The sequence below is a fragment of the Scomber japonicus genome, chromosome 13 (assembly GCF_027409825.1).
Source record: "Scomber japonicus isolate fScoJap1 chromosome 13, fScoJap1.pri, whole genome shotgun sequence".
In the NCBI taxonomy this organism is placed as follows: Eukaryota; Metazoa; Chordata; class Actinopteri; order Scombriformes; family Scombridae; genus Scomber; species Scomber japonicus.
In genome coordinates this window covers 16153027-16213974 of record NC_070590.1, presented here as the reverse complement: position 1 = coordinate 16213974, position 60948 = coordinate 16153027, and the positions used below count along the sequence as shown (strand labels likewise).

General features: G+C 39.2%; 6 protein-coding genes across 7 annotated transcripts; 1 reads left to right on the top strand and 5 right to left on the bottom strand.

The window, feature by feature from the left end:
* Positions 1-4850: 4850 nt before the first annotated feature.
* On the bottom strand, positions 4851-9583 carry LOC128371538 (organic solute transporter subunit alpha-like). The gene is made up of 9 exons (XM_053331884.1): positions 9577-9583; positions 8453-8530; positions 8061-8212; positions 7258-7331; positions 6124-6282; positions 5847-5958; positions 5612-5758; positions 5117-5222; positions 4851-5011 (listed from the first exon to the last, which is right to left on the bottom strand). The coding sequence occupies exons 1-9, from the start codon at positions 9581-9583 to the stop codon at positions 4851-4853; spliced, it is 996 nt and encodes a 331-aa protein (XP_053187859.1).
* Positions 9584-11435: 1852 nt separating this feature from the next.
* On the bottom strand, positions 11436-17261 carry LOC128371195 (palmitoyltransferase ZDHHC20-A-like). The gene is made up of 13 exons (XM_053331447.1): positions 17144-17261; positions 15913-15939; positions 15684-15778; positions 15031-15151; positions 13926-13995; positions 13571-13603; positions 13319-13439; positions 12569-12701; positions 12347-12473; positions 12010-12096; positions 11849-11928; positions 11671-11717; positions 11436-11594 (listed from the first exon to the last, which is right to left on the bottom strand). The coding sequence occupies exons 1-12, from the start codon at positions 17259-17261 to the stop codon at positions 11674-11676; spliced, it is 1056 nt and encodes a 351-aa protein (XP_053187422.1). The 3' UTR covers positions 11436-11594; positions 11671-11673.
* Positions 17262-19382: 2121 nt separating this feature from the next.
* On the bottom strand, positions 19383-23881 carry LOC128371542 (choline-phosphate cytidylyltransferase B-like). The gene is made up of 8 exons (XM_053331892.1): positions 23516-23881; positions 22211-22310; positions 21714-21830; positions 21378-21529; positions 21186-21264; positions 20958-21100; positions 20664-20852; positions 19383-19812 (listed from the first exon to the last, which is right to left on the bottom strand). Exons 1-8 carry the CDS (start codon positions 23591-23593, stop codon positions 19564-19566), a joined length of 1107 nt encoding a protein of 368 aa, XP_053187867.1. The 5' UTR covers positions 23594-23881; the 3' UTR covers positions 19383-19563.
* A 1336-nt stretch (positions 23882-25217) lies between these two features.
* LOC128371292 (lipase member H-like) lies at positions 25218-30399 on the top strand. The gene is made up of 11 exons (XM_053331574.1): positions 25218-25692; positions 26307-26391; positions 27317-27687; positions 27787-27895; positions 28435-28536; positions 28635-28724; positions 28842-29009; positions 29213-29302; positions 29731-29839; positions 29958-30131; positions 30210-30399. Exons 2-11 carry the CDS (start codon positions 26334-26336, stop codon positions 30292-30294), a joined length of 1356 nt encoding a protein of 451 aa, XP_053187549.1. The 5' UTR covers positions 25218-25692; positions 26307-26333; the 3' UTR covers positions 30295-30399.
* Positions 30400-34628: 4229 nt separating this feature from the next.
* On the bottom strand, positions 34629-43763 carry si:ch211-114c12.2 (uncharacterized protein LOC336578 homolog). Of its 2 annotated transcripts, none has more exons than XM_053331644.1 (10): positions 43676-43763; positions 41018-41080; positions 40140-40835; positions 39150-39788; positions 36142-36257; positions 35943-36051; positions 35694-35778; positions 35535-35606; positions 35288-35432; positions 34629-35165 (listed from the first exon to the last, which is right to left on the bottom strand). In XM_053331644.1, exons 2-9 carry the CDS (start codon positions 41056-41058, stop codon positions 35292-35294), a joined length of 1899 nt encoding a protein of 632 aa, XP_053187619.1. In that variant the 5' UTR covers positions 41059-41080; positions 43676-43763; the 3' UTR covers positions 34629-35165; positions 35288-35291. The 2 variants fall into 2 exon arrangements, with proteins under 2 accessions (XP_053187619.1, XP_053187620.1); XM_053331645.1 differs by having other exon boundaries at positions 35700-35778.
* Positions 43764-46460: 2697 nt separating this feature from the next.
* map7d2a (MAP7 domain containing 2a) lies at positions 46461-56613 on the bottom strand. The gene is made up of 17 exons (XM_053331085.1): positions 56577-56613; positions 54831-54923; positions 54342-54479; positions 54144-54221; positions 53391-53554; positions 52926-53022; positions 52096-52185; positions 50245-50342; positions 50016-50131; positions 49476-49846; positions 49225-49372; positions 48960-49134; positions 48750-48854; positions 48582-48635; positions 48326-48365; positions 46918-47581; positions 46461-46719 (listed from the first exon to the last, which is right to left on the bottom strand). Exons 1-17 carry the CDS (start codon positions 56611-56613, stop codon positions 46461-46463), a joined length of 2727 nt encoding a protein of 908 aa, XP_053187060.1.
* Positions 56614-60948: the final 4335 nt, after the last annotated feature.

The window sequence follows — 60948 nt, the reverse complement described above, 5'->3', positions numbered from 1 at the left end:
GACTAGGTTTTGTCGTGGGAGGAATCTTATATACAGAAGTTGAAAATGGAGTTGGGACAGATGAAGGGCTGGGTTGGGTCTTTGTTGAAGTTATGGCAGTTATGGTAGGGGCGGGACAAATATCTGGAGCATTTACAAGGGGGGGGAGGGTCTTATTTAAGTCCACAGATGTGTGTGTAGGTTTGGAAAGAGTTGCAGATATTGAGCCTGGGGATGGAGTTGATGGGGTAACCTTTGTCGTTGTGGTGGGGAGAACTGGTGCAGGAGTAGAAGGTTTGGTTGTAACAGTACAGGCTGGTGATACTGTTACTGGGGCTTTAAATTCTCCTGCAGCTGAACTTTGGGGCTGTTTGCTGGAAGAGGAGGTTTGCAGGTTTAATCTGCTAGCTGAATCCAATTTAGCAGGTGTAGGTTGGGTAAAAGAAACAAGGGTGGGAGGGCTATGGGTTACTGGTGGAGGTTTTGCTGAAGCAAGAACTGGGGTAGCTATAGGGCTAGGCTTACCTACTGTACCAATAATTTGAGGGGGAGCAGCAATCTCTGAAGCCAGTTTGCTAGCTGTAGAGGTAAGAGTTGGACTAATTGAGTGAACCTTGACGACCGTGGCTGGGGTGTTTGGAGGAGCTGTTGTAGTAGTAGAGGTGGAGCTCGGTATGGATTTACTTGTAGAAGGGGAAGACATTACTGGAGCCGAAAGGCTTGTTAACGTTACAGGGGTAGTTAAAGGTTTTGTTGTTGCTGTGGCTGTAGTAGTTGATTTTAATGTAATGCTGGTCGAAGGCCCAGAGGTTGAAGTAGAGTCTGAGTTTGATTTGACTGAGTGAGTAGTCAAAGTGGAAGATTTGGTCAAAGTAGTGATGATAGTGCTTGGCTTGGCAATGGGAGAAGAGGTTGAAGCTTTTGTTGTAGTAGAGGTAAAGGATCGAGTTGGGGCTGCTGTGGGGAGAGCTACAAGAGACGGTTTTGTCATAGATGAAATGCTGACAGATGTAGAAGTCAGCGGAGAGGAGATGGTTGGTTTAGAGAAGAGAGATGTAGATGATGGCATGGCCTCAGTCACCACAGTACTGATGGCACTGCTGGCTTTTCCCCACTCTGCCTCTACATCAGCCATGATGTCTCCACCCCCTGAGATTGAGTCAAAGGTCAGGAGAGAGGAGATGTCTGCCAGCAAGGAGCTCAGGCTCTTCTCACCGGGTATCATGGGTGGTTCAGGGGTGAGTAAAGGTGGCACATGCTCATTAGTTCTACTCACATTGCCTGCCGTCTTCTGGGGAGTCTCTGATGGGGATGTGGGTGAGCTGTCCTGTGACATTAAGCTCTTGGCGGGCTCACAGCTCTCTGTCTCAGGGCTGTCTAGAGAGCGAGGCTGGGATTTGGGGGTGAGGGTGAGATCCTCTTTGATGATTTCCACACTGTTGGCGCGGGATGACATGAGAAGTGGGCTTGGAGGGGTTTCCTCCTTGTCCTCCTTATCCTTTGAGCGGAACTTAACATTACCAAAGAGACCCTTCAATCCACGACGTTGCCGACCCACTGGTTGGGATACAGTGTGGACTCGACGGTCCCCCCCTCCTCTCCGGCCACCCCTCAGTAATGAAAGGAAGCCAAGGGATTTCGCTGAGCAGGCTGAAGAAATGGAAGTACGTGCAGGAGCGGCAGCCAGAACGCCATCTTCACCAAGTGTCTCCTCCTCTGCCTGCTCACCCTCTCCTTGATTCATCTCCTGTCCCTTTTCCTTGTCCAGCTCCTGCTCTGAATCTGGTGCAGCAGTCTCTGATAATCCATCAATGGTTTTGCTCCTGTTAACAGGTGACTTGTTGTTTCCATCCCCTTTGCTACGAATAGAAAAGATGTTACCTGGCTTGCGTTTGCCAAATAGCTTGAATCCTTTTCTGATTTTTCCACTTGGCTGGGATTCAGAAGGCGGGGGGTCCATGTTCTCCGTTTGTACATCCATCTTCTCTCTGTTTCCCCCGTTCTCTGTATCCTCCCGTCACTTGCTGTAGTTATTATTCCCCAGCCGGTGGATGGGGCATTTATATCCAGACCTTATTGTTATCTCCCTCTGTAGCCCTGCTTTACCTCTGTTTCTCTCAGCGCGTTTCTTTATCGGCTGTCTGTATCCCTCCCTCTGTATATCTTTCCCATCCAGCCCTTTCTCCTCTATTTCTCCCTTGAAAGCCCCTCCTCTTTGCCTCGTTTTTGTCTGGCTGCTCTCCCTGGTCGCCATAGCAACTGAGGAGCTAAGCAGCTTTCGTCAGCAATGCAGAGCCAGGGGCTAACATCAACCCACCCTGAACGCAGCTTTCTCTTCCTCTCTGTCTGATGACTCTGTTTACATAAACAGCAAAGACAAATACTCCATTAACATGGCCAAAATTTGAATTCCAAATGATCTGGCTTTATATAAACATCTCATCCAGATTAATGCAATGCACCTCTATATGGAACCTAATAATCTGTTAATGCAACAGATTTGCTTTTATTCTAAATATACTGGTTCTTCATATTTTTTTTGTCCCAGCAACTGACGGTCAGTCATTCCCATCTGTAAAAAAGTTTAGGATCACTGTTCTATAAATAGTTAAGTGTAACAAATGAACTACAATCAAGTTTTGGAGATAATTAGCATTATGACCTACATGCCTGAATGTGCTTTCCTCATTTAATTTATTCACAGAGCTCTATATTACTTTGAATAGTATAGTATTAACACCTTTTAGAGAACATGTGAAAAACTAAGGAAATGTTTCTTGTGATGCAGAAACGTTGATGTTTCCTCATTAAATCAAATTAAAAGCAATCAATCTTGTCGGAGGGAGTGACCCTTTGAACATCTTGTCAACATTGGACCCAAAGACAATGAAGCCATTGAAAATGATTACATAATTGTGGATGAATGAACATGTTTTATTTTCAAGGAAAGAAGCAGCCTGTGCTGAAAAATTGGTTAAATTTTTTTAAAATTATGTATCAATGTTAATTTGAGCGTGTCTTAAACTTCTAGCATTTAGCTAATAACTATAACTATAACTAATATATGATATGATTTCTGGAAAAGGTAATTCTAACGTCAAATGCAACCTCTAATTCACACCAAGCTTAAGCCATTATTTATTGTCACACTTTTTCAGGTGCTTGAAAAAACATGGGAATTTTATTTGCTAGTCTGTAGGAATATACCATATGCACAATATACTTGAGAAGTTAGTCTGTATTTAGTTAAGTGTGAATAATGTGCATGTTTTTAGTACATATTCACAATCATTGTGTTTATTAATAAATGACTTAAATTGAATTACTCTGTTCAAAGTAAGGGCTTGTAATACTTTAACCCAAAACCTCTAATGTGTGTGACTCTTCAAAATTCAGCATGTTCAGGTTGAACTTAAAATAAATAATGAGCATTAAAATATACCACTATAATTTCCTCATTTCTGTAGCCCTATTGATATGTGTTTTTTAATCTAAATTAGTCATGTGAGTCGAGAAGAGGGGACTGGTTGTTCTTTATTATCAGATTTATAAATGAGGTTTTCAGGTGGAACAAGCAGGGCCTCTTGTGGTCACCAAAGAAACAACATGTGACACATTTCGGCTGTCGAAGGCTGCAAAATGTACAGAGTCTGTAAATAAAGATGCTGTCTCATACACGTTCCCTGACAGAAGTCTGTGTAAGAAGGTGAGCAAGCTTTGAACAAATCTGCCTGTTTTTCTAGGTTGTGTTAACAGACTTTTCAAATGTTTATCTGGTACACAGTCATACAGGACAAAGAAATATAACATACAGATTTAAGTTGCCTTCACATTACTTTAAGATAAACAGTTATGTGATTCACAATAAACTGAACTATAGACTAAAATTAAATTAAGATTGAATAATTACAGGGTTACAAATACATCTGTGTACCTGCTGCTCAGTGAACAAAATTACATTCTTTAATCAAATACATTAATGTTTTAGCGGCTCCTCGGTATAGGTTCATACATGCAACCTGGCCACTGTAATGCATACATTTATACATAACCAACTGAATACTGTGTCACTGTTTAATGCTCACTGTACTACAAAAAATATCATTTTTGTGATAACCGCATGCTTTCACACACACGCACGCACGCACACACACACACACACACACACACACACACACACAAAAGCATGAACACAAATAAATAGGTGTGGTATTTACTGCTGCCTAAGCAAATGTAAAAATATTGTCTTTCCACACAAACAAATATTCATAAGTCTGCACAATCCCAGTATAAATTATACCTATTTTCCACATTTTTCAAGCTTTCAACCTCCCTATGTCTTTATGTCTCTGTATGACAGCATAGTGATGTTATGCATCACTATGCGGTCATACTTCTCTGAACAGTCTGTGTTTTGTAAGAAGACTTTATTCCTTTAGATCCCAGTCACAGCACAAGCATAGTCTCCCCAGTGTCTTTAATCATCTTGCACTGGCATGTAGCCATGCAGATAGCATTGCCTTTATTTGCACGTTTAAATGTTTTAAACGTTAAAACAGTTCAACAGCATATTTATTTTTGCTTAAATTGCAATAAGGTGAGTTGATGCTTTAAGTTTTACCATTTAACCAATTTTGTGAATCATCAAATGGAGGATTTATTTGAATGTACAGAAAAACGATATTCACAAATTTCAGTGTTGTATGAATAGTACAAAGAAATAGGGTTGACCTCAGTACTCCTCTAATCCATTAAAAATTAAAATCTCTCTTTATACTCAAGGGACAGAATGAGGTAAAATGTTATATCATGTACGCATCATTTAAGAGCAGCTTTATTTCCACTCTTTCCCATTCTTTCTCCTTTTATTTTTAGACATCGTGCTCCACGTGAGCACCCTGCAGGGCAATTTTGATATTCTGGTTGTTGTCATGTGCCACAGAGGGAAGCGTATTATACGTACGACGGTAGAAAAACCGAGTGACCAGAGTTATGATGAACATCTCCATGATCATCATCTGCTGACTTAGCACTGCAGGGCAGAGAAAAAGAGAGAAAAAATTAGGTTGCAGACAGATTATCTCATGCAAAACACATGAATAGAAGATGCAGCTAGACAGTCAAAGGTGTTTCTTACTGGATCCACGAGCCTGGGAGGAGAAGGGAGGGGCACAGGCGATGGTTCCATCCAAGGCCAGGATATTAATTATTGAAGTCTGCAGCTGACTCAATACAAGTATTAACTGAAGAGAAAAACAATACTTGATCAGTTACATGCATACTGTACACAGGTGCATTGGATAGAATCTCTAAATATCAGTATGTGTCAGTAGACCTTGGCAATATGATGAAGAACATAAAACATGTGCTAACAGTAACAGGTCATTGTAATTTTAAGCCATAAAGCAATCAAGGAAGGTAATCCTCTTAGTTTTAGTTTAATTTCTTCACACTTATGAGACAAAATAAGTATCTGAGAAACTTACTGGTTTAAAAATGCATCACAATGCAGCTTTTGTTGCTGTTTTAACGTTTTCCTTGTGCAGGATGAAGGAAATTCAGAATATCTATCTTTTCAGATTGTAACTGACAGAGCATTAGGATACATATTGAATTGGTTGTGTGGACTCACTTGGTACATGGCATACTTGGGTACTATGTTGAGGCTTCGTAGAAGGCTGTTAGTGTTCATGAAAACGATGGCGACAGGCCAAAGGGAGATGATAGTTAGGACACCAATGAATGGATTTAACCAAATGGCTGCACCAGTGATCTCGAGCTGGAAAAGGAGCAAAGAAACATTTCTGGCCTTGTTCATTTCATTTTCAGCACAATCAGATGTGTAGACGAGCTTTTCAAAAACTTACATCAGCAAGATCAAAGTTGCCGTTTGTCCACAGTACTATGGCGAGGACAGAGAGCACCGTCTTTAGGATCGCATACTGAAGAGCACCCAACTTAAGCAAGAATAACATTTTCCTAAATAATTTCATCCCAAAAAAAGATTTGCATTAGAAACAACCATGATGTGCCAAATGAAACAGCTTATAGTTTATAAACAATATAATAATAATTAAGCATTAATCAACTTATTAGAGCTTAGTAGAGACTGTGTCATATAAAAAAGTATAAAAGGATAAATACCGTGACATGGGCACACGGGGTAAACAGACACAGCAGCAGCAGCATGGTCCTGTGTTGATCCTAAAGGTTTCACCTGAAAACCGCTCCAGAAAATAATTGCTGCCCCCCAACTCGTCAATCATCAGCACCAACACTTTGTACACCACAACTGCAAAATAACTACAGAGAGAAAGACATGTGACTTACAGTAAGCCTATTTATAGAGAGCAGATATGAAGTCATTCTGAAAAATTATCAAACAATTTTCAATTTTATATGATCATATTAAATAAAACACTAGTACTCTTGACATGTGAGGCCAAACCAAAAACAGCCCTTGTTTATGGAGTTTGACCTAGCTACTACATATTGCACAACACTGTACTGTACACATTATGTACTGTACGCAAATCATATAAATCAGAATGCACATAACATTTACAGAACCATACCACTGGATGTTGCAACATCCTATAAAGATTTCCTGCATTTTATTTAAGTTGGAGATATGACATGATCTTTGATCTTGGCATGTATAATGATTCATCCAGTGGTTAAACTTACAGTACAGTAATCTCCAGCTAATTTGTACAGTCTTGGCTTTTATTATGATTACTCTGAAGGCATTTAGCTGATGATGTATCCTGATCATCTTCGGCATCCATGGGGACTCTTGGATTTGCAACACTATATCCAGACTACACTGGAATCCAGCTAAACCAGTGCTAATATAGATTTTTCAAGCTTTTAGATTTTGTCTATTCTAATTATTCCTGTATTTATTATATACTAAAACTAAACTTTTGTTGGGAGGGTAGGGGGGGGGACTGTTAAGAGGCACAAAGATTGGGACTGAAAATTAAATAAATAAAATACATTGGGGAAAATATAAGATATATTCTAAATATAAGAACAGTTCACTGCACAATGGAACCAAGCTACCATTATTCAAAAAAAAAAAAAAAAAAGAATATAAATATATATATATATATATATATATATATATATATATATATATATTTATTTAAAATTTAAACAACAACAAAACATCATAGTCCAGCTTTTTAGACAAAGCAATGAAAGAAACTCTCTATTCTAGGAGAAAATCATTTGTCTTGCAGAGAAGATTTTAGGTGCAGATGAAAGAAAACGTACCAGTTGGACGTCATGTCTGTGAACATTACTGCCCTTGGGATCCACATCCCAAAGCAGGACATGGTGGCAATGACCTGAAACAGAGAAATAGAATAAAGCACATGAAAACAAGACTAGTCAAAGTCAACCACAGTAATATATCCTGATTATTTCTGGAAGGATTGGGCCTCATGAAAAATCGGTCCGAGTATGGAGTATAAATTTACAAGTGGTCCAGACCTGTCACACGTGTCATGACAACATCATTACTGCCTTTCTCTTCATGGCAGAAAAACTTGTTTGACTTAGAATTGTAATGTCTTAATCTCAATTAATTTGGAGTTTAAGAATAATACCACAATTTACTAAAAAATGAAATATATAACCAAAACAAACCTGATGCAAAAATCATTCTTATTTCATCATCATGGTGGCCAATTTGCTGAAATAGTTTTTTAGAATTTATAATTTTTATTGGCATACTTTGGCGCAGGAACTTCTACATTTCAGTAGTTGTAAAGTACTCTGACCGCTGCCTCTGTGTCTCTGTTGCAGATGTGTGTTCAGTGTTATGCAGCTAACCGTGTGACCTGATCACCTGTAGACTATAATATTCCCCTCTAATTGTGACTGTCACATCCCTTGAGCTTAACCTCACAGACAAAAGTTTAAGGATAAAAATATGAAAATGTGCTTCCATGAAGCCCATTGTCATGTAATTTGTTCCCCAGATTGGTTTTATGATTGATTCACTTTTAATAGCTCCTATCATCACAGCATGGATTTTCTTTTCTTTTTTTTATTAAACAGGCGTTCGGACTTACTGGTGCTGCACCATTGATCCAAATGATGGTGGTCTTCCTGGAGTAGGGCAGTTTTTTATAAATGTAAACACACTGCTCCAGGTAGAGCAGCAGGGAGATGCAGGACATGAAGGTGAGCATGGCGTACAGGCAAAATCCAAACATATCTAGCTCTGATTTCAAACAAACAAGAGGAGGAGAAAAAAGGAGATTTCAGACAATTTCATACAATTTGAGGCACTTCATGTGAAAAAAACACAAATAAATAAATGATGAAAGAAGAAGACAATATGATATGAAGGTTAAAACTCAGACTCAGGCATAACATGGCTGAGTGAACTTTTAATGCCATTAGCTTGGCCTGGTTGATAAGAAAACATTATCAGTAAAATGGATGTAACTGGTTCACTTACGCTTTATCACGTCAATAGCCAGAGGTGGCTCCTGCAAACAAGCTGGATGAATGGTGCTGTTGAGTGGTTCCTCCATGGCTTACAGATATTCTTCTTGAGGAACGTGCACTGGTGGGTTAAAATTTAAAAAGGAGCAAATTTAAATGGAGCTTTCTCTCCTCACAGAAAACCTGATCAGTAGTCGATTGTCGATGTAAAACAACAAGGTCTCCTCTTTACATGGCAGTGTGTGCCAGTGGGCTCCAGCAGCAAATTCTACTAGTGTACTTTACCCTATGGGCGACTTTTAAGGAGTGAAGGTATGATGACGGGTTCGAAGCTTACAAGTTTATGAGAATACCTTCATAACTAACTCTCACTCATTCATTCACAGACTTAAGTCACAGTAATTAAAGTGACACAAGGTCAGAGTTTTAGTTAAAAGACTGAGAACCACTGAATGTGCCAAGAGAGATGAACTTTGACTGGGTGTGTTGCTTCCTTGTAAATATGAAAGTGCATAAAAAAGATAAAGGAATTTACTTCAATCTGTGTAATTTGTTAATCACTTTCAGTGTCTTTAATGCACACGTTATTATTAATTTACTGGGTTTCTGTGAGGTGTTTACATTATTTGTCACACTGAGTGTTCCCCAAGCCCCCCTCCGCAAATCTTCAGGGTATGATTCTGATTTATGCAGAATTATTGCTATAAATAGTGTGTTGTGTGTGTCTCTGTTTGAACTGATATGGAGAGGTGAACGGCACTGAGGTCGTTCACCTCTCCCTGCCAGCCTGCCAATCCCAGCTCATAGTGTTTCTGTGCCAGACAATGTTTCATAAAACTCAGCAAGTGTGAAAAGTTTGAGTCAGCAGTGAGAAACTTTAATGATTCTGAAAACGTGTCACAACTATCACTGTGAATTACAGCTTTTCAATCTCTGATGGCTGTCTTTTTACAGATATATACTTAAGCATGGATATAGATAATGTAATTGTCTTTTATAACTTTTATAGAGCAGTGGCATTATTTCTAAATGATTGAGAACTGAGAATATTGATCCACATTTATTGTAGGTTGAAGAAGGAATCCCTCTTACATGGCAGTAGAAGAACAATTCACTCATCACTTTTATTTCTGCCACTTGCCATTAATATATGTAACCTCTAATGTATCATTTTTTGTATGAAGTGTCTTATATGCCAAACGAATTTCCATTTTATGTAAGTTTAATGGACAATAAAATAGTCTGCATCTGAATCATATTCCCAATTTAAAATATATGTTCTACAATGTGGAATATGTCTGTTTTATGTCCTGACTGCAAATAAAATTGTAATACATTTAGCAAACACTACACAAAATACATATTTCAATACCAATTTGATTAATAATTTTGTCAGATTTAGGAGAGCCTGCACTGATAGACAGAAACCAACTGACTGAGCTGAGAAACCCAATAATCATATCAAACACGTGCAATTTCTGAACCATGGACTAATTTGAACACAATCCTGTAGTTTGAGCTGGTTATGATGAACATCTGAGAAGGTATGACTATAATCTACCATAACATTCCTCAGCACAGTTGTTTCAGAGTCGATTAAGAACATGCACAAATGACAGCCCACAAGAAAAGACACACACATTCTAGTTTCTAACATTATATTTATTGTTACAGAACATTAATCATTTCCCCAATAAAAAAGCAGCTTATTTTTTACAGGAATAACTACATTAGCAGATATCTCTGTTGGGGGGGGGTGTATTAAGTAGTTTTAGTAATTAAACTACTGTGAGGTTGTACGAGTACATTCAGTCAGTAATATCTACACATAATTATTAACTGCTCACTCAGGCAAATCCAACACTGTGCTGTGCATCATTTCCACTAAAAGGAATGTAATAAAAATGAACCAGTTGCCAAGAGCACTGAGATGAGCTTTTATAATGACACCAGCTTCCTCTTTCATCACCAGGCTATAATGCCCTGTTTATCTATCCTGGTTTACGTTCAAGGTCAAAATGGATCAAATGTCCTTGACTTCTCTGCCAAAATCTTAGTATATGTTTATTGCTGGGGTTTTTTTTTATTATTATTTTGTGCTCTTGCTTTCCAATTTTCAAATAAATCTCATCAAACTGAAAAAAAAATTGACAATTGAATCCAAAAATGATAAAACTCAAGAGTGATTCAGTTTCTACAAATACACCACAAAGAAGTATCCACAAATGTGAAATTAAATGGTAATGATGATGACAAACATTAAAAATAAAATACATATAAATAAAAACAAGCCATTTCAATAAAATCAATAGATGTGAAAAGACTGCAATTAATTTATAAAAGTTTTAAAATAAATTACAAGTATTTATAGTGCAATGGAGAATGTCAATAATTGATCATTACTCTGAATTTCATGCAACCTATTGATGTCTTAAATAATGATTTGGAATGAGAAAGTACTTAAACAGTAGTTAAAGTGGATTTGGTCCTCATTTGAAGCTTATGTTACCCATCATATAAAAAACAGCAAAAAATAAATATATGAATAGTGTAAACAGAAAGACCATTAAATATATTCAATGATGTAAACAGTAAACTGAATCAGACCGTTTGATAACTGACGACTGGTCTTAATAATTGCACTGTGCTCAAAGTTATAATCTGCTCAGATATATTGCACACATGGTTCATAGAGTTGAATTTTCACTTCTAGTCAATTATGCCCTGAAGACAACTATCACTTCTGTAGCACTCACTGTTCTACAAACAAATGTGAGGCTTAATTATTACTTTTTTATTAATACTGACAAAAGAGTGAGTCCCTAGTTGAAATTTATATTGTGATTAATCCATTCAGTTAAAAGAAACATTGGCTCAAGGGAGGGAGAAAAAGCAGCCCCAGAGTTTTTCAAATAATATCATCTGAATGTCTTCAGCTGGTAACAAAGACAAAACTTGTGAATCACTTCCGGTTAAGACTGGTGCAACAATATTGTTGTGGTACTACTTTTAAAAAAGCACAAATGGTCCATATAAAACATTCGACCTGAGGCTGCACTATCAGAATGAGGTTGGAGGACGTCTCCTGTGGATGTGCTGATGATCCAGATTTAAGGCATTGTAGTTGACGAACTCTTTACTCATGTGCCTACAAGCTGCAAGGACGGTCAATGATGAGTACAAGTACAAATATGCATGGGAGGAAGACACATTTATGTTATGTCCACATACCTGCTATGGGTCACTCTCCATTGTCACAGAGACTATCTGGCCTCCATCTAAAAAGAAATAATTTGTACAAAATAGATGTTTCAGGATTTGTTCCGGTTGTTTTGAGAGGAGCTAATTATAAAACTACAGTGGTCATAAAATATATGAACAAAAATGAAAATGTGAGAAAAAGCATCACCAGTTTTCTCTTTGCTTTCGTCCACTGAGTGTTGTACATTGTTACCAAGCACTCGAGTGTTGCCCTCCTCATCAACAAGGCTGTAATTAAAGTCACATTTGTGATCAACACCCAAAAAACAAAATTGAAAGACATGAATTAGATTTTTAAAGAATGTTCACCTTTTGCCATTTTGCTGAAGGATACTGTTTGCTTGTTCAGGATCTATGTGTACCAGCCTGGTATCAAAGGAATGCCCATCCCCCAGACTGATTCAAACAGAGATAATAAGAGCATGAATCAACATGTCAGCAATAGTTAATTGTATTTTGGGAATTACAAGTACTTCACTGGTCTCTTTTTCTGGTTTTCTCCATTCCATTAAACAAGCTTTTATACTAAAAATGAAGTTTTAAAAATGTGTACAGTACACAGTGTAGACAGTGTGTATTTATTTGCATCATTATGATTACATAGGTGATTTATGGCTACAGTTGTGTCAGGTCAGAGCAGTTTTACCTTGAGAAAACAGGAAAGAACCAGTACTTCACTTGGTCTCCAAACACCTCAGCTACATTTCGGCGAAAGCCAAGCGAAAATCCATTTTTGTCTGGACTATTTATGAAGATAGGAGCCCTAAAAGCCTCTGAAAATTGATATTAAACATGTCAAGTGACAATCTCAATACAAAAGTGTGCATCAAATTGAATATTTAACAAGAAATGTGTCTCCAATAGCTACCTATAGTGGTCCTGTTCTTTCCCACAAGCCAGAGATGGTAGCAAAAAAGTGACAGGATGCTGATAAAAAACAGCGCGGCCACAAAAAACAAAAACAAGATGTGGAATTTGGCGTGCGTATCAGGTAGTTGTTTCTTTAAAAGGGAAAAGAGAAAAAAAAAAGGTGTTAGCCTTGTCAGTCAACATGTCAAGTCATCTTTAACAAACAATTGACTGCAGTAGAAGTAGCAAAGTTTCCTCCTTGGTACAAAAAACTACATTTTTCACAGTAAGTCACTGGAAACTCCATCCATCATTTTGTCTTGTCATCAGTATTGTTTGGGCTGTAAGACAACCTACTCCTTCACTGTAAGACTACATGACAGGAGCCATTGTCTCATGTGAAGCAGATCGCTGAAGACGAGCGTTCACATGCTACATCATTGTGCACCACAGTGTAGCATTTGTAACCTATTGGTTGAAATCTTACAATGCGACCATTAGTGGGTGATCACATGTTGTACCACAACCCTACATTTGAAATTGTATTTCTGTTTCAGAAATGATGTCATGTTTAAAAGAAAGCAAATGCAAAAATCACTTGATCTAGTTTTTTTTTTTGACCCAAGGCTGCTGAATCTTGATCTCAGGAGTAACGTGACATTCAAAAGGATACTAATCACCTTTAATAAGCTGCAAGCTAGCACAGCAAGCACACACACACACACAAGAACAGGCGATGTAATAATACAGCGGATGTTTCTGTACTTACGGTCCAGAATTTGATGAAATATTGTACAACTGTGGCACAAATGACTAAACAGTAGAGTGATGCGTAGGCCAAGAACAACACAAAGTACTTGTAATTCGAAAATCCGACACAGTTATTCACCCTGAAACAGGAAGAGAACATCAGAGACAGACAAATTTACTTCTGATGAAAAATAGATAATTTTACAATAAAAACAATTAATATGGTCAAAGATTATTAAAAACATAGTTAAATGAGAAAAGCCTTCAGTACCAGGGGCAGTGATGGTCCATTTTCAGTACGCACCTTGAAGAAAAGGAATAAGGAAAACATACATCCTGTTGGTACCATCTAGTAAATGTTTACATTATAAACATTTTGCTGATCAAATTACCCAGAGGCACTTCACCACATAAGCAAATGAAGATGTAGTACATGGTGCTCAATTTATAAAACTAAATGTTTAAAATGGATGAAGATTTCATTAGAGACAATACCAAAAACTGGTTTAAAACCGACATTTATGTGGACAGATAAAAACAGTGGACAACTACAAATATTTTATTCAGGGAAAAGTTTTGTAAAAAGAATAGATATGATGAGCTTTAATTATAGGGTGTACACTCACATCTCACAGGTGGAGCAGTGATGGCAGCGGTCAGGTTTGATTACTTGGCAGGGGTTACAGTATCGGATGGCTGTTAAGAGAAAATGAAGGCAGAATTATTTAAGTATGAATACCTATAAACAGTATATGAGCTTTATTGATGAAAAGTAAGAATTTTCCACATTAAAGACTTTCTAAGCTTTTCCAGTTCACCCAGCCATGTTCTTTTATTTTTTTGCTATTTTCTGGTACGTAAACCACCATTTTTTAAATTAATAAATCCTCTAATTCTACAAATTTTATATTTAAAATATATATATTTATTTATTTTTTAGAAAGTGTATTTTAAAGTGTCTTTTTCCCTGTGAGACTAAGTATACAAGAGCACAAGTGTTGATGAATAGAAGAGCCTGATGAAGCCCACAGAGATAACGAGGTGCACCTGAGCCCAATTAACCCTCCTGTTACGCACAGATCCATAAACACAACACAGATGAGGAAAATGCACTGTATGGTTTTTCATCATAGAGTGCATTCTATTATAATAGATATATAAACAGTGTAGCACTTTCATCCAAAAGGGGGAGACACAATATAGCAATATATTTACACAATTTTATTTGCAGTGCTTTGCCTATATTATGTTGTAGATGTGAGTGCCAGACATGAAGAGAACAATGACTCTTCATGTACTTCCTGCTGTGTTAGACACTATGGTGACAACAGTAAATCAGTTACACAATTTCTCTAGTGGTCTGCTCTCAAGTAACTGCTGGGTGTTTTAGTCTCAGACAGTCAAGAGATCTCCGCCTACTGAAGTCTGGGGAATTTCGCTAACAAGCCTACATCCCTTATATTTTGTCAAGAACACGCCTTACCGGAAATGATGCTCTCCCCCCTTCTCCTCCATAGTGGACTGCATGTCACTACCCCAATATAATATAAATATGGATTGGTTCTGCAATGCAGGATTTTTTAAAACTCTGTAATTGTTTTAACAACAAAACCCTAACCTTGTTGTCAGTCTCTATAAATGAAGCATTTATAGAGACAGACTTGTTAGTCCACTGGGCAGTTAAATGGAAAACCAACCAGTCACCTTTGCTGCTGCAGTGAAAAGCCTCACCTCCTCCTGCCGTGCGTGTATACGCAGGTAAATTCCTGGCCACTTTCTTCAGAACCTCTTGCTGCACCTCGGCCCGCTCCTCTCTTTCAAACAGCTCCTTCTCTGCTCTGGGCAGAGCAAACTGGCAAGAGAAGAAAAGACCTGTGTTTACACTACATGCTGAAGTGGCCCAAATCTGATTATTTTGCTCCAAGTGATTCAGGTCTGGCTTTATCACAGTGTAAGCGTAAACAAACCAAATCAGATCTGGGCTCACGCCTCACTGCCTGGAGGACAGCAACAACAGCAATGTGGTCAATGAAGAGACAAGGAAGTTTCAAATTTGATGGACATTTATGGAGAAGCTGCTACTCAAGCCCAACTGGTAGGATCATATCGTAACTGAGCAGTTTGTGTGTTTGGTGTGTGTGTGTGTGTGTGTGTGTGTGTGTGTGCATTACAAACTTGTATTGGACAGTCATGCAATATTTCTCTCATCTATGTTGATATTATCCTACACTTAAACCATGAAAATAAGGTGTGTTCACTGTAAAACAAAACATGTTCATTGTCTTTGAATGTAGCCATTTAAAGAAGCCTTACCTGTGGTAAACCTGTGGTAAACCTGTGGTAAACCTGTGGTAAGGAGTTTAAAGAAACTGCTCTGGGCTTACCGCTTTTGAGGGGCTGGCTGGTGTGGACCAGATAGTTTTCCAGTAAGACCATATGAACATGAAGAGGAAAATGTGGAAGATGACCAAATAGCCGACTGTGAAGAGATACAAGTTTTTGACACATTTTTTAAAATATAATATTAAAATAATAATATTAAAAATTAGATGAATTACTCCATCATTCGTGAATTAACACATAACTGACAAATGTCATGTATGTATCACTTACTTCGTTCTGCATTATCTGGGATTGTATCTACGTAACACACACAGATGGCAGAGAAAAAAATATATTAATGAGTGTTAATGAATGTCCCAAGAATGCATGACTACACATCCCCCACCTCACACACATACACACCACCCCTTTCTCACACCATGTGGCAGCAGCCTGGCACGGCCAGCAGTGACCCACCCATAAGAGAGAGCTTTGTTTAAGAAGCAGGGCTCTCCCTGTCCTGACCAAAGCCACTACAGTACGTCTACATGCAGATAATGGTATCATCAGTTCCAGGCTCAAAAATAGCATGAAAACCTGACTGTGAGTGCAGGGACAGAGAGTTAGATTTATACTACAGTGCATGCATTAGAACGTAAGACAAAAGCCTTACATATTAATTCACTATGACAACAAAAAGCCTGGTAACTTTCTAATAGTGGCTGTGCATTTCTGTTTTTTGTTACCAACATTAAGGGTGAGAGCGGTTTGACAGTTAAACGTCAGGCACTTGAAAAAGTTTAAAACACCTTTCAGTTTTCTCCTGCCCTAATTACATTTCCCCCATTCTAACATTACATCAGGATTTTAGAAAAGGCTGACAAAGACGCTCTATTATTGTTCAATAACAAATAAAAGATTACAATCACTGCTATTTATAAAATCTCACCTTCAAAATTGAGATAGAAAATTGCTAATGCGTTCATGTAAAAATGCATATGTGTCCAAATTGATGCTCAAGATAGAATAAGGAGAAGTTACTGGAAATAAACTTGGATCCATTCATAGTTTAATTTGTGCCATTGACAGGAGCTTTACTGTCCATTCATTCACAACACACTGCACATTTGACACAGCAAGAACACCTGAGAAAGTTTGTTTTTGCACCGTTTTTTCTGCCTTTATGATACCTGACGTCACAGCAATCATCACAGCGATATTAATCTAATCTATTAATTATTAATTAATGATTGCACAAGCCACTCAGGCTGTGTTTTCTCTACTTAACTAATATAAACAAAGTAGTGTGGTGACATTAAGGTTATACACGCTGCTGAATGCGTGTTTACTAAACAGTGAGACAGAAGGGACAGTGTGCAGAGAGTGTGAGGGTTGCTTTTAAATCTCACTTCAACCTGATTATCAAAGTTGGGCCACCGGCAAACTGTCAACACAGGCACATATCTGCCCTCCCGAGTCCCGACATGCAAACACTCGTGACAAAAAAAGTGAGCGTACTTACACACGCAGAGCTCCACCACATATGCATAATAAGACCAGCCGACAACCAGGTTGATAAATAAGACAGGTATCCAGTTCAGAGCCCGTTTACAGCACTTAAACGCGTGAGAGGGAGCCATCTTTAATCCGTGTAGGACATTAGCCGGCGGTGACGTCATGGGCACCCTTTTAAATGAGCCCAGGATACTGTCTATGGACTACAAGACCCAGACACTAGTAAACGGGACATGCGCAGATGGGTTTGTAGTTCATAATCTGGGGTGTAGTTTTAATATAATGTGCTCGTGTTGTACTCGTAGTCTGATTTGTCAAATGAAACACACTGAAAGTATTTTTATTTTAGTTTTGATGTTTTCATTTTTTTCTACTTTATTTTACACTATTTTATTACTATCGTTCTACAAAATTGTATCTTATCGATTTTATTCGTTTATTTTGTCTTTTAATCTCTTCTTAACCTAGCTTTAGTCTAGTTTTGATTAAACTTCATCTTTTATTTGATTTTACTTTTCTTTTGTCTCTTTAATGTGGTTTTTAATGTGTGATTTGGTTTTCCCACAAAATAAGCTAAATTAGGCCTATCTTATTAAAATCCTGAAAAACACTTTGCAACATGACCACAGTGACGTTAGACAGATTTTCCATAGCTGTACAATTAATGGAAACATTCATATTAATAATGTGAATAAATAAACTCTGGTTTGATCGCTGACTAGCTGGAAAATTAGTTTGGCAGTTTACTAATGTTGCATATTAAAGCACAGGCAGCTGGGAACTTCCTTGTAAATGACTCTTGTAATGTATTGTTATTGATAACTCTTTTAATTGAATTGTGTCTGTAAAGTGACTGTCAATGTTTAGCATATTTCATTTTTGAAGTTGCTTAACACAAGATGTCTCCTTCAATGTAAAGTCCATTCTCAGTGTTTGTGCACTGAAGTTTCCACATTACACTTATGTAAATTGAATATTGGACCAAGATTGGCTTCCAAACTAGTTTTGGACTTTCCACTATCAGCAGATGAATGTGCCTATTACAAGTTGGACATCTTGCACCTTGTACTATCTCTTTTAATTGTGATTCAGACCAACTAAAGTTAAGACAACTTGATTTTATTGGCTAATAGAAGGACATGTATACTTAAAGTCTGTGTATAACATTAATTTGTTCATTAAGACAGTTTTTTATTGCTATATACTCATTCCTCCTGTCCATTCTGTCCATATAAACATCCCATCTGAACTCAACATCTACCACTCTCTTTATATAAAAGTTCAGGTGAAGTTAATATTTAAATAATTAGAATAATTATCCAAATAAAACAAGCATCTACCAAGTTTAGTCTTTTTGGTATACCAAATTCCCTGTTTTTCTGACTGACCCAACACCACAGCTCAACAAGGAAACAGTAACTGTGGAAACACAAAGAGGGAATTTGTAAATATGGAAGATGCCCTCTTGATTTGTCAAACTCAGACCGCTGAAACTTCATACATTTTGAATAGTATTTTTACATAAAACCAGCACTGTGTATTTTGCTCCCCATCACTTACAATGGAATCGTGTCAGGAAGGGCCCTCTATACTAGCCGGGACCTGGGACCTGGCTAGTAAAGACTAGGAACAATATGGAGAGAAAAAAGTCTTTCATTATATCAATACATGTATGTGACTGTTGGCTAAATGTGAACCTACTGTATCCTGTAAGGTAGAGTAATGTTGGACTATCTTAAAACTGCACCAGTTCATTATTTTGACCACTTGGGGGCAGATGAGCTCCACAACAAACATCATACACAACCTGATTAAGTCATGGTGTTGGCAAGTGGTGATGTTTTTTATTACTTACTAGTTACCTGTCTTATTCAAATTGCCACTGGGGGTTACAGCATAAAAACTGAAACTGTTTGTTGCCTGGCATGTACTGAGTCTGTGCTTTTCTACAGAGAAACTTCCAGTAAAAAACTTCTATAATAAGGTTGATCAGATTTTTGCTACAGCTGTCTTCTGCTGCTAGAAACCAGTTTACAGGCTATAAAACCAAAACAATGAGCTAAAATTCATCTGTTCATCATTCTTCCTACAAGACACCTTCCAAACCTAACAAATGACAAATGACAAAAAACCTATTAACACTGTGAAGGCACTATTAGCATGTTATGTATTTAGATTCTAGACATGTGAGAAAGTAACAAATGACAGAGAACAAATCACATCACTGCAAAATATGAATGTTGTTTTCCTTTACTTTTCAGCAAAGAAACATGAGAAACATTATGATATATTGCACTTGAATACACTAATAAATTAAACCATTTCATTTTTTAGTTGTTTATTTTAGTTAATAGCCTCTTTAGATATATTATGTACCAGATTAATAACTTATATGAGGACCAAAGAAACAACGAAAGCATGATGAGCTCATTTCACATGCCGACTGTGTGTGGAGCGAGACTTTCGAGAGGAACGTGTCCCCTTTTTTGGTGAGGAGGGGGAGGATGGAGAGGATGGAGAGGATGGAGGGGAGATAGAGCAGGGAGAGGTGGAGGCGGGGGAAGAGTCAGGAGACATGGAGCGACGTCTGGTGGGACTGCTGCTGGGGGAGCCACGAGGTGAAGAGTAGGGAGACAGAGCTTGGAGCATTCGCCCACTCCGCTCCTGAAATGCATGCTAAACACAGACAGAAACAGAGGACAGAATTATTTTTTTATGTAGTGATGTAAAAAAAGAAAACAATCTAAATATGATGATTATGAAGCAAGATCTTAAGTTACAAGATGTCTTTTTTTTGTATGATTTCAAAGTAAGTTTATATTTCTTTATCTGCGACAGAGAAACAATCAGAGATGCCACTTTATCTGCAAAGTTTAAGTCTTGCTGTTTCCAGGAGTGTCTATATTGTATCTTCTTCTTTTTTCTTTTTTTTTTTAGATTTGACCAAGGGGTGCCAGGGAGCACCAAGTTGTTGGGGGTTTTTTTGTTAGTTTGTCTGTTTTTTTATCCCCATGTCTTCTATGGACTGGTCTCACTGACAATTGTTCATGTCACAGCTTCTGTTACATACTTTATCATCTTTTGTGCTGTTGTTGAGTGCAAAATAAAGCAAAAAGAGGGATGTAGCAAGAGTTCATCTTGTACAGAAAAGGCAAGACTTTGCTTAGCTTAGCATATAGACTGTAAACAGGGGCTAACAACTAGCCTGACTGTCCAAAAGTAATACAAATCCACATTGTAACCTCTAAAGCTCACTTATTAACATTATATTCACGTTATATTGTTTGTTTACTCTGTACAAAAAAGCTGGTAAGATGATAAGTTATGGTTTTATGGCGTGTTATGTGCAGGATTTAGTTTTGCTCGATGCAGTTACTTCCTGGAGTCTATACCTGCCTCCTGCCTGACAACTTCACGGTGATAACAAGTCTTCAAGAAATGATCTATTAAAGTAAAGTAGAGCTACTCATGTTTAAGAAAGATATTTCCTTTCAGTGTGTCATGAATGAATTTAAAGGTACACGTGCCCAAGCTCCATCTGGTCCAAAAAGCTCAAGGAAGTTGCTGATGAATTCTCTCGACTTCTCTTCCCACTTGTGGATGAGGTCTTGGCTCTTCTCCTCCACTCTATAGACAAAGTGTTTGGACTTTTCCTCCACCGTACGGACTGTCTCTTTCATCTTGTCCACCTTGTCTTGGAGCCTAATTTTTTTCTCCTGTCAAAGAAAACAAAGCTGTCCATACACTTTTTTTTTTGTATTATGTTTTGTGTCAAATACGTCAATATTTTGTTGTTTTAAATTAAATATGCTTTCTCCTACTCTAATGAATCCGACATTGAGCTCTTGGGCCGTGTATCCTCTTTGCAGGTTGCGTCGGACATAGATGTCGTAGTCTCGGACGATACGAGTGATCAGATCTGATGTGGAGATGCCCTCCGTCCTCTGAGTGGCCACAAACATTCCTGATATGAATACAAAAATAATACATGTCATTAATACAATAACTATCAACAAGAATGTATTATAATGGTTTGTAAGAATACTGACCTGCTTCCTTGATGTGTTTATAAACATCCTCTGATCCAGCAGAGGTGTAAGGGATATCATCATGGGCCACAAAGTCGATCTGTAAGTGCAATATGACAGTACTCACAATGATTGAACAACAAATATCCTTGTTGTTGATACTGTATGACATTTTAAGAAACTGTGGTGTCCGCTGACGGTGTGACCTTTGACCTTATGTTTCTGGAGGAACTCTGTGGTAAGGGTCCAGGGAGCGTCCCGCACCACCTCGTCAACATAACGGCAGTGCGTCAGGGCATCATAGCGTTCCTCCTCTGTCATCACTGTATAGCCCTTAAACTTGTGGGTGAGTTCATCACTGCAGACTGGAGACACAAAGGCAGAGAGGACTGTAGACTAAGTCGGGAGTAAGAGTTCATCTGGAATTACCAAACTGGAAAATGTATCCTAAAAATGTTGGCCCTTTGAAGGTCTTTTTGTTTTAAGATAGAATTTATGTTCAACTAATGAAGAAAGCTCAATGTGTTTTTACTGTGTTTACTACTTTACCTCCTACTATCAGGTATGTGTTGGGGAAAACATTTTTGGCCTGCATCAGAGCTCGAGCATGCCCCGAATGGAAAAGATCAAAGATCCCATCAGCGTAGACTCGCACAGGACGATGAGCTGCATGATGAGAAACATTCTTTAAATACCAGCATGATGTTACAGGACCTTTTTCTAGAGATTACAGTGATTTACTGATCTGGTATAATGAAGCTGATACTTATATCTGATATTTATTACCTGTATCAGACAACACTGACATCGATAATATTTTCAAAAGCAACAAAGTCCAAACACGTTTTTATTTTTATTCTGTTGCTAATTTGTCAGTCGTATGGCGTGACACGACAATCAGCCAAATAACCAGCAATAAAACAATAAATCAGCTGATATAACGTCACAATAAAAGCAATATACTGAACCATGTCAAGTTAATAATTATCCTACTGGCTTTCTTTCATTTATTAGCAATGATAACCAAAACATTTGAGAAGTGTGACCTGGTGTGCCCCTCCGTGCCTGGGCAATCGTCAGCTTTTCATGTTGGATATCTGATTCAAAACCCGTAGACTTGGCAAAAGCAGCCGGCTCCCGCAGAGCCTGAACATAGAGACAAGACAGACACAGCAGAGGAAATAAATATGTGTAAAGTTTGATTAAATGCTCTATTTTTTCCAAATAGGTTCTGGGTCTCAGGATGTATCAGGTGACAGAAAGAGAACAAATTAAACAAAGTGTCACATAGTGTATACAGACAAATATATTCACACCCACAGTACATGCCTCAGGGCAACTTTAGAAGTTTACAGTTAACCAAACCTGGCTGTGATTGGATTGTGGGAAGAAATTGGAGCACCTATAAGAAATCTGAGGCAATGTACAGGTTTGAAAAGAGTTTCTGAGAGTCAGAGACCATTACTCAAAAACAAAACCATGCAGGAAGGCAAACAACAATTATTGAAGAATTCAAACATTACAATATTAACTGTGCTGTTAGGTATATTTTTAAACACACAAGGTTTTGTAAATTTGCAGGTTGGATTATTCTCTAGATTTTATACCAGCCAAATAAACTCTGATACCTTCAAGACCACTATGAATAATCTGGACTTTGTGTTTATACAGTATATAACACAGCTTTATCTGCAGTGTTGTAATGTATACTTTGAACTCTTGTTCTGCATAAAATGTCCTGCATGTCTTGTGTTATGTTCAACAATAAGATAAATGTTCATAACTTTGTGAATGCTAATAATGTTAGCCTGCTTCCCTGTTTTCTCTTAGCTATTTAATATTTTGTTAAATAGTAGCTAACTTTTAAAAGTTAGCTACTATTTAACAATTTACACCTTCAAGTAAGACATGAAAGTACACAGCTTCATACCACACTTGAGACACAGACTAAACGTGTACTTTACATAATGAAATTCTACACTGTGGCCTATTATACGACTCATTATCCTATCTACATTTATTTGAAAGATAACTGAGGACGAAGCTAAAAAGCTAAAGACTTTAGAGTTTAAAGGCAAGCTGTGCCTCACTTGAGATCATGTAGTACTGTGTGTGACATATAAAAATGAGTCATGGTTACATCGTCCAACCCTGCTAATCAGTTACCTCTCCACTCCCAAGACAAATAACCACAGAAGAAGCATTTATGTCTGTTGTTTGCTTGTCATATAAAAATATAACGTAAGTCTGAAAAACACAAGTTCAACCAGAACTAGGTTACCCTTTTCCGTAACTCTCTCTCCGTAACTAAATGTGACAGACTTGTTCCATAATGACAGAAGAGTACGTACCCTTTGAGGGCGTCCTCTTTGGCTTTGTGGGGCCTGTTGATGGCCATTGCCTCCTCGTCCTCGTCTCTTTCCAGCCATCCTGACCTGCTCTTCTCTTCTCTTGTCCACTAACAACACTGCTGTATCCACCTGTCGCTCCTCAGCTAGGACAACTTCTAAGGCTGTGGGTGTTTTTTAAGTATACATCCCATCGACCTGCCTGACCCTGATGACGGGAGACTGTAGTGAGCAAAGTTCAAGCCACTCGTAAATGGATTCAGAAATGTAGAGATTACACTTATCAATACTGAGTTTCCTTTTCTCTATGTGGTAATATTGAAGCTTGCATAAATAGGAAGATATATGTTACTCTACAATTCATACAGTACAATATAATGTCATTACAACTGCTTGTGAAAAAGGCTCATGTTTTGAATAATTTCTCACAATTCCTTCCTACCAGTGAAATCTAGAGAATAATGAATGTTAAGAGTGTAACAGTGTATGTTAAAATCAACCGTGAAGGTGAGTATGTGCCCGCAGCTTTTACATCGGCAGCCTTTGGAACCAAATACAGAGTGCCCAGTGTGGCGCATCTTACGTAACTTGTGTTGTGAATACAGGTTGGGAACATGTTGAAATCAATGAAACGCTTCACTGTCTGCTGGTTGTTGCCTCCTCCTACTGTACCATACAGTTTTGTTGCATCATAGGATCTGGCAGCAGTTTGTCTTTCTTGGGAAACACATGATTCATACGTGTTGTCTAAAACACTTACACAGTCCCGCTGAGCATGTTGTGCCCAATCTTAAATACATGAATTACATATTCTCTCATTATAGTGTATTATTTATGAAAAAATATAAATTTAGTAAAAAAAAAAACAAAAAAAAAAAAACATTTGTTCAGGCTAAAATATCTCAAAAATTCTACAAAAAAATTGTGTAGACATGCATTGACCCCCTAGCGCCACCATGAGGTTTACAGTTGTGGTTTTACGTGAAATTAAAAAAAAACTGGACTGGATTGATTGACATGAGATTTGATACAGACGTTAAAGTCTTTCTCAGGATTAATTATAATAACAGTAGCAGTCTCTTAATATTTCAACTAGCACCATCATCGGGTCATAATTACAATTTGTCCAATACTTTGATTTATGATTTAATACCTGCAAAAATAGGACAGTCTCAACAGCAGTTGATGCTAAACTCGTGGTAAACATGGTAAACATTATACCTGCAAATCATCAGTGTGTTAGCATTGTGACAAAGTAGCATTTAGCTCAGTGCAGCCTCACAGAGCAGCCAGCAATGTCTGTAGACTATAGCCTAGTTTTGTTATACTTAAGGTATTTTTCATATTCATATGAGCTATTAGTAATGCATTACCATGAATACATTTAGGATATGGTCATCTTAATATGAAGTCATGCTTTAGCAAATTCTATTTTTAGGGACTTTCATTTCAACTTTCAAACATGAACTTGAAAGTGAAATTCAAAGTTTATTATTTTAATCTAAACTTTTACATTCCACTTACACAGTAATGATCCCTTTCAGGTTAAAGACAGTTTATAAATACAGAGAACAATAATATAATATTAATAGTATTAACCCAAAACTGAAAATGAAGGAATCATTCAAGGCAACTGAAACTACAAACAACAAGTTAGACATACAGTACAGTCAGAGGAACAATAATGGGGTGGAGTATCATTGGATGTGTGACATCATTAAAATGTCAGTATCATTTTGACTACCACCACAGTGAGTCGAGACAGGCTGAATTTTCCTTTTAGGGTAAATATTTCTTTCTGCAAATGGAAAGTTATTTGAAATGTCCATAATATGTTTAACTTCTGATCTTATATCTTACACATATAAGAAGATATACAGAGACTAAGTTGTTTTTGCAGATTAAAGTTTGAAACACTCAAAGTGCATAACCGGTTTCAGTGTGCTGGGAACAGCAGGAGTGACTTCACAGGAATGTTTCACCTGTGAACACAATGACCTGGGGCAAGGGGTGTGGTTATCCTGGTGAGAGTAGGCAGAGTGGGAGTATTGCTTTATTGCTGCTTCTGTCACTTCCTCAAGTGAACACTGCCTGGATATGTGGAGTTACAGACACAGGATGACCAGAAATATTCTAGACCTTTGACACACCGGGACAGGAAATATTGTTCTACAGCAAAGGTAAGACTCTGATATCAATTAAGTCATGTTATACTCTTTAACACTCTTGTCAATTTTTAGTTAAATCCGAGGAAGTCTGAACATGCGCACACTTCTACCATAGCAGAGGAAACTATTAGCTCACAATTAGACCAAATTCTTCAGATTTCGGTTTCACTTATAGTCACATTGTCACTGGTGGACTTCAACCTCAGTGGAAGGAGCAAGAAAGAAACAGACAGCTAAAGCTACTTAAAGTTTTTTCCTCCCATTCACAACAAGTTTTAAGTAAATACTCTTGTCTTGTATTTGCTGTGCTCCACGAAGTTTGCACCAGAGCATAATAATATAAAACTATAGTCTGTGGGGTAAAATACAAAGTGTCAAAGCATTTGAGGGAAAAAGATAGCAGTCTCCTTGAAATGTTGCTGTGGTTAATGTGGTTGGAGGATGTGTTTCATATAATAATAATAATAATAATAAGTTTAATCTATATAGCGCCTTGCACAAACCCAAGGACGCTTTACAGAGGGAAGAGAAAGTGCAAGGACCAAACACCATCTGAATGATGTGTTTTTTAAATACTGTTCTGACTAATAACATGCTGAATAACATGCTCTGATAACTCTCTGTAGATTATTTGCACGTTGTTGGTCTAAAGCATGTTCCTGTGGCAGTATCTGACAACACTCTTGCTGATGGTGGTTCAAATATGCAAAGGTAAGGGCCAAAGCATAACACTCTGAAATGTATAGTTCTCCTATCCGTCCTCTCTCTCCTCTCTACCCCAACCAGTAGAGGCAGATGTCCGCCCACTCTCAGTCTGGTTATGTCTGAGGTTTCTTCCTGTTAAAAGGGAGTTTTTTCTTGCCACTGTTGCTCATGTGGGGGTGGCGGGTCTCTTTCAAATTAAACCTGGGTTTAGAACTTGCTCTATGTGTAAAGTGCCTTGAGATGACTTTGTTGTGATTTGGCGCTATACAAATAAAGATTGATTGATTGATTGATTCTCTATTTATATCATAGCTTTGTGGATTATTTTCAGTTCCAGACAACTCAGTTAAATTTAATTTATATAGTGCCAAATCACAACAAAAGTTATCTTAAGGCACTTTTCACACGAGCAGGTCTAGACTGTACTCTTTAATTTAATTGAAAGAAACCGAACATTCCATCATGAGCAAGCACTTGGCGACAGCAGTGAGGAAAAACTCCTTTAACGAGAATAAACCTCAAGCAGAGGCGTAAGCGTATGGTAACTAAAATTAGAAGTCACATCACGTTGAGGAACTTACATTTCTTGAGAAAATCAACATGTCTGAGGCAGTGACCCACGCTGTGGTTGGAAAAAACCAGGGTCACTATATAAGCTCATGATGGGCTCTCAGCTGATACATGTTTAACCATTGCTGGCCTAATAGCAATAGAACTATGTCTAGTGGTTCAGATAAAAATCAAGATATTTTATTGTAAACACACTTTATTTCCATAGCAGACTGCTGATAGAGAGATGAGTATCTGTTATTTCTTGGCATCAAAATGCTCATGTATAATTTATTATTTTTCCCCTCTTTTTCATCCTCCCTTCCCCAAACACACCTCTTTCTCTTGATCCTTGTCTGCTCCTTTTTTTCTCTCCCACCAGCTCAGAAATGCGATGACTTCACAGATCTAGACCTCAATAATGCAATCATAGGGACATCCCTGAGGGTTAGGTTGCTGCTGTACACCAGTGCCAATCCAGCATGTGGTTCACTTTTGTCCCACACCAACCTTTCAGCGCACCCCCAGTTCAACTTGTCCAGAAAGACCAGCTTCATCATTCATGGGTATCGGCCCACAGGATCTCCACCAGTGTGGCTTAACAACATCACACAGTTGACGCTGGCCAGGACAGGTGGTAACGTCATAGTAGTGGACTGGAACCACGGGGCTGCTAATATAAATTATTTGAAAGCAGTAGAAAACACACACAAGACAGCAGAAAACCTCACTGCTTTCATTAAACAGATGCAGGTAAGAGATTATTTGATTATTTTATAGCATTTGATACACTGTTATAGCATATCTTGATTCCTCTCTGTGACCATGCATTATAATAACTCATCTTTTCAGAAACATGGCGCCTCTCTGAGCTCCATCCACATGATCGGAGTCAGTCTCGGAGCTCATATATCAGGCTTTGTAGGCAAAAAACTAAAGGGGGAAATTGGAAGAATTACAGGTAAGATTGTGAACATTACAATCCCACTTTTCACAATACTGAAGATTTCTAGATTTATGAGTTGTGAAATGCTTATCTTGCCAATCTTAGAACATTTTCAAGAGCCTCAAAACTTGGTCCATTTGAACTTTTAAATAGAAAGTAGTCAACAGTGTGGGCATCCTTAGAGAATTATAAAAAAGGTGCCCATATCTCTCCTGCAATATATTTACTTATACAACCTTCAGTTCAGACACTTTTTAAGGTTTTGGCATTTTGGTTGAAATTATTATCAAGGTAACATAATAATAAGGTGACACTACAATGAACAGTTGTTGGTGTAGTTGCATAAACATGTCACAGTTCAGGTTCTGGCTGTGTTGAAGAAAACAGCAAAGCACCATACTATCATGTATTTTAAAAAAACACAAAGTAAAGAAAAGCAGCTCCAAACATCAGGAGTGCTTCGGTAACAGCAAGATATAAAATAGAATGCAGACATCCAAATAGTAAAATAATGTTAAAGTTCTACTGAGTTTTATTCATGTTGATGTTTGCAGCTCTGGATCCTGCTGGGCCGCAGTTCACCGGCAAACCTCCAAAGAATCGCCTGGATGCCACAGATGCTGAGTTTGTGGATGTCCTGCACACAGACATAGATGGTAAAGCTGAACTGAAATACTGTTTTATATATTCTATTATTAATTTAAATGTGTACAAATATTATTGTCATATTAATGTGTCTACTCTGTGTTCACAGCGCTGGGCTTTAGAGCACCTTTAGGTCACATTGATTTCTATGCTAATGCAGGAACAGACCAACCTGGGTGCCCAAAAACCATCTTTTCTGGTAATGTCATTGATATTATGGGGAAACCCAAAGATCATCAAACTGTTGACTATTTATCTTTGTGAAAACATGTTGGATTTATAATCACATGTGGTAATTCTCTTACCCCCTGTACAGGAGGAGCCTATTTTAAATGTGACCACCAGAGATCAGTGTTGCTGTACCTTGACGCTCTGAAGCCAGTATGCAACTTCAGGGCTTTCCCCTGCTCCTCTTACAAGGACTTTCTGGATGGTAACTGCATGGATTGTAATCAGTTTGGACCAGCTGGATGTCCTGTCTTTGGTTTGTGCTTTAATTATCAATTATTTAAAACAATAATCAAAAAAAAAATTTTCAATTTTCAGTAAAAAAACAAAACAAATTAGTTGTAATTTATGTCTATAATTTAAAATTGGTTAATTTTTTTGGTGAATAAAATCCATTATGTATTCAATGGTTAGAATAAGCTGTTGTAAACCTGACGCAGATGTTTCACTCAAAACCAGGTTATGACATCATAAAGTGGAAAGACGACCTGCTGCGCAGAAGGCAAACAAAGGCTTTCTTCAACACAAATAAAGCCTCTCCATTCTGCTGTAAGTATAATAATAATAATGGTAATTGGGGATTTTAGCTAAATTTGGTGAAAGTGAATTTCTGGTAAGGGTAAGGAGGTAGTGGTTGAAGACATCCTTAAAACAGAACCTGAGAACAGAGTCTCAGCCTGGTAAGTAAAGACATTTAACAATGAAAAAGGTAGAACAAAATAATTTTAAAGTTTTTAATGTTGGATGATTAAAACAGCCTCTGAATGTCAAGAAATTATAGGAAATCTCAAGATTTGCCCTTTTTAGATGTTTTCATTGTAACAGGCAAGTTGTCTCATCATTTAAAGGAACAGTTACAATCTATATTTATAATTAATCCTCATTATTACTAGAGGTGTCAGACAGTCATGCTTTTCATTATGAGATTATTGATTATTACCATAATAACACTAAGCAACGTCTCCATATCCTCTCAGTGACAGGCTACAAGGTGGATGTGATAATATGGAACCAGGAAGTACGCTGGGGCTACATCACTGTTAAACTTCATGGGGATGGCAAAGAAGCAGTGGCAACCATCAACCAGTAAGTATTCCCTTTGTGTTCAGTTACAAGTACAAAATGACATTATGACTTCTCTCTGTTCATTTGTTACGGTTCTTTCCTTCAGCAGTTTGTGTTTTGTTTGTTTTTGTCATATCAGTAAGTCATCAGAGTTCCAGAGGTACAAAGAAACACATTTATTTGCACAGTTTGACAAAGACCTACAGACAGTGAACAAGGTGTCTCTCACATTCTCTACTGGAAACGTGTTCAAGCCCAAATATAAGCTCCGTGTGCTTCGAGTACGTCTCACACATCTGGAACGCAAGGAGGGGTAGGCAGCAGTTTATAAACCACCTTTGCAACCTACATGTCCAAGCTCCAGATTTAATATCGACTTTGTCCCTCACAGGCCTCTCTGTCGATATGACATCCTTCTTCTGGAGAACAAAGAAGTCACCTTCAGGCCTATGCTCTGTGAAGAATCCAACTTCTGAAGCAAAAATTGGACATTGCTTCAAAAATGTCATTGTTGGTTCTGGATCGTACAGAAAAACAATACAGGCGACAAAAGAAAGTGCACCAACCTCCCACAATGTGACCATTTTAATCTGAAAATGAAAACTGTGTTTTTAAGAGTAAATGTTTTTTATATTAAAAATTTTGAGGAATTTCTTTGCATTTTTAAGGCTAATTAGACAAGAAATTACTCTTCATTTACGTGTTTGAAAATCTATCTCAAATGATGAAAATACTGCAACACAAAATGCTTTTAAAAGTATAGACTTTTTTCCCCCAAATACATGATGTAACCATATATTTATTATTTGTGTGACTGGCATCATCCTTGATTTTTAATACAAGTAGTAAAAGTAGAGTCAACCATGGTCAACATCTTTAATAAATTCACAATGCTTCTAAATATCAGCAACTGACACATTAACTGACAGCTCAATCAGCTCATTTTTTAGGCTCAAAAAGCAAATTATAACATTTTTGATAAATTATACATACCCTAAAATATGATAGACGCTCCATGTTTGTGACACCATTTATCCCACACAGTTGGATAAAGGAAAAATTAACTACATAAATAAACTAAATGTATAACTGGGCTATGCACTGCTTGCTCAGTGTGACATAGTGTTTGTTGCAGACTTTCACCTTGAATCTGCTCCCGCTGCACCTCATATCACGCTTTTCAGCAATGACTCAGTAAAAACATTGAGTCATTTTAGTCCCCTTCAGCAATCCAGTAAAAAATAAACATCTAAGAGAAATGATTCTCAAATAAATATGATCGTTCTTCGTCAAAAAGGAGCAGTGGTGATTTTTTTGTACCTTAGAAAAATAGCATTTCTCAAATAGGTACACAACAGGACCTTTAAAACTTGGTTCTTTTACTGAAATCAGAATCTCTTGTCTTTCATGATGGTGGTTTTGTCTTCCCAGCTCATTTAGACATGTGCTTCTTCATACGTTGTATCTCCATCTAAAGCAAAACAACAAGAATCAGAGTCATTCTTCTCACCTTGAAGGAGTTCTCCCTGGTTCAAAGTGAATAATACTTCAATATTGTAATATCATTGTGTGTGATGAAATCATTAAAGCAAGACTGCTTAACTTTTGAAGAACAAATAACATTCTTGATGATCCATTTTCATACCTGTAAAGTCAAGCGAATCCTTTTCTCTTCATCTAGCTCATTCATCAGCAGTTTAATTTCTTTGCTGGAACACAATATATCCTCAAGTTAATGCATCAAAACAAACTGATTGAAAAGGTTACATATAGGGAATGCAGGGATGAGAAAATCACATGTTCACTTGGCTGAGGCTACCAGTTCAAACAAGGATGTCAGTGCCCATATTTGCCCATTCAAACTGTTTTTTGTTTCACATTTAGTAGATATATGTTTGGATGTGTCTTAAGAGTTGTGGAATAGGGATGACAAGAATATGCAGGCATCAATAGCTAGATTACAGTATCAAAGCCATACTTGTGCTGACTCTTCATTTGTTCAAAGTCACCCCTCAGCTCTCTCAGCTCTGTCTGTAGTTGTTGCACATTTGGTGGGTTTCTGCTGTGCTGAGGGTGGGAGCTGTGGCCCGGGGGCTTCGTCACTTGAAGAACAGCAGCGAGAGCTTTTGGTAGAAGAGACGAGAAGGATTGCGCAGCACTGGGAAGAGAGGACTGTGTGAGTGCACTTTTGGGTTCAGCTGCCTGTGGAAAATAATGATAAAAAACACAAACCTGGTATAAAAATGTACTCTAACATAGCACAATAATGCTGCATGGAGAGAATTGTGTGGTTTTATATTTACAGGCAGGACAAGGCCATTCGCTGCTGTTTCCTTAGAGTTTTCCTGTTGTGCTGAAGAACCCAGCTCTTCACTCTGGTTTTCTTTTCTTTCCGCCTCCATCGTGAGTGTTACCTGTAAGTCAAGTCTAGTTTGAGATGTCTGATCAGTAAAAAACTGAAGGGTACTTCACCCATTCCAAATGAGTCCCCACAGAAGCCTTTCAACACAATATTTGATTACAAGACTAAAAATATAATTCAGAGAGTAAAGATCATAGATTACATACTGTAAACTGAGTACCTTCTAATCTTGTTTTAAGTAAGGAGTCAAAGCAGATATCTTCTGTTGTACATGGCTGTGTGTGTGTGTGTGCTTGTGTGTGTGTGTGTGTGTGTGTGTGTGTGTGTGTGTGTGCGTGTATGAGGCAGTTCAGAAAAGTTAAATTTATCCCAAGGGCAGATGGGACACAAACAAGCACACACTCTTTTCATACAGTGAAGTTATAATAGTTAACTGGGTAATATAGTAAAGGAATAGCCTGTAGATATATAACTATTAAAAGTATATACTTCCCAGAGACTGAAGCTCTGACTGTAACCTCTCATCTGCAGCATGAGCTACCTGCTCATTCAGCCTCTCCGCCATTGACACAATTGAATCAAATTCTTCAGTGTCTTTGAGAGAAACATAAAATACAAGTTAAAACCACACCCATCACCATAGGAAACGTGGGCCAGTTTCATACTTCCTCCATTTCTAATGATTCCAAAGCTCACATTAACATTCAGCCTTTAACATGCGACATTCAAGCATGGTAGTATTTCAAATTATGTTACAACAGATGTTAACAACAATAGTTTCCAGGCTTACCAGGAATGAGGGCTGAGCTATAGTTGCCCATCGTGACAGAGAGGAATACAAGTGTGGAAGGAGACAGAGTGAAAGACAGAAAAACCTGCGGAGTCTTTAAGTCTACATCTATAAATGACAGATTGGAGCAAGTCAGTGGAGCAGAAATCAAGAGGACAGTCAGCTCAGTGCAACCTGCTGAGGAAAAAATCATGCTACACCTTTTAGAGAGTACAATTAGCTTCACTGTTACTGCATTCTCAATAATATAGCAGTGACTTCAGAGAAAGTGGCAGAAACTAAATTTGGATGCTTCAGCAGAGGTAGCTGTTTCTCTCATGCCAGGGCAGTGAACAAATATGCAACACATGCTGGGACCAATAAAAGACAGACTATATAGTCATTAGTAAACATACTAAACCAATTAACCAGATTATTGACAGTTACAGTAAACAATCTGCCACACTCACCTTGTGTTGTCTGCCTCATTGGTGAGATACAGCAGCATCTGCGGTAACTTGACACCATCCATTGTAACCCTCTGTGGTCTGCAGAGTATGTTGTGATGAGAAGTGGTTCTGTCAGGGCTAAATTTAGCACAGGAAGACCAAGTGGTGCTCCACTCAATCTGCTCCCAAATATTGCTGCTGTGCCCCTGTGATATTTGGGAGCATGTGTGCAAAGGACGTCGTTGACTAAAGGGCGAGAGCTGGTGTTTAAAGGGACAAGCTGACACGCAGTTACACAAGAAGGGAGAGAGAAAGCGGATCCCTGCATCCCATTCACCTCTGCAGTGTCAGAAACTAGTTTGAGTGGCCTACCTTAAATGTTTAAACTACTTAAAGAGGCACTCCACTGATTTTACATGTGAAGTTCAGTTTACTGATCATCACGCTGATTCAGCCTGTGAAATGTTTTGTGGTTCTGGAGGGTCCTCTCCAAAGTTTAAACACAATAATTTAGTTAAGTGTAATCTCATAATGAAAGAGAAACTGTTGCAAGCTTGACCCAAACATAAATTTAGTCAACAAACCACTTCCTCTTCTTTTTAAATTTCACTTGTGAGTCTCTGAACTTCAAAGTTCCCCTACAGTTAAAAGTGTGTTTTGCTTCCTGTTCCTAGAGTTGGATGATTGAGTTTCACTGTGCAGAATTGATGTGTAGTTTGATACTAAAAGGAAATTTCTCTTTCATCACCAGAAATTTGAGTTTAAAGTGTGAACCTTTGAGTGAGATTTGTGATATCACAGCTACTTTGGAGCCATTCATGGTATGCAGTTTACATAAACGTGAAATTTGGAGCCTTCAGGATACAAACACTGAGAATGGACTTTTCAGTGATGTAGAAGATACCATGTTACACCTCTCTAATGGACAGTATTTTTGTATATGAATTTATACTGGATTTTAGTTAGGTAGTTTGACTTCTCTACAGAAGTGGATTCAAGAGATTCTGCAACAGCCTGAAATGCTCCTCAGCTCTTGGTCATTTCTACTGAAGTTATTACGGTATATTTGAACAGTGTGAGGAATTATTTACAGTGCTCATCAAAATCTGGATTATAAAAATGAGTTATGTTTGAGAAACCCTGGATTACATTTTCATGATAACTGAAATAACAGATCAGTGATTCTGTGTGCAGTCCAAATCTACAAGAAAAACAAAGACAACTGTCATATAGAGCTTGTTAAACTTTATTTCAAGTCTCAAACAATAAACTGAACATGTGATTATACAAGTTTTACAAGTGGTAGCTAATTGTCATTTGACAAGCTTCAGCGTCTAATCAATACACCCATGATTAATCAAACAGGACGTTTCATGTGATAAGTCTTCACAAAACATTAAGATGGGATATTAAAGTAAACATTTCTTTGACTTAACAAACTTGATAGATTTGTCGCTGGTAGGAAAAGAAAATGCAAAAACTATTAAAGTGAAATAAAGACTGCAGTTATTACAGCAGCAACTCTCAAATCATCATATACACGGGGGGGGGGGGGGGGAAGCAGGACAGTACAATGTGTATTTTACAAAAATCCTAAAATAAAGTACTGCAATACTTCAGAGATGCAACTGAAACACTTGGGAACAAATGTAAGCAACAACAACTCCACATTGTACAGGTAGGTTGGGATTGTAGTGGGGAAGGGGGTGTGTGTCCATCCAGCACCATGTTCTCCACCCTCATATTGCAGACAGAGACTGTGCTGAGATCAAGAAAAAAACATTTGAATAAAACATTTCCTGAAGATCTTACACTAAATAACAAATCGCTTTGTCACAATTAATCAGGATTGGAGCCCTTTCATATACACACGTTTGGATAACTTACCGCTTATCACCAGCGTTGTTGGTTGGGTCCTCTGTTATATGGCACTCGCTGACGCATCACTCTCATGTTGCGGTATTTGGACATGATAGTGTGACTTTTTCTGAAAACTGGTCTCTGATTCGGGAAGGGGCGCATCACTAAGCTCTCCTAATGAAACACCAGAAATTCAAGTATTAGTTCAAAACAAAGTAGGATTCAATGACCCTTTTAAAATGTCCCCAATATATCCCTTTAAAAAGATATGCATACCATGAGTGGTCTTCTAACATTTCCTGATAGTTCTGGGCCTGTCTTCCTTGGACCACCAGTGAACCTTTGTCTCTGTAAAACACAAGAGTGAAGATTGAATAACAAAACAATTAAATATAGAAGCACAAGTTCTGCACAGTTCAATGTGATTAATGTTACACTCACCTGCATGGGTCCGGGTCCGGGTCCTGGTCTCCTGAAAGGTCTCCCAGATCTGTGGTTGTCATGCATCATATTAAATGGTCTGCAAAAAAAATGGGGGACCATTAGAATCAAGACACAGTCTGCATTAAACTTTGAATTGGATCTAACCATTTTTAATCTTTAAGACGTTTTCATATAGCAACAAATCAGAGTAGAAAAATGTTCAAACACTGAAAAAACAGACTTTGATTGTGAGAAATGTACCTAAACATTCTCTTATCCAAATATTCCTGTCTTCTGTCTTCAGGTGAAGATCTGGAATCAGTCTTTGACAGTCGGCTGCTTGATGCAGCATCTGCATCGGAACTGCGCTCTATAAAAAGAGTGGGATGTGTATAAAATGATGAGATGTGTAGACATTACAAATCAGTTGTACAATGAACACAGAAAGAAATGTACTTACCAGTCTTGGGCTTTGGGCTGTGATCCTTTGAAGGTGAGTCGTCTTTGGAGGATGAGCTTGGCCCGGGAGGCCAGTGGGACAAAACAACAAGGTCACGTTTCTCTATGGGAGAAGATCTGAGGAGAAATCAGTGGAGGCATTGTTAAGAACATCCACATTCCTATCCCAGCTGCATGTAAGGCTTCAATCAGTGTGTGAACATTTTAAAATATGGCCTGGATACATGTAAAAGTCACATCTTTCAAGTTATCTGTATTAAAGGAAACAGAAAGCAAGTAAAATATCAAATTAACCTGTCAGCTGTAATGCAATTTAAACCAGTAATGAACAGCACTGTTTTGCAGGCAGACAAATGATTATAAAGCCACGCATCACACATGGGTACTTACAAAAAACCATGGAATGTCCATGCTTCTTTACTCCTATTTTTGTACCCTGAATCAATCTGAGCTCTCTTCATTTACTCAGTGATTTTTAAAGCCGGCAAATCTTGGAGAGGACTTTTAGATACTGGTCTAGATCACTTCATCAAAATCTTCTATCATCTCTTTTCCAGACACACAAGGACAAAGCCTTATTTTCATTGTCACACTTCAAATCTTCACAAGGTTGACTGCCAGGTCATTCCTAATTGTTCCTCGAGTAGTCTTCACTTTCATCAGTAAAAGAAAAGCCTTTCCAGATGTGCATCAGAGAGTAGATAAACATTTGAGACTTCTGTAGTTCTGAAGTTGATGCCTGAGCACATCCAACTTAACATGTCAAATGTCCATGTAACAGCTTCTTCTCCATAGCTGTGCTGCAAGGTTTAAGAGATGGTCCAGTGCTTGTCAGTCCATGAACAAGGCAGCGTACTGCAAGACTTCTATTCCTGTAGATCTTCTACTCTTCTTAAAAGTTGGGAAACTGAGCATGATGATCATCTGATTGGTTGTGCTGTAAAAATACAGTCAAAGAGCTAGCACAGTGCTCTGTTCTCTTCTTCATGGAGTAGTTTCAGCAGGAGCACAGACATTATCTTCTTGTCCACCACTTTTTGATATCTTCAGCAGGTTGACATGTGCAGGTTTGTTTAGGTGACATAGACTTTGGTTATGTTAGCAGCTACTGAATATTCTGGTTTCCCTCAGTCTGCTGATGCACATCTCTGATAAGTACATTTAGGTCACATGTCAGACTAGACACAGGAACTGACCACAGCACATGCTGACCTGTGGGTCCGGTCCGAATGCATTCACTTCAGTAAGAACATAATAAAGTGGTATGGTAAGGATGCAAAGACCAAGCTGAGCGCATCTGTTCCCATGCAGTATCTAGCTGGAATTCTAGCCACGTGCAATCTCAGTGTTTCACCTTGTTTAAAGTTCATTTTAATCATGATCTCCAGTAAATGCATTCTCTTAGCCTTGCTGTCTCGTCCTTTCCAGAGTTTGATGAAGATTCCTTCGTGTTCACGGTCATGCTTAAGAAGTAGTCACGGCTCATTTCACTGCAGACATTATTGGTATGATTAAAATGAGGGTGGCCATCTTGTAAGCTCTATGGTCGCTCTAAGGTTCGATTGCTGCAAAAGTTGACTTGACCACTGCTGGTGTATTTCATCAAGATACTTTATTCCCTGGCTTTGTCATGGTTTAAAAGCCTGATGCATGTCTGAATATTTGGGGTATTTATAGAAACTTTTTTGCACCTTCATAACTGTAGCAAGGCAGAAAACTCCAGCACTTGTATGCAATGTATGAAGCGTAAGTAGTAGTGGTAGTTTGGCTCCTTAATTCTGAAAATCCTGAATTGGAATGATGCACCATCCACAAGCTGTCACTTCATTTGCAGAAACTTGTATTACACTCCAATAAGCCAATCCCTCCAGCATAACTTAATTCACTTCACACGGTGCATTGCATTTCCACTTCCAGACTCCACTTGTGTGACATGAACTCAGCATGACTCCACGTCTATAACACGTATATGATGACTGTATGAAGATTTTTTAAAAAATCATATGTTGACTTGCTCAATTAGACAAAAAGGACCACTTGTTTGCTGGATTTTTTGTCTTAACTATTCAACTGTTTTTTAAATTATGTTTAAAGGTAGAACCACTTTGAACTTCTTTACAAAAACATTTGTTTTTGTCATTTGAAGTGCATAAACTGAGTTATGTTCCAATTTGTGAATTTAGCACTTCAAAACCTATTTTAAACACTGATGGTCACCAGTAATGTCCTTCATCAACAGAAACTCCTCTTCGTTTTATGGCTTTTGTCTTCTCAGTGGCCAGCATCAATCACCGTTCTCCATCTTGACGTTGTGATTATATTCACAGCTTCATTCTTGGAAATTCTTTGACTTGTAACTTTGTGGTCTCATGTTTTAGTGTCGTTGACAGCCAGCGTTGGACATGCTTCTCTTTTCCCAAGGTCCATGTATGACTGAAATGTCTCCGCAGGGCGATTTCAGTTTAAGTGATGTTAAGTGCAGTCCTCTTCGTGTTTAATTTCCTCAATTTACATACACACACACAGACTGTTTAAGACTACAGGTTGTAACTTCAGCTTCATTTTGTTTGATATCGAGGTTGAAGGGGTCTTCACAGCGTGATGAAGAGCACTGCGTTCAATCTTAAGACACACCGCAGATAAACTGAGGAATCCTTCAACAGCTCAGATCAACTAATTTTTCCACAATCCTCATCAGGAGCATTAAATATTTTTGTCAGGTTTTCAAACCGGTTGGTTTTTACTGATGTGCTGCATAACTGGAGCATAAATTTAACAACTTCTCTTCAGCTCACTTGATAGGAGGGTAATGTGAAACATATGCAGCACGCAGACAGGGAGGCATTCGAAAACTTTTGTTGCTTTTCACCAACAGAATCAGTGTTGAACATTTAGCGCATCGTGTTATCTCCTTTTTTCACAGCTGGCACTTCATACAGAGACATTCTGTCTTGAACTCCTAATCATCATCAAGCCCCTTCGAACAGTGCTAGAAGGAAAATACCGTACCTGTGTGTGTTCAAGGACCGGCGAGACTCCACCTGTTCTTTTCTGCTATCAGAGTCTCTCGAGGACTTGCTTGAATTTTCTTCTTCTCTCTCAGGCGACTCTTGTGGTTTTTCCCTCCTTGGTTCCTGCTTTTTCAGGGGAACTGCATTTGACTGGAAACGCTTCTTCCTGATAGCTAGAACTGAGCTGACATTTCCCCGTGAGGCAGAATCAACCAGACGAGGCTTGGGTTTGATGGATGGAGGTATTCTGAGCCTCATGAGAGACTCTGCTCTCATTTGTCTGCCTCTAACTACTAGACTTCTATCCCTGAGAGGCATAGGTTTACCACCAAATTGCCTGGGAATGCTGAGTAGCTGAGGTCTCTCTCTCCTGGCGTGTTTTGGATTGCCATGCTCCATTGCAGGGTCTGAGGAGGGCAGGTTGATGTCTGATATCCTCCTCTTGCGGGGTCCTGCCATTAGCCTCTCCTGAGGGTTTCTGTGGTAGGAGGATGATGGTGATGGACCTCCTTTCCATGAGGGGGATCTGAAAGGGGGCAGGTGAGGGACATCTTGTGCCCGCTCTCTACTGTGGGATCTGCTGCCCTGCCTCTCCACCGGACCACGCTGCCGCCTGGAGTCTTGCTCAGATGACCACCTGCATATCCATCAGACAATAGAGAAATCATTACAATGACAGATCCATTGCCATGTTAAGTGGGAGGCGGAACTTTTAACTTTTATCTTAATGCAGCCCCTTCATAATGCCATGACAGAATGAAACAGGAAGGAGAAGTAAATTTTCACAGAGCAATTACAGACGTAACATTCCTCTCAATGGCAGGTGAAACCACATTTAAATCAGACCCCCATTAACACCCTCTAATAATAATGAGTAGGGCAGAGTAGAGGTAATCATTATGACCCCTGTGACTGTGAGGACAGGGCCAGCTTCAGGCCTCCCTTTTAACAATTTTACCCAGCTGGGATTGTTGCTTCACTCCTGTACCTCTCTGGACATGAGCCTCTCCCCTGCATCTCTCTGGGGCTCCTCTGTGACCCAGAGGGCCCGTGCTCTCCATTGTGCAGATGAGAGAACACTCCAGGTTCGTTCCAGCGCTTCATGCCGTGACCTGAGTGCTCATAGGGTCTTTCTCTGGGGTTGTAATTCCCACGAGGGTCTCGACTCCTTTGATCCTGATGGGGGAAACCTGACTGCCTTTTGTGGCCCCTGAAAGACCCCTGGTAGGGTGGTGCAGGACCTGGCTTCCTGTCGCCTGGGTGGTTGCGAAAATGTCTTGGGGAGGGTGACCTGTGACTTGAGGGGTGGCCATGAAATGGGGGGCCCCTTTGACTTGGGGATCCTTGTGCAGGACTGCGAGAGGATGAATGATGCTGAATGTGGGGGGTGCGGTTTTGCCTAGATGGAGAATGCCTCCTCTGGTTATGGTGTGGTTCCATTTTGGGAGGGTATGATTGAAAGGAATCCTGATTTGGGGACTTCCAGTGATTGAAACGTGGCTCCCTTTGCTCTCCCATTAGCGGGACTCTTTTGACAACCGGGGGTCGTCCTCTACCTCTAGATTCTCTCCAGTTAAAGGGGGCCTTTCCTTGGTAACCCTGGACTTCTCTCCGACCTTTGGAGTTCGAGTTGTAATTGCCTTCATTGGGTCCAATACCATGTCCATGACCATCTCCATAGGGTCTGGATGGAGACAAAGGAAAAAATAAGTGGATTACACCAAATAACATCAATGTATTTATCATTCTGGTGGGAAAGGGCAAGAATATAGTTTTAATATAGCTTTAATCATCGTTATTACCCATAACAAATTATTTAATCACAATAGCATCTGGATGTGATTGAACAAAATCAATACACATTACCTGGACTTCAGGCGTGGTGGTCCAAAATGTGATCGAACCATCTTTGAAAGTAAGTGATATAATCTATGGGGGAGAGAAAAAAAACATACTGAGTTTGATAGTTGTAAGCAGATAAAATGCTGGATATCTAAGACCAACCACAATCTGTGACCTACCCAGACTCCATGTTGAAACTAAGACCTAAAGCTGTACTAAACTAAGAAGTAAGGCGGTGCTAGTTGTCCCCATGTGTGTTTCTCATACTTTAGTGAGTAACCCATTAAAATCTGTAAGTAAAACTATATTTCAATTTCAGTTAAAATTATTTTCTCGCCTTCTTGTTCTCACTCTTATTTTAGACAGGCTAGATAGTTAGATAAAAGTTGCCTAATCATTAACAATACTAAAAACTAGGCTTTACGCCAATCTGGCTATATCAGATCAGCCAATATTTTGCATTTTATGCAATTTGTGAAATTGGCTGTAATGTCTTAATTCACCAATCCGATCAATGTTGTCATGTTGAAACTTTTTGCAGATGCTCCCGTTGCATAGATTGCAGATGGCTTGTGTTTTATCTGTCTCATTTGAAGAAGTCCCACACCACCGACATGTTTGTTTGAATCCGACAGTTAGTTTTGAGCCCTGTCACGATGTGACGGACAATAACGTCTTTTGAATCTTGAATCATTAGCTGTCGGATTCAAACAAACATGTCGGTGGTGTAAAAAACACAAGCTATTTGCAATCTGTGCAACACTAAAGAACCTCGTGAGGAAGCATCTGCAAAATGTTGTCACCAGTCAATCAAAGTCACCACCTCTACCAGAAACATGAGCCGCGTTTCCACTGCAGGAGTTCCTGGTAAAAGGAGGGGGTAGGAACTTCTACAGGAACCGTCCTCTAACTCGGCCCTCTCAGTGGCCATGTCTCCACTGCAGAGTAGGACCCCTCTGTGACGTCATGAGTTTCAATCGCCACGTAATCGTTATGCGATTACAAATCTTGAAACACAGTTTGTGAAGCCTAGCGCCAAAATTCAAATCTAAATGGTTGAAATGCTTTTTACACTTTTTTTAGAAATACATGTATGACCTATTTAATGTGTTTAGAAGAAAATGTCTGAATTCACTTTACACGGTCTTTAAAGACTCCATCACTGTAGAGTTATTTATTTTTCTGAATTTAAGACTATTCTAGCTTTTATCCTCTTAATCCACATTAATCCTGATTATTTAGCACAAATGTCATTATATAAATATTTTTTTCAGAGCACCAATGATCATCCCTACAATAATGTCATATGTCAATATCAAGGTGTTAGGTAAAAAATATTACGATATTTGATCTTATCTCTATTGCCCAGCTATATTATATGATACATTTCCAAATTATGACAGCTTTTCTCCTCCTACAGTTAAAATGCTGACCAAACCTCGTGTCACATCTTGTCACAATTCAATTGAAATACTAAATACAATTGCATGTACTAAAAACTAAAAAACTGCCCAAATTATGCGATTCCAAGCAACAATAAATGTGCATTATTTTCCCAAAAGAAGAGATTTAAAACTGCAACAGCCCAGCGTACTAATATTTAACCTATTGATCAGAGAGATAAAGGTAAAACGAGTCAGCCTTAACCTAATCAGTACGGTCACGGATTAAATGGGAAATTACTCTGCACTCCTGCTTCTTCGTGATTTAATCCAACACGCCTTTTCACTCTGGTAGTATGTAATCAAAATCAAATCAACGTGACAGTATGGGCGAAACTACTGTAGATCAGATGTTCTGATGTTGAACTACTTTTATGTAGTTGTTCAATAAAACGTAGTTGTTCAATAAAACGTCTATTTGTACAAATTAGACTTTACTGTTTGTACACATTAGACTTTACGGCCAATGACTGCAACAAGCGTCCAAACAGGGAGAGTTTCAGATCGTATGATTGCGCAATCGCTACATCGAAACTGTTACGTTTACCTTAAAAAAATTAATCACCTCACACGTTCACGCAAATGTATCACCTTTGTCCACTTTTCTTGGCGCAAGCAGCTATAGATTAGCGTCTCTGGTACTAAATTGAGACTGATCTATCACAACAGCTGATCCTGATCTAATGTTATTAGATGGGGGGTCATGTGCGGCCTCGTCCAACAGGCGTAGATTTAAGTACACCAGGTGACTAAATAAAGCAAAAACCAAAACCAAAGTAAGATTTTAAAAGGGATTAAAGTGTTTGGTTTGGGTGTGTTTTCTATGGTCGTCGCTGCTTCGGTTTCAGCCCCGATGTGAAATCCTGGTTCAAGATAAAGGGCAGATCGTTCCTCCATTTTTGGTAAAGTTAGAAGTGACCGTAAGCTGCCAGGTAAAATAGCACGAATCAATCTTTATGTTGTTTTTTATATGGTCACACAAACCCCTACACTGGACTAGTACTGTAGAAAAGTTAATTCAGTAGCATTACGTGTCGGGTCAGTTTATATTTAGCAACACAACCGTGCAGATCGCGCTAAAGCTAAGTTAGCTCTAACAAGGCCAGTTTGAATCGTCTTCAGACACGGCTCACATGCCAAGTCATTTTAACATCATAACCAGTACTTAAAACAAATACATACTGATTCTTTAACTTTAAATACCTGTATGTGCAATGTAATAATTTAGCTAATTACTTACCAAAGACCAGCCGTCGTCGTGTCGTTGAACTGGATCAGAGATACGTGCGACACAGCTCAGACGCTCTTCTTCGTGGTGTCGTCCTCGCCCTCTGACTCAGTGTGAGCGCTGAACTGAAGCGACCCCCGCCGGAAAGAGTGTGAACTACATGTCCTGGCAGACAGTTTGGAGGCCCTGTTTACATCGTTACAGTTTTTTCTGAGTGTTTAGGCACTATCTTTGAAGTCTACACACTAACCACAAAATCTTACACCAAACCAGCAAAACATTAAACATCTCTTGCAAAAGCAAACTATTCTTGCAAAACTCTTCAAACTCTTTTTTTGCATCAATAAAGTACACAAACCATCATTTGAATAAGCACACAAAGCACTAACTACATACTGATAGTATAAATGAAGACCACTTGTGGCTTTTGCTTATTCTATGTGCAGAAAGTGCAAGTGTGTAATATTACAAACTTAGTGTGAAGCAGAGAACATGCACTCAGTTTGGCACACTTGGTAATGCATCGGCTTCGGCTACAAGTGTTAATGGCTTCAAAAATAGTGCTTCAACAATCACTGTTTTTGTTTAAGCATTCAGAAAAAAAACTGCATTGTACACTCAAGCGGTTGAGGTATATGTCATAATAATTAAAAAAACAAAATCTACGACTGATGTATCAGACTGCATTTGGTTTAGTTTTACCCAACTGAGTATATGTTTGTGTTCTATAGTATATGTGTGATTTATTTTGTGATTTGTTGTACATGTCTTTAGTCATTTTCTTCTCGTCATTTCTTGTTTGTGTTACAAATGTGATTGATCCCAACTGCTTATTAACACAGACACACATAAAAACACAGAATTCCCAGTTTTACATTTTATTGTTTCAGGTAACATGACCATGCTAACCATGCACAATGTCTACAGTAAGTACATAACTGAAAGAGTTTAATTTTACTGCGATAAACTGTTTGGAAACATGGGTTTGAAGTGGGTTAAACACTTTTTCAGGTGGTTGTGTATATTATTTCTTTATACTTAATCATTTTGCCTTAATTTTAGTCAATGTTTGAATATGCAAAATGTACAATCCTAACTTTCAAATACTCTATGGTACTATATGATTACTTCACCTAAGACAATCCAAAAAGCTATTGTCAGGCTTTGTATTGTCTGGGGAACACTAAATGTCACTTTATAGGTGACATGATAATGTGAACAAGCTGTTGGGATTCTTGTTTGCAGCATGGTGGAAAAGATTCATTTTAAACTGAGGTTCAAGTATTACAGGTCAAACACAGCAATCGTAGTGGCCTAACAGAGAGGATAAACATAAACAGCCAGAAGACTGTAACATGGTCAGCACAAAAATCCACTAACTGATAGGTCCCTCATAAGGCATCTCTACTGAAATTACATTTAGACATGACACAAGGAATTCAATATAGCAATTGTCAATTATTTTATGAACTTCTCAAGAAGTTCACTGGATAATACAACGGATGGAGAAAACAGCATCTGTATACTGTAGCTACAAGACAAAGTTACAAATATTGACTTTCAAACATTCTTGCCCCATCAGCGCATTTCAGCCATACAAATCAATAACCAGACATTATATGTCCAGTAAATTATTGCATCCATTAAACTTGTGCCTTGGAAACCTTTTACATAGCAAGGCACACCTATGAACAACATTTTAAATTACATGAAGTTGTCAATATTTTCATTATTGTTAAAGTCATTTTATCAATGGAGATATTGAAAAATGGGCACCCTGCCTTTTGAATAAACTATTATGAATGCAATTATTGCAAATTTGCAAATTCCAGTTAGAGTGTCACTGAAGTCTACAACAAAATGTCATCATTTGTGTTTATGTTATTTTTTTATGTGCATTAATATTCAAGTTGACAGCTTTGAGTTTTTCTCACTTATGTGCAGTTAGAAAGTCCCAGTAAAACATACAAATAAATAAATAAAGGGAATAATTTCATTGCCATGAAATAAACATAATCCCATGATCAGACGTCACTGGGGAGGAAGAATGAAGGACTGCAGCGGTCCTGAGATTCCTGTTAGGTTTTAGCTTGCCAGATAACTTCCAGCCAAATCAGTCATCAATGCATGCATGCTCGCATAATGTGCTAAACAGTATTAGCTAGACATAAGTATAAGTATTAAAAATTATAAATGGTAATCATGCCTTTTCCTGCAACACACTGAATTGGATCTAAGAGCTTAAGAGGGTCGTGTGGAAAGGCAGAGGTACAAATGCAGTCACTGATGATGATTATTTGATGGTGTGAGCAAGCTTTTCTCCAGTACTGGGACTGTAAGTAGAGAAACCCAATGAGGATAAATGGTAGATTCCTACCAAGCTACTATAAGTCAGCAATAATTTCTATAATATTTAAAACCCTGATATTTGTCTTTTTTTGTTGTTGTCATTGTTTTTACTTATTCACTCTAGACACACGCTCTCCCTGACTCTGTTTCATATATGCTCTCTCCCTAAAAACAAGAATTGTAGGATTTAACAAAAAGCTTTGACACATAATTTCCATGGTCAGTTGCTATATGTTATTATAATATACTGTAGGAGATGTTTCAGTTATATTGCAAGTCATGATTTACAGTTCTTTAAGTCTAACTCTATGGCTCTATTCCCATATTTGTAGCAACACAGGGGCCAATTTTACAAATATGACGCCCTGGGCGTGTGTTAGACAGAGAGAGGGAAGAGAGGGAGAAGGCAAGCGAGAAAGGAAGAGAGAGAGAGAGAGATATTAATGGACTACTGGATCTTTAGTTTATTTGAGGACGGAGGCGACATCCCAATGAGCTTTGAGTCTGACATAGGACTGACAACGCCCCCAATGAGGTTCTTGTTACAGTCGCCTACATTGCCTTCAGAAGACAGTTTGGGGTAGGTGACGCTGCCTGTCAGGTCCAACAGGTCTTCAAGAGCACGGGTGTTACTCATGCTGCTATGCTGGATTTCATTAACTGGTGAGAACTCTGGGATTGAAATCAGTTCCTCCTTTGAAGCTGGGCTGAAATGCAATAACACAAAAAAAACTATTAAATATAATATTTGGCACTCTTGACACTCAAAAACATTGGTGTACTTAAAGACCCATTGTGTGATGTGGTGATACTAAACAGTACTGCTAATATTTCTGAAAATAAGGTTACAAGATTAACATTTCCAAGTCCCAACTTCAATAATACAGGATTAATGTATAACTCACCTCACCTCCATGGATTGCACCTCATCACCAGACCCTGTTCCCTTCACATCCAGTGGCTCCAGCTTGATGATTGGCGGTGATAGGTGTTCCACCGGCAGGGGTTTCACAGAGGGTCTAATAACCTCCATCTGGGACTTTCCTTTTACTTTACCCTCAGCTGTCGACACATGCTTGTTTTGCAGTTTGCTTACCTCAGCAGTTAGACGGCAACTGATCAAGGCACTTTCCTCACCCTTAACTGCTCCATTCATCATACTGCCCTCAGTTTGGTTCACTTTGGCATCTGCTGTCTTGGTTGGCTGTTTTTTTATTTGGTCTGTGGCTTTAACGTCTACTCTGTGCTGCTTTTTTACATTCATTTCGACCTCTTCCTCCTGTTTAGCCTTTGGAAGACAGGCTTTGCCATCTTTGTTAAGTTGGCCTTCACTGGCTTGTTTGGTGTCCTGTCTCTTGTCGGAAACACTGTTTGTTGGTGTCACTTGAGGAGTGTTGTTTTTAACTTGCATACTCTTCTGATTGTCCATCTGTGCTGCTACTTCTTTCTTTACCAGGTCATTCTCCTTCATGTTGCCCTGGACTGGGACCTGCTCTTTAACCTGAAACTCAACCTTTTTGATTGCTTGCTCTTTCACCTGAGCATTAGTTTGAACAGTCTTTACCTCCCCTGTGGAGAATAAAAAAAACATCACAGTGGGCTTCACTTTATTTGGACTGTCCAGGTAACATCAACTGCATTTCATTTGCTAACAGTGAAAGCAGAGGACACATATAACCAGGACTTTTGGAAAAGCATATTACTAACATTGATACTGGCTCAATTGCAAATTCCAGTTGAGTTGAGAATTAACACTGGACAGCTCAAATAAAGTGTTGGCTCATAATCTTCAGTGCAGTCCCTTAGAGAGACCACTGAATGATTCTTTCAAGGGCATTTTCAAGAGCAGCTAATTTTACAGTCAGCTCCCATGGTACAGGTCTAAAGTAAAAGGTGCCCTCTCAGCACCAAGAGTCCTTGGCGGCTGCTCCATATTTCAGAAAGTATTGTGTAACACTCACCCAATGGTAAATGCATGAGCCCAAGCACAAACAATATGATGATATTCTATTCAGCATAGTCGACTTCAGCTCAGATAATAGCTGTTCATTCTTCTTAGCAAAAGCCAAAGCATCATAATAATTAAAATAATCAGTAATCTTCTAATTTGTTCAATGCGGGATAAATATTGGCCCTTGATCAAGGGTAGAGACAGCTCAAACAGTTGAGATTACTGCTGCACATGCTCAGAATGAATAAAAACTAAGGTCTGTTTGCATTTTCACAGCTAGAAGGCATACAGGGAGCGGTGGAACAAGCAGGGGACAGCAAGCAAACTCAAGTATTTGCAGGATGACTGAACAACATACTAACCTGGCGGTGAGACGGACTTTGTCTCCACCTGCTCCTCCTTCTGATTCAATGCAGAACAGAGATGATCAAGTCAGTGTTTGTGGCAATCAGGACACAGAACCAAAGTATCAGCAACAGTGGGATTTAATAAAGTATAGTAAAATAAAGACAACAGAAAGTCAGTTTAATAAATTATGGTCGAAAAAGAAATGACACAATCAGCAGATGCTTAAAGGCAGCAGGATTACTGTATGAGAGCAGAGGGTGTCTCTTACACTACCTTCAACTCAGCTTCACCTTTCCTAGTTCTCTTCATGATCTCTTCAATTCTCTGCAAAAATATACCAACATTTAGTCACTGTGTGAGCTGGTGGTGAATTGAGATGCACAATTGTATTTGAAGTGCAACATGCAGTTGGCTTGGTCTCTTTTTGTATAAAATAACCTTTTTCCTTAGTTGTCGCTCCTCCTCTTCTTGTTGTGTCTGCAGTTCTCTATCTTGCCGCTGACGCTCTGCTTCCTCTTGAGCGTGGACTTTATTTTGTTCTCTCTGTTAAGATCAACATGATATCTATTTGCAAGCAGAAACTGTAGAAAGAACATACTTGACACAATATTCGAATACATACAGCATTAGGATATGATGACCGCTAACCTCTTTGTCCATTTGTTGGTCCTTCTCTTGCACATCTTGTTCTCGTTTCTCTTCTTCTTGTTTAACCCTGTGAGCATCTTCCTCTTTTTTTGCCTTCTCTTTCTCTTGCTGAGCCTTCAACTCAGCCTGTCGCTGCTCCTGTGCAAGTTGCTTTCTGAGCTGTTCCTCCTTTATTCTGATTGGAAGGCGCAAACACTCATCATACTCATTTAAAAACACACAGTATATTTAATGCTTTAATTTGTGATGTATGTAATGAGCTCACCTTTCTTCTTCCTCTTGTTCTCGTTTTTTCTCTTCCAGTTCTTTTTGAGCTCGAGCCTGACGCCTGCGCTCTGCCAGCAACCTGGTAGCCTCCTCTGCATTTGTTGTGCCAGCTGCAGCCTTGCCTGTGGACATGCATGCTGCTGATTCTGTCAAACACAGAAAAGACTGGTGTAAGAATCATCTAAATGTACTAAAACTGAGCATTCAGTAAGGTAACAACTACTTTAATGTCATTTGTAGAAAATCAACCTTTTTTCTTTTCTCCATCCTGAGCGTTGCATTCAGTCTTCTCTGACAAATCCGTTTTGTGGTCCTTTCTGTCAGGGGACTGATTTCTTTCAGATGTGTCGCCTTTGAGGGGCTTATCCAAAGTTTCACCCTTAGATGATCTGGTTTTATTGATTTCAACCACGTTCCCCTCAGCTTGTGAAGGCGGATTCATGTTGTTGATGTCGGTTGTAGTCTTTTTTACTGCTGTCTCAGTCTTGCATTGTTGTTTTTCTGCCTTCTTATCTTCTGCTTTCCTATCATCAGTCAGCAGGGTTGGACGATGTCTTATAGGAGAGTGATGGTACTGATGTGCATTGCTAGGAGACTGGGCACGCATTTTAGAGGCCAGCCTGAACACAGATAGAAATGTTTTGCTTTTTATTACAGACAGAATTAAGTGTTTCATAACAGGAAAAAAAAATGAATGTTTGACTTTTTAAACCCCCACCAGGTAACCTTGCCCCAGCTGACTGCCACCTTTGCCCTCCCTTCAATTCAGCACCAAAGAAATGATCTCACTTGGAGGTAGTGGGGGAAGCCAAGTGCTTGCTGACATTAGCAGGAGATTCAGATCTTCTCACAGGAGATCCACAACCTGGGGATGCAGTTCTTCTTTCTCTGCGCAGACGTTCTTTCTATAAACAGGGTGATTTAAGAGATAACATCTTGTAGCGTGTATCCATTGAAGACTGATTCTCAAAAGTGTTATGTAAGTATGCTAAAGTAGAGCATAAGTGCGTGGTCTGACCTTGGGGGTATTGGGAGTAGACTGAGATCCTCCCTGAAGTCCAGCTCTGTCAGGGTTCAGTGAGCTGCAGAAAGGTGACCTGTGAGGGCTGCAGGGTGCTGCATGATGACAAACACAATGTGTATCAACAATGATGGTAAATAACAGTGACAGAGGGATATTAATACAGTTGCCAGGGAGTGGGGGCTTGCCTGGACAATGTGTGCTGCACTCATGTGAAGCTTACAGACTCATTTTAAAGTCAGTTGTTAGAAATGATCCTGTATATGAGAGACTGTTGCATGTTAGGCCACAAACCTAAAATTTTAGGTATAAATGTATCAGTAATACAGCCATCCATGTTTCATGAGTGATACGTTGCTCCTATCTGGTTGAAATTGTGGTAGTGAGTTTTTGTTTTGGGCAGATATTGATTCCCCAGTATTTGTCCTGACTGGGCAGGGTCAGATATTGAGCACATCTTTGTCCTCCGACTAGCAGTACAACTGATTCATCCAGTCAGACATAATGAGGTCTGTACATTTCTAGGAATTAATCCTGAGTCTGTATGCGTCCTTGCAGTGTGATGCAAGCACACACATGCCAGCATGGCGACTGCAAACAATAATCCCAAACGAATTCCTCTCCCTGCCACACCCAAAACAATGACAGCAAATGAAAAAACACATACACACACAGACCTTGTGCAAACTCACAGTCACAAAAGCAAAGGTCCTAAACATTTAACGCATAGTACAACACTGCAAACCATTTCTTGACATCCCTTGTATCGTCCATCTGTCACCATCTGTAAAGAGTAATCTCTAAAGAGTGCAGCCATCTCAGTGGGACGACTGTATCGGTGTCTATTTTGGTGCACATATTTCTCTTCTAGGTCATGTGCAATTTATCTCAAAAAACGTCTGCTCCAGGCACCCAGACTCACAACCACTTAGCTGCTTTCACTTTGAAACCCTGATCCTCCATCATAAAAAAAACTAACAAAAACAAAACACATCTACAAACAGTGAAAATAACACCCATAGTGTTTGTGATCAGTAAGAGTTTCTAATTATTCTAATCCAGTGGCCTTTCGCCTGTTCGTAATTACTGAGAGTTTTCTAATCTGGGGAAACTAATCCGGAGACTTGTGGGAGAAATTTACAAGAGAGCATCTGTTTATCAAATCAAAAAATCACATGGCAATACTAGTCTGAAGGTGATGAATTAATGAAGCAAAATAAGGACAACACCTTTCTACCAACAATACTCTGTCTTTGAAATAGCTGATGCTTTTGCATTCTCTTAATGGCCTCTTTTTTCCCTGCATGGTGGTCTGCTTGTAGTCGAACTGCAGTTTGCCTCGACAATGTCCCTCCAGGACATTAGGAAGATGGAAGTGTGTCAGCTTGGGTTTGCCTGAAAATTAGGTTATTTCAGACCATTATTTCTGGATAGATGTTTGACTATGTCTGTATATGCTCCTGCACTGATAACATCTGCCTATTAATTAGCATCCCTGCAGCCTGTCTCCACAGTGTTGTGCTTCCACACTTCAGCAGTAACTGAGAGATAAAAACCACTGCAGCAAAGAAAAACACAGCAAAGATACTAAAGCCAGTAGTACATACAAGATGAATTTACAAACACAAAGTATCACATTCTCTCAATAAGAACCATTGAAAGATAAAAACAACAGAACAGCTTAACATGCATGCACCACACTATAAACTTCTGTACAAAGATATGCCTTTGGTTTAAGGTGAACTTTCAGCCCGTCAAAAGACAAAACAAACACAGACATCATAACTGTTGGATGTACATGAGCCGGGATACATTTGGGAGGGGAGGGGGGCAGGGGCTTAACTTTACCAGATTCGCTGACAGCAGGAAGGGGGGAGGCAATGCCATGGGAAAAGGCGGAGGCAGCAGAGAAAGGGAGTGGGGCATTCTCACTGTCACCTATAGGCAGCGGGCGGAGCAGAGCAGAGCAGACAGAGCATTATGAACAGTTTATCATCCAGCAATTCCTCATCCAGCTGTAGAGACCTGGATGTGAGTTAACATACCAGCCATGATGTTGTGATATAAACTTCTCTTACACCCTTTTGTAATTTGATTTAAAGCCAATATGTGTGGTGTGTATCAGATAAAATACTTCAGCAAACTGCAGTGCACACCGATCATTTTTGTGTTATTTTGACTTTCGCCTCTGTCAATCACCAGAAGTTTCAAACATTTTAGGGCCACACAGGCAAATAGACCGACTTCAGAACAGATATGTAACTCCATCCTGTCTCTGTATGAATCCAGGAACACGCACACATTTCTGCTCATGCGTACATCAGCAGCCAGGCTGTCTGCAATGATCAGGCCAAGAGGAAGGCAATGTCTGAAACACACACGCACAAGCACACATACACACACACGCACACACACACACACACACACACACACACACACACACACACACACACACACACACACACACACACACAAACACACACACACAAACCTAGAGCATACATACTGTTTAGAATGGTATCTCGCAGAGATACAGCAAACCTGCAATCCTTTTGAATTAAAAAAACAATGTTTTTTTCTTCCATATCCAGCTGCTTCACGGTTTTAAATCATTCACTCTGTCTGCCATGCTTGTATCAAATACAATCCCTAACTTTGTCTGCAAGCTATGTTCTTACCTCCTCCTGCAGGGCAGCCCCTGCTCCAGCGTTTGGTCCTCTGCTCCAGCTGAAGGCTGCGCTCCAGAGAACGTTTCATCAGGGCCTCCAGTCGCCCCTGAACACAACACAATACTTTTAATATACAGCCATGTCAGTAACAGTGAAACAGAAACATTCTTATGTGTTTTGAGGTCCTAACAGGTTATAGAGGCTGTGAACAATGTATTCACTCATTTAATATTTGCTCAATCGAGAGATATATGCAACAATTTTCAATTTAAAATGAATGAAGTTTCGGTCATTTTTTAACATCTACATATCTATATGTCTTCAAGAACATCTGGTACATGAATTGTGAATATCTGAAACCACTGCTGATCACTACAATCTTGCACCTGTCCTGCACAAAAAAAATAAAAAGACACATAAGCAACCATACAAGCTTAGATTTGACAGATCTTGATAATATATTTATCATCTGACCCTCTCCTCTTCAAACTGCTGCCTCCTCTTTTCCTCCACTGCAGCTCTGCGGAGCTCCTCTTTCTGCCTATGCTCCTCCAACCGCCTCCAGCGTTCCTCCACTGTGCGTTCATACTGTAGCCGAGCCCTGCGCTCCTTCTCCCTGATCAGCTGCTCCCTGGCCGCTGAAAGAGACAAGACAAATGGCTGCTACAGGTTACATGGAAAAAAAATAAGCGTTAATGAGCCAATGTTGTTGCCAGTGGCTTTTTGATACTCAGCTGGTCTTGGAGAGTTCAGTTATATACAACAGTAGAAATAAAAGACTCGAGCTCCAACATTTTTCTGAGGGATCGCCCTCATTTGTCGTTATCTGAACTTGTGTTTATTACAGTGAATTTGATTTTGTGCGTCAATCCATCCCCAAGATTATTATGAAGATAGAAGTCCATGTCATCGTGAGCCAACTGCTAGAGCAGCAGGATTATCTGTGAGTGCGAGACCTACTTTTGTGAACTATTGTGTGTTACAGTCGCATCGTCTGAGGTGACACATCTCATCATATCAGGAACCCAGTGAACTCAGAATTAATCTTTGACTAGCTAGCAAAGCCCTTCCATAAGCAATTAAACTGTAGAGAGAGATATAACTGTAGAGATCCTGACAAAAAAACTTTACAGGGAAACTGAGGGGCACTGAAAAACCCAAAACCTGCAGGCATTTCAGACAGTCTCAAAAAAAGATAAAAGCATCTCTGAGATGTTCATCACCTACCCAGGCTCCTCTCCCTCTCCTCACGCCTCTCTTTGGCTAAACGCATCCTGTCGTCTGTCTTCATGTAACCCTCCGCAACTGAAAAAATGAATGAAGATGTCAGAGAACAAAAAGAAGAAAAAATACAGGCAACGTCAATGCAGCCTAATTACATGAGGGAGAAAAGGTAGTTTATTGGAATCAAATAGTGAGACTTACTTTGTTTACCTGCATGGTTGCTGCTGATGTTAGCGGGTAAGTGTGAAGGCGATGCATGTCCATTTAATTGCGGCTTCTTCTCTGTGGATGGAGCTGTAATCCCCATGACAGAAGGACAGAGAGCACACGCAGTTTTGTCTTAAGAGGTATGACATCAGCGCCACAGGACTGACCTGCAGTGCTGCTGTACTACCAGCAGAGGGAAGGTTTCTTTAGCTCAGTGTGGACGTGCTCTTTATGCACTGTGTTGCAAAACACCAAGTAACCTTATGCCAAAGGCAAACTGCAGCAATACAAAGGAGAGCGGAGGAGACTGTCTCTGCATGATATGCTGATTGTCGCAGGTTGTGTGTTTTAGATGCTGTAACCAGCAATCAATAATTACAGCTCTGAAACATTCAGTAGTTCACTAAGTGATTACCCCCCAGATGACACCACTTGTAAAAGAGTGAATAACTTGTGCGAAAGAAGCCAGAAAGGATTACTCACTGCTTTTTCCCGTCCGGGCTGGGGAGCTGTGACTGTTTGTCGGTGATCTCTTGTCAGGAAGTAGAGTGATGGACGGGGCAGCCATCTTTTCACCTAATGAAAAAAAGAAACAAATAAAAGAATAGATTAAAGTTTTGATCTAAAAAATAAGCTCAACTCACACCAGTTGACTGAGAAATTGTGTGAACTAATAATTTGACTGGTATAATAAAGCCATGAAACTACAGTCACAGGATGTGTGTGTTGAAGATGTGTGTGAATTCATGTTCACAGCTCACACACACATACAGGCACATCACATATTAACTCATGTACTATGAAAAGCCTGTAATAAAGATGCAAATACAGGCTCCTAAATTGGAGTAAATATGCAAAATTTGAAATGTTAGATATTTGCTAATTATAATGCATGTAGTGATATACTATAAAACAATAATAAAAAGATGATATCATAATACAAGTTGTAACAAACAAATGAATAAATAATACTTAAAATCTATTATTTAATGTGGTTACTGAGTGTTGATACTGTCTCCAAGTTTTATATCTTGTCACAGTAGTTGGATCCTTCCCTTAGAAAGAGCCTCTCAACAACCACGTGAAAAAGTTTAATTCTACAAATTTACTGAATCAGTTTGTTGCACTGTGGGCTAAACTGCCAACACAGTCGCTTCATTCGATCAAATAAAGTACTCTTTTTTCAGTCAGTGCTTTTTATTGTGCACTGGAACCTGGCAGACAACACCAACTCCCTTGATGTGATTTGGCTGATGGCAGACAAAAGAGCTTCTGCTGCTGCTGCTTTATGTCACTTTGCTCACTTAACCTAAATGTTTGCGCTCAACGGTCTTAACTAAATTACTGAATACATTCATCATGCTTGACTTGTTTCCCATTGATCTTTTCAGTGTTTTGTAAAAATGCTCAACAGTCAATTCAATTGCTCCTGCATTTGTCCAAATGTTTAAAAAGAGGTCTAAAAGTTCCAACATTAACCAAAATACCCTTGTGTCTCTCTCATTCTCAATGGAGCAGGGTCCCAGTGTGAGGGGCAAGTCTTGTCTCCTTTCTGGGATGGTAGAGTCACTGACATGATTGTATCAAATTTGATTATTGACCTAAAGTGATGCATCCCCTCTCTTTCAGGGAGTGGAGAGCAAACTAACAAAGTGAAGGATTCCCCTCTTGTGCTGCTCTATAGAGACAACGCTGTCTTCAGCCCACAAAAGGGGTTTGACGCTCATAAAAATGATAGAGTATAATCCATGGGCCTGTCCTGTGTCATAACCATCAATCTAGTCTTCCTCTCTCTCTCCACCCTTTTGGACCCTTTTATCCGATTGAGTCGCGTCATCACCAAAAAAAACGGCAACACACACACATGGCCTGATTTAGCTGTGAAGTGATTTAAAGGTGTAATGCCGACATCCCATCGCCATATGAGAACATGTAAATGATGCAATGACGCGAAAAAGAAACACTTTTACTGGTGATCAATTAAGCACTAGGCCTATTGATTAGGGTTTATTTTAAAGGAAATAAAGCATCGCTGCATTTGTTTGCATGCAGCATCCAGTGAAAGCCTTGGGTAATAAACACAACAGTGTTTATAATGGATCGTCAGTGCAGCCAGCATCATGCACATCAAGCAGCGGATGGAAATGGCAATTGCGTCATTCGTGAGTCTGCAATCACAACAACACAGAGCCCGATAGATCAGCCATACAAACGATACACAGAGCATACCTGTTATTGCACTGGTTGATGTGACTGTTTTCGCCATGGTAGCCGATCAAAGGTTGATTCCACCCAAACGTGTGGACACGCTGGCACTCAAAACACTCCGCAGTGATGCCAATGCAGTACAGGTATCCACTCCTCACCACTGCAACAGTACGCACAGCCACAGCGGACAAAAACAAGCACGCACCATTCAATTAGATGCTCTGTCTGAACTGAAGGTCATTATAAAGGCTGGATGATGGGCAAGAGCGGGGGGTCTTGTGTAGACGAAGGAGAGAGAGAGAGAGAGAGAGAGAGAGAGAGAGAGAGAGATATGCTGGGACTGAGCGGTGACGACGATGCGCACAATAGAGTTTACTACCGACCGACCACACCGTGCGTCGCAGTTTAAGCCCGCCCTGATGCACAGACTATTAGTGTAACACATTACCGGTAGATAGATGAAGGAGATTTCTTCTCTGCACATTGCTCATTCAGCTCCAAATCAAATTTGGTTCAGTTTACAGTAAATCGTGTAGAATTAGCGGAAACTGCCGGCCTATACGAATACAATTCGCACCATAATGCGGCAATGGGGGCCACATGCTCAGATGCTACAAAAAGGCCTCAAGCTACTTGTTAAAATTGGGGTCTTAAATCTTACTTGTAAATCTCAACAGATTGCTGAACATCACATACATTTTTTTTTGAAAGATGCAAAAAAGAGGACAAAAAAGAATCCTGAGCAAATATTGACTTTTGAGGATCCTGGACAAATCTCTGCACTACCAGTTTCTGCCCGTTTTTGATATATCAAAACTACCAAAATTTGTGACCATATCTTTAAAATTAAAACAAATTTAAATAAAGACCATCACCATTTTGGATATCAGCTATCAAAATACAGTCTGTGACCATGATAAAACTATTTGCAGTGGGCCCCAACAACCCCCTTTCTTCCAAATCTCTGTGATCTGAGTTAATGTGGCATTGTCTGTAAGTGCACCATCAACTAAAGTGCATGCTGCAGATTAGAGAGAGGGCAGGCTCAATTTGCGGCAGCGGCATCTTCCGCGGCATTTCTTGCGGCACCCAGAGATGCCGCAGAAAGTGCCGCTGGCTGCCGCCGGCAGCGGCACTTTCCGCGGCATTTCTTGCGGCACCCAGAGATGCCGCAGCTAGATGTCGCTTGTAGGCACTTTCCGTGGCATTTTTTGCGGCATTTTCTGCGGCATTTCTTGCGGCACCCACAGATGCCGCGGCTAGATGTCGGTAGTAGGCACTTTACGCGGCAATGATTTCATGACTGTGGCATGGTTTTAGATGGCAATTTACAGACATGTCAACGTTAGAGAATAATTATGTTTTGATGCCACACATGTTAAACGTAGCCTAAAGAATACATATAGAATGGTTGCCATGTTTGGGTTTCCTTGTCCTCATCTTTCTTTATCCACTATAACTAAAATGGACGTGTGCTAAGGCAATACTTACAATAAGATTTGTGACTCTTTATGACACAATGAGACTGCGTCACATTTTTAACATCAGCTTTTTAGGCAATTGGTCTATAATACTGATAAACGGATTTGTGTATTTTTGTTATAGTGTTGGAGATATGTGACATAATAAGAGGCAAGGCCTACTAAAATAGCCTATACTTAATTTTTATGAGAGATTTTTTTTTTAATTATGGAAAATTGTGTATAAAACCGCATTTTTAAATATCATAACCTACTTTGGAGAGTTACCTGTCACACCTGGCAACCCGAGAGCGTGTCAAATCATTTTGACGACTGCCCACTCATTTGTCACATCAGCGTACGACTGTCAGTCCTGTATTTCAAATCCCTAAAGAGACATTGACGACTGGAGAAACATAGGTAAGTCATAATCAATTTAGTCAAATGTGTGCCTTGATTTTAGTTGTATAATTTAAAGCGTCTGCTATTTCCACTCAAGTAATTTGACAATTAAAATAATACCACAACTACAGCATAATGAAAACGTGACTTCACTCTATTTATTGTTATTTGGTTTTTAGGTTTTGATCCGGTGGTTGCAAACAAGCAGCAACATGTGCCGATATCGAGCTGAAAAAGTGCTTCAGGAGTGCTCAACTACCTGGGAAGAGCAAAGGTACACAACTTATTTGCAGTGTGGGTGTAGATGCCAAATTTGTGCCAGTAAATAATTTATGGCGCTAGTTGTGGCATAAAGTGGTTTTGCATCAATACACTTAACCTATATAATTTCTTTTTTATTTTCCAGTGCTGAAGATATGATAACAGCAGACACAGAGGAAGAGGTAACAAGTTACTATTTCTGCACCTAACAAAAGAGCTTTACATATTGGCTCTCAGAAAGTACTGCTGCATCTTATTGTGAAATGAAAAAGTAATTTTGTATTACAGGTTTATGTTATAGCCCACTTAACTTGATCAGTAGTGAGTGCTGATTGGGGGAAGCCATACAGCACATTTAGAGACACCATATATCAAAAATATTAAATGTCACAGATATCTAAACATTTTGCCAGATCCATTATTGTATATTGTAAAAGTGGATCTAAACAAATACAAAATTGGTAGATGAAATCCATACATCTATCTGCTGTTGCTTATCCGGAAAAAGATCACAATGGTAACTTATTGGAAATTGAGATATTCATCACCTCAGCAACACCTTACAGGTCCTCCTTATTACGTACAAGTTATGAACTAGGCTCTATTGGTTAATGGTGTGCAATTAAAAAATTCAAAATTTTAACCCTATTTGAGAATGACATCCATACCTGGACCATGTTTTCATCTTCACTGCAGCAAAATGTGTTTCTCCGCGATGTTGTGGCAGCTGCAGACTGGTGCAAAAAGAGATCCTTTGAAGGACAATTGAAACTGCCAGCGGTTCTTTCAATGGACAACAAAGAAAAAAAGGACCTGCTGGAGGAACTGAAAGTGTGGAACGAGGACTACGACGAATGTTCTCCAGCAGAACACCTCACATTTGTGTTTGGAAAAAAGACCGAATATGACACTTTCAATCAAGAATTGATAGATAAAATGGACTTGAAAGTGTGGGCTAGATTTGAAGATTAATGTGCTTTATGCACACATCCACTACTTACTGAATTTCAGCCTGCTCCTGGTTTCCCGTCCTACAAACGGATTAATCCAGGTGTGTCTGACCAAAAGTTGAGGTCAGACACACCTGGATTAATCCGTTTGTCCAATAATGTAGGACGGGAAACCAGGAGCAGGCTGAAATTCAGTAAGTAGTGGATGTGTGCATATAGCTCTCTCTCTCTCTCTCTCCCTCTCCTCTCTCTCTCTCTCTCTCTCTCTCTCTCTCTCTCTCTCTCTCTCTCTCTCACACACACACACACACACACACACACACACACACACACACACAACCTTGTTCAATTGTTGTGTTTGTTTCTTTTTGTTAATAAATTTTTATGGAAAACATTGCAAGGCTATTAATTGAAACCATAAAAATGTAATTTCAAGGGTTGAATTCATCAAAATTACGTATGCTTAAAGTTAGGAACAGGGCAGAAATGAAGAGAATTATTAAAAATAATAATAAATAAACAGCAGAACAAATCTATTAATCTGTTTGGCTATAATTTTGAGATGTTTCGTGGTTGATGGTTTATCTGGACAAATTGTAGTAGGCTATAATTTGGATATCATTGCTAAATACTTCCTCAGGTTTCCCCGAAATTCAAACTAATAGCCTATCCCGCACTTAGGCTATTATCATCTGCCCCGTCCCCCTACGTGTTCCTCCATGCTCCAGCACATGGTGACACAAGCATTATCCCCCGGCACACAGCGGCTTGCCGTATCACATAATTGCACCCAGCAGCCGCGGCATCTCTGGGTGCTGCAAAAAATGCCACGGAAAGTGCCGCAAAAAATGCCACAGAAAGTGCCTACTAGCGACATCTAGCCGCGGCATCTGTGGGTGCCGCAAGAAATGCCGCAGAAAATGCCGCAAAAAATGCCACGGAAAGTGCCTACTAGCGACATCTAGCTGCGGCATCTCTGGGTGCCGCAAGAAATGCCGCGGAAAGTGCCGCTGCCGGCGGCAGCCAGCGGCACTTTCTGCGGCATCTCTGGGTGCCGCAAGAAATGCCGCGGAAGATGCCGCTGCCGGCGGCAGCCAGCGGCACTTTCTGCGGCATCTCTGGGTGCCGCAAGAAATGCCGCGGAAGATGCCGCTGCCGCAAATTGAGCCAGCCCCTACTGGCAGATTATTCGTGCAGCTTTATTATATTTTGTACCTGTTCTCCTGTGTTGAAATATTATCTACCCCAGGTTTATTGTGCACCACTTGGTTTGTGGTTATCAATATTCATTTCATTTGATACTTTAGAGGTGGGTATTTC

What these genes read in the sequence shown, in the direction of transcription:
- LOC128371542 (XM_053331892.1), bottom strand. Translation starts at nt 23,593, where the DNA reads ATGGCTGGAAAGAGACGAGGACGAGGAGGCAATGGCCATCAACAGGCC. An exon ending in GGCACGGAGGGGCACACCAG is followed by an intron (nt 21,831 to 22,210) that starts GTCACACTTCTC and finishes CTCATCATGCAG; the next exon opens with CTCATCGTCCTGTGCGAGTC. An exon ending in CACATACCTGATAGTAGGAG is followed by an intron (nt 21,530 to 21,713) that starts GTAAAGTAGTAA and finishes TTGTGTCTCCAG; the next exon opens with TCTGCAGTGATGAACTCACC.
- si:ch211-114c12.2 (XM_053331644.1), bottom strand. Translation starts at nt 41,058, where the DNA reads ATGGTTCGATCACATTTTGGACCACCACGCCTGAAGTCCAG. An exon ending in CCGGACCCATGCAGGTGAGT is followed by an intron (nt 35,607 to 35,693) that starts GTAACATTAATC and finishes TGTGTTTTACAG; the next exon opens with AGACAAAGGTTCACTGGTGG. An exon ending in ATGTTAGAAGACCACTCATG is followed by an intron (nt 35,433 to 35,534) that starts GTATGCATATCT and finishes GTGTTTCATTAG; the next exon opens with GAGAGCTTAGTGATGCGCCC.
- map7d2a (XM_053331085.1), bottom strand. Translation starts at nt 56,613, where the DNA reads ATGGCGAAAACAGTCACATCAACCAGTGCAATAACAG. An exon ending in ATCAACCAGTGCAATAACAG is followed by an intron (nt 54,924 to 56,576) that starts GTATGCTCTGTG and finishes TTTTTTCATTAG; the next exon opens with GTGAAAAGATGGCTGCCCCG. An exon ending in CAACCATGCAGGTAAACAAA is followed by an intron (nt 54,222 to 54,341) that starts GTAAGTCTCACT and finishes TCATTTTTTCAG; the next exon opens with TTGCGGAGGGTTACATGAAG.
- LOC128371538 (XM_053331884.1), bottom strand. An exon ending in CCCCGTGTGCCCATGTCACG is followed by an intron (nt 5,959 to 6,123) that starts GTATTTATCCTT and finishes GAAATTATTTAG; the next exon opens with GAAAATGTTATTCTTGCTTA. An exon ending in GCAACTTTGATCTTGCTGAT is followed by an intron (nt 5,759 to 5,846) that starts GTAAGTTTTTGA and finishes CTCCTTTTCCAG; the next exon opens with CTCGAGATCACTGGTGCAGC.
- LOC128371195 (XM_053331447.1), bottom strand. Translation starts at nt 17,261, where the DNA reads ATGGCTCCCTCTCACGCGTTTAAGTGCTGTAAACGGGCTCTGAACTGG. An exon ending in TACACGCACGGCAGGAGGAG is followed by an intron (nt 13,996 to 15,030) that starts GTGAGGCTTTTC and finishes TTCTCTTAACAG; the next exon opens with CCATCCGATACTGTAACCCC. An exon ending in CGAAAGCAAAGAGAAAACTG is followed by an intron (nt 11,718 to 11,848) that starts GTGATGCTTTTT and finishes ATTTCTTTTTAG; the next exon opens with ATGGAGGCCAGATAGTCTCT.
- LOC128371292 (XM_053331574.1), top strand. Translation starts at nt 26,334, where the DNA reads ATGTTCCTGTGGCAGTATCTGACAACACTCTTGCTGATGGTGGTTCAA. An exon ending in CTTTCATTAAACAGATGCAG is followed by an intron (nt 27,688 to 27,786) that starts GTAAGAGATTAT and finishes TCATCTTTTCAG; the next exon opens with AAACATGGCGCCTCTCTGAG. An exon ending in CATCTGGAACGCAAGGAGGG is followed by an intron (nt 30,132 to 30,209) that starts GTAGGCAGCAGT and finishes TGTCCCTCACAG; the next exon opens with GCCTCTCTGTCGATATGACA.